Source organism: Macrobrachium nipponense, chromosome 1 (genome assembly GCF_015104395.2).
Source record: "Macrobrachium nipponense isolate FS-2020 chromosome 1, ASM1510439v2, whole genome shotgun sequence".
NCBI lineage: Eukaryota > Metazoa > Arthropoda > Malacostraca > Decapoda > Palaemonidae > Macrobrachium > Macrobrachium nipponense.
The window spans coordinates 185146260-185213759 of record NC_087200.1 but is presented as its reverse complement, the minus strand read 5'-3'; the positions used below and the strand labels follow the sequence as shown (position 1 = coordinate 185213759).

Sequence of the window (67500 nt, the reverse complement as noted above, 5' to 3'; positions counted from 1 at the left end):
ATATATATATATATATGTGTGTGGTGTGTGTGTGTGTGTGTGTGTGTATGTGTGTGTGTGTTTTCATGCTTTTATTTATCAATAGTATAAAATTTCCATGTCTATGTTTTTCCTTCCTGCAGACATACTAGTATTTTTACTTGTTTCTTTTTTTTATTTCACACAAATATATCATCGTATTCTCTTTACTATTTAGAATACCTGTCTGCATTTCTAAGAGTCTTGTTTACCCTGAACTAAAACGAAAAGGCTAAAGCGATATCTACTCTATTATTGTTAAAAGCTTGTTCGTACCTATAATTACTATATACAACTTCATGCGTAAGCACTTACTGTTATCGGATATTCATGTACGTTCGTATCTTAACTATATAAATGCTAGTATCACATATGTGTTTGTATGTATGTCAATATATATATATATATATATATATATATATATATATATATTATATATATATATATATATATATGTATGTATGTATAGTAGGGGTGGCCCATGGAGGTGTTAGCCTTGACTTGTTCTCAGCAAGAATTCTGAGATGAAGTTACCATAGTAGATTCACATCAACCGTGCATCTGATGTCTAGGCCCGTCCCTTACGACGCTCCTGATTGGTTGTTAATAAGCCAATCACAGGGCTGGAAACTCTCAGTCTCTCGAGAGAGTTCACACAAGCAGGATGTAAGCTCCACCTCCCCTGAGAGATATGTCTTTCAAAAGTATCCTTCAGGGGAGGTGGAGCATACATCCTGCCTATGTGAACTCTCGAGAGAGACTGAGAGTTTCCAGCCTTTTGATTGGCTTATCAACAGCCAATCAGAAGCTTCGTAAGGGACTTGCCTAGACATCAGATGCACGGTTGATGTGAATCTAATATAGGTTCATGTCCTGTCTTTCACTTCAAGCTGACGTAGATACCCACTCCAATCACAGCTGGGTTGACTGGTGGGGGCAGGCCTAGTCAAATGCAATCCTCTCTCTCTCTCTCTCTCTCTCTCTCTCAAGCTACTAGTTACATGTGATTCTTTTAGAAAAGGCAGAGAGAGCAGATCTGCTAAAAACTTTATAATTTAGTCTTTCTCCAAGATTGGCAATATTTCCTCCTATTCTAAGCTGTCTGACATCACTCGATAAGTCCTCTGACTCTTTTAGCATCTGCTGACATCCTGAGCATGTTCTTTTATTATTCAGGTTACGTCCAGATACATCAAGATAGTAAGACATAGTATTATTTCATTATATCCCTTTAGAAGTGCAAAGAAAAGTTCGATTAGGTCATGCCCAGTCAGATATTTCGACCGGTTGTAAGTCTTCATGTTAGAAATATCTGAGTTTTGTCAGCAAATAACATTAAGGATAACGTTTAGATTTCGTGAATCGAAGGATATCATTAACGAGTTTAGCAGTGAGGTACATTTTGAATACCATAGTGATACATATACCTGGTAGCCACGACACACAACAAACGTGAGTAAACTTTGCTCCAGCAAATTACTGAACTGATTACCTTCCCAAGACAATGTCTCATTAAAATGACATTGCTTCCAAAGGAAAGAGAACTTGTTCCATAGGAAAATATATCAACTGGATGCATAACATTTGAACGTACCTAAAAAGTGTCCAGAAAATGTTGCTCCGTTGCACTAGAGATTTGTCCTTTTCTATCTCATACCAGTGAACTCCTCTGCCAGACAGATGTTCTTGTAGCATTTTCTAGATGCTACATATGAGTCATTTATGCCAAAAAATTGATGATATATTCATCTACATGGAGGATAATTAGCATTTATTTCTGTTATAGGCTCTGTTCTTGTTTTCATGACTTAAGCAAGGACGGAAATTGGCTTCTTTTTGTTTTATAAACTGATACAATAAGTTGTTAGTTTTTATATTCATGTGATCATCAATGACAGAACGTTTAGACGACCATAGCTGCTCTCTAGTCTGTAGAGTAAAAGTAGAGAGAGAGAGAGAGAGAGAGAGAGTTTCACCATCATCAAGCTTTACATAATGGGAAATGAGACCTCACTGGTGAAAGATTTATGAACCAGAATTCCATTTCAAATTCCAAGGTCTCCTTCCTCATCAACAAAACTGAAATTGGTAACTACACATGCCTCTTTAACAGACCAATTCCTCTGGATTTCAGTTGCCTTAATGCTGGAATTTACTGACCAAAACTGGTATGTATGTATTATTATTATTATTAATTATTATTATTATTTTTTTTTTTTTTTTTTTTTTTTTTTTTTTTTTACTCTATCACAGTCCTCTAATTCGACTGGGTGGTATTTATAGTGTGGGGTTCCGGGTTGCATCCTGCCTCCTTAGGAGTCCATCACTCTTCTTACTATGTGTGCCGTTTCTAGGATCACACTCTTCTGCATGAGCCCTGGAGCTACTTCAGCCTCTAGTTTTTCTAGATTCCTTTTCAGGGATCTTGGGATCGTGCCTAGTGCTCCTATGATTATGGGTACGATTTCCACTGGCATATCCCATATCCTTCTTATTTCTATTTTCAGATCTTGATACTTATCCAATTTTTCCCTCTCTTTCTCTTCAACTCTGGTGTCCCATGGTATTGCGACATCAATGAGTGATACTTTCTTCTTGACTTTGTCAATCAACGTCACACTGGTCTGTTTGCACGTATCACCCTATCCGTTCTGATACCATAGTCCCAGAGGATCTTCGCCTGATCGTTTTCTATCACTCCTTCAGGTTGGTGCTCGTACCACTTATTACTGCAAGGTAGCTGATGTTTCTTGCACAGGCTCCAGTGGAGGGCTTTTGCTACTGAATCATGCCTCTTTTTGTACTGGTTCTGTGCAAGTGCCGGGCAAATCAACGTTGCTATGTGGTTTATGGTTTCACTTTTATTCGTATTGCACTTCCTACATATGGGAGAGATGTTATTTCCGTCTATCGTACTTTGAACATATCTGGTTCTTAGGGCCTGATCTTGTGCCGCTGTTATCATTCCTTCAGTTCCTTCTTTAGCTCTCCCCTCTGTAGCCATTGCCAATTGTCATCGCTGGCTAGTTCTTTAGTCTGTCTCATGTATTGTCCATGCATTGGTTTGTTGTGCCAGTCCTCTGTTCTTTCTTTTGTCTTTCTCCTGTCTCTGTATATTTCTGGGTCTTCGTCTGCTTTTATTAGTCCTTCTTCCCATGCACTCTTTAGCCACTCGTCTTCACTGGTTTTCAGATATTGCCCCAGTGCTCTGTTTTCGATGTTGACGCAGTCCTCTATACTTAGTAGTCCTCTCCTCCTTCCTTTCGTGTTATGTATAGTCTGTCCGTATTTGCTCTTGGGTGTAGTGCTTTGTGTATTGTCATATGTTTCCTGGTTTTCTGATCTATGCTGCGGAGTTCTGCCTTCGTCCATTCCACTATTCCTGCGCTGTATCTGATTATTATTATTATTATTATTATTATTATTATTATTATTATTATTATTATTATTATAGATGAAACTATTCCCATGGAACAAGCACACCAAAAGGGCCATTGACTTAAAATTCAAACTTCCAAAGAACGTTGGTTTCAACCTCCCACCACAGACCCCACAATGCAGCAGCAACTGATCATGATATAGAGCCAGTGATTTTTCATCGCCTTGCGGGAGACGAGAACCCGCGACATCTGAGTGGTATACCACGACACTAACCACTATACCAGCAGACCAATATAATTTATAATTTTTTTCTATACACATTTTTATTCAAGTTGAAGGGATTTTTTATTAGTTTAATTCTTTGCCTCGAAAGACACCAGAAATGGAGTCAGGAAAGTTTAGACAAACAGAAAGACAGAGTCAGGGAAGTTTAGACAGACAGAAAGACAGAGGCAGGGAAGTTTAGACAAACAGAAAGACAGAGGCAGGGAAGTTTAGACTGGCAGAAAGACAGAGGCAGAGAAGTTTAGACAAACAGAAAGACAGAGGCAGGGAAGTTTAGACTGGCAGAAAGACAGAGGCAGAGAAGTTTAGACAAACAGAAAGACAGAGGCAGGGAAGTTTAGACTGGCAGAAAGACAGAGGCAGAGAAGTTTAGACAAACAGAAAGACAGAGGCAGAGAAGTTTAGACAAACAGAAAGACAGAGGCAGAGAAGTTTAGACAAACAGAAAGACAGAGGCAGGGAAGTTTAGACAGGCAGAAAGACCGAATCAGGGAAGTTTAGACAAAATGGCAGAGGGCCGGGGGAGTTTAGATAGAGAGGAAGAGAGTCAGGGAACTTTAGACAGGCAGACAAATAGTCAGGGAAGTTTAGACAGACAGCCAGACGGGAATCAGGGAAGTTAGATAGACAAAGTTTGGGGAGTTTAAACAAAAAACTAGACAGAATATCAGGGAACTTTAGACAGACAGAGATTGAAGGAACTTCAGACAAAAAGGCAAACAGACAGGAACTTTAGACAGACAGGCAGAGATTCAGGGAACTTTAGACAGACAGAAAGTCAGAGAACTTTACCTTAGACAAAAAGAAAGACGTACAGACAGACATTAGGGGAAGTTTAGACAGACAGAGAGATTCGGGGAACTTTACTTTAGACAAAAAGAAAGACATACAGACAGAGATTCAGGGAACTTTAGACAGACAGAAAGTCAGGGAACTTTACTTTAGACAAAAAGAAAGACACACAGACAGATATTCGGGGAAGTTTAAACGGACAGACAAAGAGTCAGGGAAGTTTAGACATACGTAGACTGAGGAGGAAACCATTCAGCAAAAAAGGTCGATTTTATATATGTGACGTCAGAGCTAACAACTCACAATTTATCATAACTACTACTAAGGAACACCAAATCATTTCGTTAATATCCTCCTATGCTTTGTTATGTTTCTAGTTTCTTAGAATATATGACCTTTTTGTGGGAAATCCTCTTATCAAAATGTCTAAATCGTGAGATTCTGAATTATTCTATAATCTTTCCTCTGTCAAGGAGCGGGAATATGATTTCCTCAAGATCCTGTTATCTTTCAGCTTTTCACTCTTTTGAGCACCGGAGTCGAAAGGGAATTTACAAAGTTAAGCTGGTTTCCACTTTGATACATACGAATGTTTACCTGAGGGTTTATTTAAGCATGTGTGTATATATATATGTATGTATGTATGTATGTATATATATATATATATAATATATATATATATATATATATATTGTATATATATATATATATATATGTGTGTGTGTGTGTACCTATATAGTACTATGATTGTACGCGCATACTGGCGAGAGACTGAATACGTCGATCATGGATAAAAATAAACGAAAATCATCGTCTCTTCCAGAACATCTGATTCGCCTAACGACCAGAAACCAGCGCAAGCAATTTCCCTAACGATGGTTAAGACGTGATACCCATTTGACACGAAACGCTTAACTGAATTGGAAAGAGCAGCCCCATTTGTCACTGGGCTCGTTCCGCGACAGAAATCCATGAAGATGATAATCAGCATCAAGTGGTCCTCTGGTTTTTTCCCATTACTGGTGACGATAGATAGATTACGAAGCTGAGAAATGAGACTACGGCAACGAGGGTGATTTTTATTTTTCTCTTTTATATACATATATATATATATATATATATATATATATATATATATATATATTATATATATATATATATATATTAGAGAGAGAGAGAGAGAGAACATACATGTATATAATAGTATACACACATATACTAATATGACACTGGGAACATAAAAAATAGGTAAATATGCATATGCATACACATTTATATAAATATATGTATATATATATATATATATATATATATATATATATGCATATTAATTCAATTATTTAGTATGTATATATATATGTATATATTATATATATTTTTTTGTTCTCATTGTCGTTTTAGTATGTGTGAAAACTTATATACATAACGTCTCTCCTCTCTCTCTCTCTCTTTCTCTCTCTCTCTCTCTCTCTCTCTCTCTCTATATATATATATATATATATATATATATATATATATATATATATATATGTATATATATATATATATATATATATATATATATAATATACCATCCTGTATGCTGCATGCAATAATTTTTTTCCTCTGCTGTACTGAAGGTTCCTTTCTCCTAAAAATGTTTAGCCTTGAAGGTAAACAACCTGGATACCTGGTATCTAGTTGAAACATGACTCGTTTTATTAACATACTTTATCTGGTCATTCTTATGTGATAATGAGCCTTCCTTTAAAAGAACGACATTCTAAAAGACTCGAGATCTGAAGTTACTATTCTTCAGTGGTTGAATCATAGTGCTTAGACTAAACATCCTTAATTTTAAGCATAATTACATCATACAATTAAGTTCTTAAATCATCGATTTACAATATTTCTGGTCACGTTTTCTCTATGAAAACTGAATGATGTAAAGAGATTATGCGCCATGACGCGAGAAATACTTGTCCATTACTTAAACTACCCACGCTCAGATGATTAATAATGAAGGGGTAATTTGTATATGAATCGGAAAATATCTACACTCGTCCTTTCCGCCATGTTCTGGGTGATGAGAGCAATAAGGAAATGATCTGGTATAGATGTTTTGAATGTTTTGACACACTTTGAAACCCTAGGGATAGTGGTGCCCCAAAATATGTTCTCTTTCTTTCTTTTTTTCTCTAAATCTTCAGCTGAAAAACTTAAGTATATCTTAGTTTTACCAGACCACTGAACAAATTAACAGCTCTCCCAGGGCTGGCCCGAAGGATTAGATATTTTTACGTGGCTAAGAACCAACTGGTCACCTAGAGACGGGACCTACAACTTATTGTGGGATCCGAACCGCATTATATCGAGAAATGAATTTCTATCAGCAGAAATAAATTCCTGATTCCGCGTTGGCCGAGCAGAGAATCGAAATTTGGACCACCGGATTGGTAGTCGAGCGCGAAAACCACACGTCCAACGAGGAAATAATCTTCTGCTGAAAACCCTTATGGAAAGAGTCAACAGACTACACCCAACAAGGCTCAAAAAGGAAATCACCCTGCAGAGATAGACATGTTATGGATGATAAATAGATGAATATGAGAGAATAGAAAATAAAACAGCCTGCATAGTGGTGCAAGAACAGACAGCTACAGTAGAGGCCTGCCTAGTGTTCCGAGCAAAGAGGTCTACAGGAGCAGTTGGCCTACTGTTGCGAGCAAAGACAGTTACAGCACCAGCCTGCCTAGTGTTGCGAGCAAAGACAGCTGTCAGGTAGAGTGCATAATACGTTGGCCATCGTAGTACATTTCTACTTACTAAGCTCTTCCCTTACGTAACAGCTGACCGAACCAAAATCTCTTCTATCTCATTCCACCATGCCTTCTTTTGATACACATGACCTTACCTAACTCTCTTTTGGTAATGTGTTTAAGTTATTCTCAAAGCTAAAAAAGAAGGTATTAACATCATTACCATTACAATGACCATTCAAATGTAGGAAATCTTCATGGTTGGTTGAATTTCATAATTTAAGGACTCTAGCCGAAAGTCTATCGCTAACGTTATCCCATTTTAGCATCTAAAATTACTTTGGTTGAAAGCTTTGGGCTTACTATTTAGGTTTCTAGTAATGGTACCTCTTTATATGGTCTTCCAATTACCTGTTTAATGACTCCTTTACAGAGTTATTATCGACTTCAATAGAGCCATTTATTCCATATGAATATTTCTGTAACGACTGCATCACACTCTAGATACTTTTCAAAATACTTACAAATTTTCCATTTTGTTATTCTTGTAACCACTTATGACTATGTAATATGTCGTCACACTTGCGTACTGTGATAGTTTTTGATTCGCTGAGTTGTTACTATTAATGTTAGTGAGCACAGACTCACCTTGTATGGTGTTCCAAAGGGTTATGTTTTGGGTTTTTATTGTTTTGGTCTCTTGTAAGCAATATGATTATTTCCTCTGAATATACACGAGCACATTCTGCCAAAAATGAAATTCTCGTTACAATTTCTTGCTCCCTATTAGTGCAAAGTGAAGTAGTAGTTCAAGGTTTCAAAAGAGATTTGGAGAGGCTCTATCAATAGTGTAATGATGAAGGTACGAAGCTGGGGAACTTACTCCAAGATTTCACTCTGCATCAGCAATATTGCACCGGTTAATTCTTGAAATCACAAATATTAGATACACTCAATTTTTTTCTACAATTCTTAAAAAAACCATGTTACCTATTTTTTTTTTTTTTTTTTTTTTTTTTTTTTTTTTTTTTTTTTTTTTAGAAAGTTGGGGTCATTTATTATAGGTAATGTTTCATTTATATAGAAGTATGATGGAATGAATACAACATGCTGAAGGTATTGAATGTCCGTCTCATCTCCGAATGTCATCATCGCTTGATGAAAAATCATCTAGTTCAAGGGTTTCCAACAGGGGGTATCCATACCCCTTGGGGGTATGAGAACCACAAATAAGACTTAAGTGGACTTAAGTAGAGGGGGTATAGAAATATATTGGGAAATTCATTGGAACCCAAGCGTCATCAAAAGGTTAAGAACCCCAGATCTAGATCTCGGTGATTTCAGGACCACCTGCTGTCCACGACGTTATTTTGTCATTTAACATGACGTTCATCATACTAAGTGATAAAAGTACGAAACATGTCGTGTAAATGAACGAATATTCATTCAGTTTCCTGTATTATTCCTGTGCCCTTTGCCCCTTTTATCGTTACTCAGAAGGTTCAAAGATGTCTGAGGCTTCGAGAGCCACGATTCTTGATGGAAGTGCGGCGGCCCATACGAATTACTCCTTCGTCGAAAGCTTTCATATTTGCCATTTTAGTGGAATATAAATTTAAGCCAGAGACCAATCGCTTGGACCTATTAGGTCATTCAGCGTTGAAATGGAAATTAAGATTAAAAATGTCTTAAAGGTGTTGCAGGAGGAAAACCTCGCACTTGCATTACGAAGTATTTGTTAAGAGAGGGTAGAAAGTAAGAGATGAAAGAAAAATAGAAAGAGGATATGAGCGGAGGTACAGCAAAAGAAATGAAATGAGTTGCAGCTATGGGTCGAGGGGACGCTGCAAGGAACCTAAAGTAATGCCTGCAGTGCACCGCATGTACTTGCAGCGGTAATCCTTAGAACCCCCTCAACCACTTCTGGAAAGGGCAATCAACCAAAGAGGGCTCAAAGGCTATTTAATGCAGCATTGATCTAAAGGCTCCCATACACTGAACGATTGTATGAACGATTGTCTGAACGATTGTCGTTATCGACAAACACACACACTATGCAGACAGTACGAACGATCTCCGCACCGATTTCAGTCTGAACAAAGATTTTGTCTCGAGAAGACATGGCATCATCTCTAGAAGAGACGCGCGCGATAGCGTTCTATCGGCAGACAAACCCATACATTGAACGACCTGTGTATGACAGACTTAAATCGCAAGCCAGCACTTGGTCGTGGCAGATTCCCGCTGAGATCATTCAGACCACGAAACTCCGCCCGGTTTTGCATTTAGACAAGCCCATGCACAATGTTTTTGCGGACGATGCAGACAATCGCTCAGACAATCGTTCAGTGTATGGGGTCCTTAATGTCTGCTGGACCACTGGATCTTTCTCGGCCCTCAGCCCATACCAGTCCACTCCGCTTGTTAAGACCCAGGAAGGCTATAACTTCTTGGTGCCATTCATACTGTAGAGGAAAAGGCGTGTGGTAATAATAACAATAATAATAATACTCAAAAAAAGTTTAGAATGAAGTATATGCTGTGAGCATTTCGATCTTGAATTTCTAGAAAGTGCCATCAATTCCATCACTGATGATATATTCTTGGGATAAACAGTTTCCGTTATTTTTTCCTGGCAATCCACAGACACCTACTATTTAGTTAGATCTACCTATGGATGAAATCGACTCCAATGAATTTGTAGAGAACTCAACAAATGAGCTCTCTCTCTCTCTCTCTCTCTCTCTCTCTCTCTCTCTCTCTCTCTCTCTCTCTCTCTCTCTCTCCTTACCTTTTCAGACCCAAACATCTGTCAAAGCTCATGGCATAAGCAGACCTTTGAAGAGAAATCTTATCAGAGCCTGACGGCGAAGAGGAATAAATCATTTTCATTGACATCTGATCCGCCCATCCAGGGACTCTCCGCCAGTCACTGATTTTCTGCTTAACGATTTTCGAGGTATCATTAATTGAATCGTCGGTATATACGTAATGTGTTTACCTGTAATCGACAGTATTCTTAATCTGTTTACCGTCACTTGCAGCTCCAATGCGTGTCGTCATTTCGTTTGGGAACGCGCAGTCTTCAGATGTCCGAAATTATTAAAGAGTCTGGTGTCGCTTTTATTCCGCAAACATTTGCGCATTCATTCGTCGTGGGGTCTTTAGGCAGAGCGAAAATACCTTCTATTTATTTTTCAGCAAACTTCAAAAAGCACATACGTTCAGGAAATGTAAATATATAAAGTCAATGAAATTATAGCAGCATTTATATAATCCAAAACAGAATTTCATTTGTGATAAATTTTTTGAAATTCGAGAGTAACTCCGAGATCTCGTAGAGAAGTATTTGGTTCGACAAATCCGCGTGTTCATTGTATAAATACATTAAAAGTGAAGATTATTTAGTCATATGACTTATGAACTTTTGAGGTGACCTACATTAAAGGTGGTATGATACCACGACAAATAAATTCGACTCATGAGAAAGTTATGACAATAATGATAACTGCGATAATAAATTGCATATTAGACATTTCTGTTAACTTGAACTTTTTTTTATTTATCATTCAGTATTAGATAGTATTTAACTCACTTGTACATAATATTCGGTATTTGTTGAAATTTAAGACACTTTTTATTTATTATCAGGTGAGCTTTCTTCTGCTTTTAAAACATATTGAGTGAAACTACCCAACCAAATGTTTGAGGGGTTTTGTACAGATCTTCCTAACCTATATTTTTGGATTATTGTTTAGAGACTTTCTTTGATTTCTTTATCAAATCCCCTCCCAATTTCTAAAGGGAGGAAATCCAGACTTTATGAACTTAGTATCCCGTCCGTCTGTCATTCAATCACGGCCAAACGGTTGGTCCGATGGGCATGAAACGGGGCAGGGTTATAGTGGGGACCCCTAAGATGGTTCATAATGATGTTTCATCCTACCCTCCCAGTCCCCTCCGAAGAGGGTGGGGGTGAGAAAGGATTCCCTGAAACGGGGCTGGTCATGCCCGTAGACTTAGTTACTTTACGAATTTATCGTACATAATTTCTGTATACATATGTTTGCTAGTATATACAGTGCTATCAACGCCAAAAGATGAGATAAACATATGCCCACATGATGCTGAAAGGTGGGAAGCTCTTTCGGGTAAAGAGACGTCTTACAGATCACCTCGCGTGGCTCACTGTAGGCATTATTAGAGGGTGTTTGCAACGAGCGTCCTTTTGTCCCCCTGGCTGCACCCATCTTACCTCCATTCCCGATTTCTTTCTTCCGTCTTGCTGTCCAACCTTTCTCACTGACGTTGCTTCCAATGTTAGATTCGTTTACTTCCTCTTCTTTATTTCCTGGAGCCCTGCCTCGCTGTCCAACCACTCCAACTCCTTATATTCACTGTCTGAATGAACGAAAAGTGCCCCAGTTCTTGGCAAAGGATTCAGCCTCATAAAACTGACCAATCTGTCTTTTTATCGTAAGTTTCTAGGAATACTGAGTGATAAAACATTTGTCCCTCGCCAACGTATTATTTTCTTTGCGTTTAGAAAGGCTGTGTCTCACGGACACGTTTCCTGACAGCCAGACTTCCTAACTTACCCCAGACTTAATCCATTTTGTTTCTGCATTTTTCAACATTTGGGAATCACTGAGATTCATTGATTTAAGTTAACGCCAAGAGACCAGCAGAACTTGAATGTCAGTACCAGTACAAAAGTTAGGTATATCTTAGTTTTACCAGACCACTGAGCTGACTAACAGCTATCCTGGGGCTGGCCCGAAGGATTAGATATTTTTACGTGGCTAGGAACCAATTGGTCACCTAGCAACGGGACCTACAGCTTATTGTGGGATCCGAACCACACTATGTCGAGAAATGAACTTCTATCACCAAAAATAAATTTCTCTGATTCCGCGTTGGCCGAGCCGGGAAACGAACCTCAGACCACCGGATTGGCAGCCCAGCTCGTAAACCACTCGGCCAGCGAGGAAATGTTCGTAAAGGAAACACGCGTTACAAAGTTCATTATCCACTCAAGATCTAACCTTTTCCTGCAACAAATATTAAATATATCTCTAATTCATTTAACTGGAGACTTGGCTTCTTCTGGTGACAGTACAAAATTCTCTTTGTATTCATTACGGGTGTGACCATATGTTGCTAATAAGAAGCAACAAAAAATTTTACTATATCTGCTCAAAATTTAGAATTAACTGATGACCTAAATCGAATTATTTACTCTCTAGTTTTGATAAGACTTAATTTTAACTTTTATGGTTACGTCTGGTATAACGTTCTTATCTCTTGCTCTTATTAATCTAAAGTTTCCTGGTCACCTGCAGCACTGGGTTCTCATCTCATTAATTATCAACAATTTTATATTTTCAGGTGACATCTGAAATTTACTTCTCTGGTAACATGTGGCACGAAGTTCTGATTCCGTTGCCTTATAATGCTACTTCTTCTACTGACTTAAATACATATATTCATTCTCTACCAACTGATTTTTTTTACGGTGAATCTGTGATAAAATCCTTAGGTTTTTATAATGTGACATTTTCAAGTGACAGCCTAAAATTATCATTTTACCCAAGTAAAAGTTCACTCTTACTGGTGATACTCTGGAAAAAAAATTGTATTAACTTCAAATTGGCCTTTTGCATACAATTGTCCCTTTATTGTGAAATGCAGTAAAAACAAGTCTGACCTCCAACTTACTCGGGACACATGCAGGATTTTCCCTCACGCATAAGTTGTAAACATTATATTCGTAACTTACGTTAATTAAAAAGTGCTAAAATCTATGGTCATATAGAGCATTGTTTCACCAATGAAAATTAAAATACATACACTATATTTCATTAGAAATAATTTCTCTGTACTGTTTAGCAGGCACATTATTTATTTTTTACATCTTAATTCTAATAAATAAATCATAAATATCCTATCCTAAAATTCTTGTATCATTAACTCATCGCTAAATACCTTTTCAGACCTCTTTAGGCCCTTCCATAGACCTTTCCTTTCCCCCCCAACAACAATAACAACAACAAAGTAGAGTAAGCAGAGTTTGCTTAATTTATCCTCTTGAAATCTGGACTTTTTAAGTGACATACAGTATAAAAGTTTTTTTCCATCCACTTAGAACTTGCATATTTAAGTGACGTGTAGTATAACTCGCTCGTTTTAGCTCTTGAGATTTGCTTAATCAAGTTACGTTGTTTGATAAAATACTTATTGCATCAGCTTGTTATTGGAGATCTTCCTGTGACATCTGAGATAGAATTTATTTTTTATTTATTTTTTACTTGAGACTGACCTTTTATCTTAGCCACTGAAATCCAAAGACCTTTTTCAATAACTTTTAGGACATACTTTCTACTCATTCTCTTGAATTAGGGTATTTTTCATTCTTTCTTTTTAGGCGATATCAACGATAGCAAAACGTTTTTCCTTATCCAATTAAAATGCAAACTTTCGTAATGACCTATAGGATGAAATTCTTTCTTTTTTTAACCTAGAATCTACACCTGTTTGACGCCCTTTTATGCAAAGTTCTTTAGACTTTTAGTCTTCTTCTTCTTTCGACCTTATTAGTCCCACTGTATAGCAGGGTCGGCCGCTCGAGTCAACTCTCTCCTTCTATTTCTATCCCTCGCCTCTTTTTTTCCCCCAGCCCCGCCTCACCCATATCCTCCCTCACTACATCCATCCATCTGATCCGCTGGCGGTCACCCCCTTTACATGAAATATACTTCAAATTCTTCTTATATTACCTCTCCCTCCTTTCCTGTAGTGATATTCCAGCGGTCCATCTCACCATCCTCATCTCGGTTCTTTCCAACAGTCCCTCCTCTGTGAATAAACAGTAAAAACGGCTCCTAGAAATAAGTGAGCGCGCGATGTCTCCTTGGATGGACTAGTCTTTGAGAAATCCTAATCCTTGTAACTCCTTGTAACTCTTTCTACTCAAGTGCCCCAGTTTCTTCTCCATATAACAGTGCAGGCATGATAACTGTCTTGAAAATCTTCATTTTGAGCTTTAATGGCATTTTCTTGTCTAAAACAACTCCATTTACTTCTTTCCATTTCCGCCACGTTTCTTTCACTCTGTCTCGCTGCTTTCTCAGTACCTCCCTCTTCTGTTAAGTACCTCTCTCCTTTGTTAAGTAACCTTCCCTTCTCCTCTGTTAGACTTCTTTAGACTTTTACTGTTGTAAGCTAAAAGAATTTACTACGTACATCCTTTGATACTTGGCCCACTCTATGAACTTCTGCATTATCCTTGTTCCAAATTCCATTATATTCTAGGCAAAATCACGAAAATTCATGTCACTCTCGCTTTTCGCGCATGCGCGTACTCTCATAACCTTGGCCTCATAACGCCGCCGCACGAACATCTTTGCGAGAACAAAAATCAAAGCAATTATGTTAATAAATCATTAAGATGTATCTAGGAAAAGGTCAGATGACACAACGTAATATTTGCACGTCGCGTGCCTCTATGTACTTGAACTACCTCCGGTACTTTGCTCAGAACTTCCTTCCACTGTAGCCGATCATATACGCTGCTGAACTTCGTCTTCATTGTGTGTCTTAATTATCAAGTAAATCTATAAATCTCATGGCGCAGTGAACGTAGATCCAACCAAACACATTAGAGATGTAAGATGGAAACGATAACAAAAGAGAGAAAACGAAGTGTCAATGGTAAAACAGAGTTTCTTACTAGAAGACTTTAAATTTTTCGGACAGACAGACAAAACCAATTGGACAACCGTGCCTAAGACACCACTGGTCAACGCTAGGGTTTTCCAATCTAGTCTTTTCAAGTACACAAACCAAACACATTGCAGCAGCACTTATATTAATTTTTTTATTAATTCTTTAAAAAAAAAAAGTCAGTAATGTATGCTTATATTGTTTTCATTTTGATTTTCTATAATATTGTTCAGAATTCTTTAAAAGAAATCAGTAGTACATGCTTAAATTGCTTACATTTTGACATTTTTGCTGTGGTGCAAACTTGATTTAAATATTGTATTTGATAATTCCAGAGCTGCGTAAACATCTATTACTCTGAAAAAGGCTCAGAGGACATTAGATATACTTGTAAAGACTTTCAGTAACCATAAAATTGTACAATTTTAATCTAGGAAGAAGCAAGGCTGCTGAGTGATTTGCAGTAATTCCCTGCTGACATCAGTCATCAGGAGCAAATGTCAGTGCTAATTAGATGTGCAGCTGAACCTGAAACGTTTGAGATTGATATCATGGGTGAAACTCTTCAGACCATTCAAGAGCTTAGTACTTCGCACCAAGCATCAGTTACAACGAAAACCTATTTTCGAGAGACATGGCCAAAACATAACCTGATGCAATTACTTGGTTTGGATTTCTACAGGATATTTATACCAATTTTCCATCATTTACCTGATGGGTCAAGTTTGCCTGAAAAGCCTCTCTCTGAAATTCTGTAGCTTGTGATGTACTGGAACAGTCAGCAGACAACAGTACTGATGATGCTCAAGCAAAAAGGCACTCTGAATCATTAGTCAGTCAAATGACCAATTTCAAGTTGCTAATCGCACCAGTTTTGTGTCATTTCTTACTCTTTCTTGAGTTTTGTGAGTAAGGCCCTTCAGAATGATAGTAGGTACCACGGGTGGTGTTTCAGTGCTTTTTTAATTCTCCATTCTGAAATCTTTGTAGTTGGTTAATGACGCACTACATCGAAAAATTTTTTTATGAATTCTTCGTCAATGCCAAAGACCTAGAAACCGGGCCTGCGTTAAAGGCTTCTTAGCCTTTAGCAAGCGCTTACGGTAAAAGAAGAAATTATTCGGCTGCCATGCAGTCTCCACAAGAAACTTTGTCAGATACAAATCCAGACCTCAAAGTGCGCTATTTTAATCATGTGGTACTGTACTAAAATTCCATATGGAATTTGTATTTTTTTTTTATTTGTTTAATTAGCATGGTCACTGGAAGAGTGTTAACGTAGTTTTCAAATATTCAACTACCCCCTTGGTTGTTAACAGCTCACTGCCTTCCAGCGGCCGTTCTGGTTCTGTCCTAACCAACCACTAATGATTTTGCTTTCTTCCTGAGGTTGACGGAAACTTAAGTCAGTTACGAAGGAGATTTCAATCACGAAGGGTCTCGTAACTCAGATACTCTGATCTCTATTGACTATATAAGGATATACAGCTATATCTTTGAAGTGACGACGACTATTCCTTTCGACATGTAATCTCCGTTTAACCCCAGCCAGGAAGAAGCATTCCTTCATCGCAGTCTCTCACTCTACACGTACTTCGCCTTCGTCCCAGGATGATATCGGGATATCATGAGTTATGTACTACGTGGACGTCAGTTTGAACTGTTGGTATATATATATAATATATATATATATATATATATATATATATATTTAGATCCAGGTTATTTTGGATTTTAAGTGGCTGAATTACTGCGGCTCCCCCAAAGCTTCACGATGATCAACTTTGTGTATTAGCTGCCGCATCAGCACCTGGATGATAGGACAGTTCGCAATTACAATAAATTACTTAATTTTTCTTAATTTCAATTAACCTTATCAATTTCCCGGTGTATGAAAAAAATTCAGCGCAGGTACATAGAGCACTGCCAGCCACGATTTGAACAACTGAAAAAAAGCACAGAAATTTATTCTGATTCGTGTTCATCTATCGGGATCTATATATCTACGAACACCAGAAAAAAAAATGTGCAGCAGATCTGAAATCGGTATTAACAGGTCTCATGACATGAAAAAACTAGCTAAATCAAAAAAATGGCTGAGGTAGATTATTACATGCCTCGGGAGACAATGGAGGCGCCATAACCCATTCCGCCCTAAGGGATTGAATTCTCCATGAAAACGTTTGGACTCGGGGGCGTCATTTTGGGGGTTGGGGTTGGGGCAACAGCCGCCCCAAGACTCTAGTCCCCCCACCCCCTAAAGCCCCCAGCATAAATATATGAAATTTCTCGGAAATATTACGTTTCTTGATCCTTGTCTGTCTACTAGCTACCAGTGATGATGAGATAAACTGGGAGTATATAATTTTTACTGAAATACCTTGCTCATGGGGCTTCAAAAAACACATAAAAGGCCTCAAAAGAAAAAACAAACAAGCTGATTAGGCTCGCTTCGCTCACCAAACTGTCTTTGCCTCCCAACCCCCCAACAAAAGTCTGAAATGACGCCCTTGTTTAGATTCCTTAATTGTAACCACTTCGGATCCTTATGACAATCTCAGTGAATGTCGTATAATAAGAAAGGGGGTTTTGTCAAAGCAAAACCGATTAAATCTTACTTAAGAATAATAATATCCCAAGAACGTTTGGACAGTCCAACCATTAATGTCACTTGCATCTGAAACGAACAGTTTAAACTTGGACAAAACTTAATTCATTAGACTTTAAGAGAGAAAATCAAGAAACATAACTTCTTCATTATAAAGGCAAGAATAATATTATTATTCGCTGTGTTGACCCTAAGCGATTTTTAGATATCCATAAAATACTGTACTATTTTTGCCGGTAATGCAGTTCACTACGATTTATTGCTAACAAAATAATAAATTACTATTTTTAGTGATTAATTTCAGTCCCCGAAACAGATTATGTAATTCTGTACTGTTCAAATAAAATCAACACATTAATTGTTTACATGTAGGCTAATATGTTATTATTATTGATAAAAATCTAGCCTACATCTAGTTAGTCTATAACTCATGAGCATTTCCTAAGCATGCTTTCTTACTCCTTTCAATTTTGCCTTAAAATACAGGCAAAGCCATTAAAATAAAACCAATTTACACCTCTGTAATCCCACTGACCTTGTCCATGAACTCTGTGCTCATGCCAAAAACTGACCTAATCGTGGGCGCCATGGATCCATCCAGAGACCAGCCATGTGAGGGTCTTCTCAAGAATTTGTCTTTTACTCATAAAATCATAGTGAGGAAGTTTTGTGAAGATTGTTTTATTTTTTTAATTATTGTAAATATACGACATGCAAATTTCAGTGAACTTCAGTCAGTTTAATATTAGTACAATCCGAACCTGTTTCCTAAAGCAGAATGGTACGTCTCGTTTAATATTTGGACATTTATTTTGGTTATAGGCACTAAAAACATTTTCCGTATGTCTTTCTTTCGCCGTTAAATTTCCAGCCATTTTATAATGGTTTTCGTTTTGATAATCTTTTTCATCTTCATGGTATTCTTTATCGCATTTATTTTACCCCGAATGAAAGTTGGCTAGAACCAAAAAAAGGCCTATGTCGTTGTTTTGTAAATGTTATCTTCATTGAAACTGTGGTTCTCTCTAAGCCAAGAATATACAGAGATGACAAATCTGGAGTTGTTGTTGCTTTAGATAAAACCACCTAATTTTTCAACTGCCTCTTGCTTCTAGAGCAGCGCAGCCCGTATAGAAAAATTTGCTATTATTTCACGTTCGTTCTGTCACTTTTTAATCACCAGTAAATCCTTAGGCAAATAAATATATCAATCAACTTAAATCTCGTTAAAATCCAATAACATTTCTTTCATATTCGTCCTTACAAATAAGAAACCAAGTCCAAAATATTTCTTAATGACAGTAAGTGAGGACAAATTCTAAAACAGCAAGTCTATTTCCTGGGAATATCGGCGTCCTCGTATCGTGGAAACAATTATAGATTCTTACTTACATTTCCCCATATGACACTCGAACTGGTTTACTCTTGATCCTTCCTTCTATCTTTCCAACATCGCTTATAACATTATATTCTTATAGGGCCATTCCATACTCGGGTGGAGCTTAGATTCATTATCATCTGAACTTTTCAGTTTGAATGTGACCGTTTCCTCTCTCTAACAAAATGTTTCTTGAAACACCTTCATGTGTGCTGATAATTTCATTGTCCCTGGTGATCAAATGCGAAGACAAGCTACTTATTTCTGTATCTTCTCGATTCATTTCTCAGGTTCATTAAGTTTTATAGGCAGGATATGTATATGAGATAGAAGTAGGCAGTACGTTGCACATTGTATATACGTCGGTAAAATGACTCCAATACTCTAAAGATTTGTTTTGTTTACATGTTGCTTGACTAAATTATATAATTTTCCTTAGGCAGTGCCAGTATAGAGTTGCAAACAATCTGTAAAACAATTAAACACCGGGGTACAATAACTCAGAATGTCATTTTGGGTATTATATACGCATGTCAGTACAATTTATTCAAACTAAGAATTCTCCAAAATATTAAGCTTTTTTCACTTAAATACTATTAATATAAATTTATATACAATTTTTATCATTCAAATGTTGCTTAAAATTCAATATTTGTCAAAATAAAGGCAAAATGGTTTATATGTGTCTTTTATGTGACCTGTATTTAATAGCTGTCAATGTAAACAAAGATGGGGACTGACACGGTGGCAGGGAGCGAGACCGCTACCGGGGAAAAACCTTCCAATAATCCCCTATCTCGGAAGATTAACAAGATCTTAGAAACTAGGCTAGAAAATGACAAGGTAAAAATAAAATGCAATTTTATTTACTAAGTTTTCTTGGTGAAATAAGTCTGAAATTAACGTTTTAAGAATCCCTTCCTTCCATGGAAAGTGATCTAACCTGTAGGATCTTATCCTATTTTAGAGGCCATTCGGCCAGAGTTTAGGTTTATTTTCACATTACAATATTCAAATTTACTAAAATTAACAGTTTATATTTAAATGAGGAGAGTAAAGGGTTACCTATTCCTCTGAAATCGGCTAATCCTAGTCTGCCTACCTACCTACCTACTAGGGTAAAATATCACAGCAGGCCACCTACAATCAACGCTAGCCACCCTCCGAAAAAGTACATTATAACGCGTCCTGACACCCGAGATGGGCATCAGTCGCGACTTCTTGTTGGTGAGAAACGGAGCTAAAGACCTCTACTCTCCTTTCGAAGTAAGTATTTTCTCCAAAGTTAGAAATTAAGGCCAAATTTTAAGATTTAAACAGAGGGTACTGAAAATGGCGCCCACGGCAGTGGAAATCTCACCAAAACGCTTTAGAAATTTTTACTTACAACTAAAAATGTTTCGAAGATTGACGCCATCTCGATGTTTACGGAGTCGCTTGTGTCAACAAACTTTCCATTCCTGTGATAAATCCGCACACCACTTGTACCCACAGACGCTGGAGCACTTTTATCACAACATCGAAACACGATTTCTCACAACAAACAAGCCAGGAGTAAACAGCTGTTTTGGTAGAAGATGACGAGAGCGTGCTCTTAGCTAATTTTAAATAAGTAGTAAAACATCAATATTTTACATATTTATGATGATTACTAATTTGAAAATATTCGTTATTCTTGAAAAAGTAACTCGACTCTGACTCAAATTTAAGTAATTATTTTTTCTGAATTAGAACGTTCTTTTAAGTTCTGTATTATGACGTCACGACATCTTGACTTTCGTACCTATTGTAAATAATTGCTATACTCAACTGTCATTGCAGAACAGTTTACCAGTTATTCATGCAGATTGTTATCAGCTATACATGTAATTGTTATAATCGTAATGCGCATATATATCTTTATTATTTACTTTTTGGATATATGAAGATGTTTTACTGCTGGATTATCGCCGTAGTGTGACGCAATCGTTTCGGTACATGGGCCTCTGTCTGTTTTCGCACCATAAGAAATTATGGGGCCGAATTTGCAATGACCAGAAAGTCGTTTTTTAAAAGAGGAAAGTTAGCATTGAGGGGCATATGTTTTGACTGAGAAAAATACAAATTTATTCAATAGCTAGCTTGTAAAAAATACTTGGTTATAAAAAACTTCGTTTTATTGTAGTGTCTTACCGAACAATTATAGAGCCGTGATTTCCACGAAGGGGCGGCAGGATACTAAATTCAAATTTAGCGCGTCGGCTCGCCAACACTGGTGGTGATGACGTCATCTCCCTCCACTCGCGGGAGAACCAGGTACAACTGCCCAGGTGAATCCAATTCTTTTCCTGCCGGCGTCCGGTGAAACATCGGTGGTCGGTGCGGTTTGGATGACTTTGCTTCGCTTTTTTTCTTGTGAAATTGATCTTCGGAATTGGTGAAGTACTCTTTTTTGGCGTTGTTGTTATTTTGCTTTTATTTAGGCGTTGCCATGTCGGATTCTAGTCCGTCGGGAGTTAGGTTTGCATCTCAGGATGTAAAACTAGATTATCCAAGTTAGAATATGATTCTCACACTAAATGTGTTAAGTGTAGGGGACAGGTTTGTTCAGCAGATCGAACATGTAACGAGTGTAGTGATTGGACTGATTCTCAATGGAAGTTTTTTAGTTCATACTCGGAGAAATTAGCTAAAGACAGAATTAGAAAAGCAGCGCTGGGAGGGAAAGTAGACTTAGCTCCGCTTCGTCTGCGATGCTTCTGTTCCTTCTGTTTTCTCCTCAAATTGTTATGTCTCCTTTAACTACACCACCTCCTATTCCTCCTACTAATCCGCTTCTCCGGCTTCCCGTGTAGTTTCTTCCGACACCTCCATTGCCAGTCTGGAATCGAGGCTATGATCGAAATTTTTCGGTACTAGCGAATACGGTTTTTGCAACTTGGTAATTCAGTTAAGACGTTTTGGAGAAAGGCGGCTTCAGGTAAGAGTGTAGTTGAGGGTGCGTCTGTCTGTCCTGACACGTCTCCTAGACAAAGGTCACTGTCCAGCTCCCCCGCACCGGGGAGAAGACATACCGGAAGTCCAAGGGAGTCGATCGGGATTTGCCCACAGACAGGCGCCTCTCTTGTTGAGCCTGTTGCGCCTCAACAGGGCTCGGTTAAGCGTTGGAAAGGTGTTGCGTTCAGACGCCTTTCGAATGATTCAAGCGATTAGTCTCCGGTCGCGCGGCGCTCTTGGCGAGATTCGCCCGTTTCGCGTCCCTTAAAGAGGCGTTCAGGCGCCGATTCTTCGCCTCCTCCAGTCAAGCGGTATAAGGAGACTGAGAGTAGGGTTGCGCGCGACCATTAGCGGCCTCGTTCGTCGCCTCAATCTGTGCCTTTTCGGCTCCATCTACTAGTAGAGATTGTGGTTTTAGCGCTGTAAGCTAGCAGTTCTAAGGGTGTTTCTTTAGGCGCTTTTTCGTCTGTTACGCCTGATGCGCCTGTTTCGCCTCGAATTTCGGCGGCTCCGAGCGAGGCGCAAGTAGTTTTTCCGCCTCCTGCTGAACATTTAGGCTCTTCCAAGCCTACGTTAACTGTTTTTGATTCGTCTCTGGCGCCTTTGCGCAAGCAGTTAGAGATGTTAACCAACTGGATGAATGAGTCCAAGGGTGGTTCGAAACCTTCAGATCCGGTTGTAGTTCCGTCTACTTCTTCGGCGGTATCGGAGAATGAAGAAGAAGTAGAGGAGGAGGATTCACATCACCTCTCGTGTTATTCACGTCTCCTTAGATTTCTTCTGGTATCTATCCAGATTATTTTGAGAAAGCGGCCCCGCGCTCCCCAACTTCGACTTTTTTGATGAGGAGGAAAACTTCAGACCCTCTCCTCCCAAAACTTGTTCTATCTAAAGCGGTTAGACATTCGTTGAAAGAGACGGAGAAATGGATGTCTATGAAAAGAGACTTAGGGAAGGCTCTTTTGCTTACCCTCCCTCTAAGTTGCTTCGTAAGAGGTATAGGTTTTATGTAACTGGGGGGGAAGCTCCTTCTCTGGAGTTTCTGCCTCCTCCCAGGAGACGTTCTCCAGTTTGTTTAATCGACTCCTCTAGAAGATCTTGCTTTCGCCGCAGCGAAAGTTTTCTTTACAGCGCCTGAGTTGGACCACGTTGTAAAGAATCAATTTAAACTTTTGGAAGTCTTTAGCTTCCTTGATTGGACTATTGGCGCTTTAGCGGCCAAGATCGAAGACGGTCCTTCTCTTTCTCAGGAGTTAGCGGAGGATTGGATTGGTGTTCTGTCCTGTTCCTGTGCGACACAATCCATTAGGGATGTTATGTGATGAGTTTAGCTTCACTCACTCTCCGCCTTTGGCACTAAGGAAATTACGCAACGGCAACTTGGTTTGCTCCTTTTGTGAAAGATAACCTCTTCCAGACGATGTAGTGTTGTCAATTTCGTCTGCGCTAGATAAGAAATCTACTTCGGATTTACTGGCACAGTCTACTAAGAGACCTAAAGCTCCTGTGGAGACTGTTCCTTCGGTTTCTCCTCTGACCCAAGCGCCTTTTCGAGGGAGAAAACCCAAGCGCTTCTTTCGGCCGAAGTCGAATTTGCGACCTCAGTTCTAAGGCCGGCGGCCAAGGTAACAACCTTCAAATGAAAGCTCGGTTCTTCATGCACCAGTGGGAGCCAGGCTGGCGCTGTTTGGGAGGAATGGGAAAACAGAGGGGCAGAAGCCTGGGTAGTGCAAGTACTCAAGTTCGGCTATCGTATTCCTCTCGTTTCACCTCCCTCGCTCTCACCTGTGCCAATTCCATTCCAGGCATACTCTCCGGGCTCAGACAAATTTCTGGCGCTAGCCGCAGAAGTGGAAGCGCTTGTCTCAAGAAGCGATAGAACAGATAGAAGGGGATTTTCCTCCAGGCTTTTTACAATCGCCTTTTTGTAGTTCCCAAGTCATCAGGGGGCTGGAGGCCGGTTTTGGATGTGAGCGCCCTGAACTTGCATGTCCAGAAAACAAAATTTCATATGGAGACCACTCGGTCGGTTTTCTGGAGTCCATCAGACAGGGGGATTGGATGGTCTCTCTCTGGACATGCAAGACGCTTATTTTCACATTCCGATACATCGCGAATCTCGGAAGTACCTGAGGTTCATGTTCGAAGGCAAGGTGTTTCAGTTTCGGGCGCTTTGCTTCGGACTAGCAACCGCTCCTCAAGTTTTCACCAGGGTTCTATCCCCGATAGGAAGCTGGCTGCACATATTAGGAGTAAGAATCTCCTCTATCTGGACGATTGGCTTCTCCGTCGGAATCAGAGAGTCGGTGCATGAAGGACCTTGGAACAACTCTGGATCTTGCCAGAAAGTTAGGAATTCTGGTCAACAAACAGAAGTCCCAGTTGGTTCCATCTCAGAGCATCCTTTATTTGGGGATGATTCTGAATGCTCAAGTTTTTCGGGCTTTTCTGTCCCCGAAGAGGGTTCAAGGCTGTCTGGAGACAGTTCAGGAGTTCTTGGACAAAAAGGTAAGTTCTGCCAATCAGTGATGAGGCTCCTGGGCAAATTGACGTCAGTGGAGAAATTTGTGACGTTGGGAAGACTGCACATGAGACCTCTGCAGTTTTTCCTGAGAGCCTCTTGGTGCAGGAAGACACAACCAGACTCGATTACCTTTCCTGTCACAGATCAAATAAAAGAGGACCTAAGGTGGTGGCTCTCTCGAGCAAGGTTGGAAGAAGGGTTAGATTTACGACCCATCCTCCCGAACCTACAGTTCTTTCCGACGCATCGAACACAGGTTGGGGAGCCCTACTGGAATCAACGGACTTCAGGAGCTTGGTCGGAGAAGGAGAAGAAGTTTCCACAATAAATGTAAAGGAACTGTTAGCAATTTTCTTGGGGCTCAGACAGTTTTCGGAGCTTAGTAGAAGGTCGAGTAGTGGCAGTGCATTCCGACAACTCCACGGCTCTCTCGTACGTGCGGAAACAGGGGGGGGACTCAGTCATTTCTCTCTGTACGAAGTACGCCAAGGATCTCCTCCTGTGGTCAAACGAAGCGAAGGTTCAGCTAGTCCCGAGATTTGTTCCGGGAAAGATGAACGTCCTGGCGGACGAGTTAAGTCGTCAACAGCAAGTGTTACCTCTGGAGTGGACTTTATTGGACAACAAGATTTGTCAGAAACTTTGGCGCCTTGGGACGACCCGTCAATAGACCTGTTCGCGACATCAAGGAACAACCGTCTTCCTCTCTTTTGTTCGCCAGTCCCAGATCCTCTAGCTTGGTCGTGGACGCAATGCTGTTGGATTGGTCGGGTCTGGAAGCTTATGCATTCCCTCCGTTCGGTCTAATAAGAGAGGTGCTGAACAAGTTCATGTCGCACAGCAATGTAACGCTAACGTTATCGCTCCCTTTTGGCCCAGGAAAGAGTGGTTCCGGACCTTCTCCAGTTGTTAGTAGACTTCCCCAGACTTCTTCTCCAGAGAAGTGGCTTCTCAAACAACCTCACTTCAAGAGGTTCCACCAAAACTTGTCCGCTCTAGCTCTGACAGGGTTCAGACTGTCCGGAATCTTGTCAGAGCGAAAGGATTTTCAAGAAGAGCTGCAGAAGCTATCGCTCGTTGTAGGAGAGAGTCTTCTAACAAACTCTATCAAGGGAAGTGGAGAATCTTCAGAGAGTGGTGTAGAAGTGCTAAAGTCTCTACTTCTGCGACCTCTTTAACAAGAAATAGCAGATTTTCCTCTTCTATTTCTTAGGAACTCTAAGAAACTGGCTCCTTCGACGATCAGAGGATATAGAGCCATGCTCTCTTCGGTTTTTCGACATCGAGGTTTGGATATTTCCTCCAATTCAGATCTGTCGGACCTCATTAGGTCTTTCGAAACCACTAAGCTCCCGCAGCAAGATACAGTGGCTTGGAACTTAGATGTGGTGCTTAAGTTCCTCATGGGGCCACCGTTTGAGCCTTTGAAGTCGCTTCACTCAGGAACTTGACTAAGAAGGCACTCTTTCTTATTGCACTAGCTTCTGCTAAGCGTGTCAGCGATTGCACGCTATAGACAAAAGAGTCGGTTTCTCTCAAGGCAATGCTGTATTTTGGCAGGGCTATTAAGCAGTACTGTTTGCCACTAAGGGTATTAGAGGACAATCTTCTAAGCTCTGAACCTCGGTTCAAAATCCCTCTCGTCCTCTTTCTAAGAATGCTATATCGTTCTTTATTAGAGAGCTTATCAGGGAAGCTCACTCGCAGTCCGAGAACGACAATCTTTCCGTTCTGAGAGTTAAAGCTCACGAGGTTAGAGCAGTGGCAACTTCTTTAGCATCAGAAAGAATTTTATCTTTAGCTTCGATTCTTCAGAGCACGTTCTGGAGATCGAATTCGGTTTTTGCGAGTCATTATCTCAAAGAGATAGAAACGGTTTTCGAGAATTGTAAAACGTTAGGTCCGGTGGCGGTTTCTGGCATGGTGTTGGGAGAAACGGCACAGGGGTCGTCACCTCTATGCTAACTTTTCACCTTGAATAGGTTGTCGAGTTCAAGGGAAGCTGGGGGTACTGAGTACCTGGGATACTCACCAGTCTGTTAGGTCAGATTTTACAATGGTTGGGTATATGTGTTTTTAAATCTGGTGTTGGTGACAAATGTTTTGTATGATTGAATTTCTGGTCTTAGCCCAGGGCAAGGGCAATCTTTGTTGTTACTATCCTCCGTCAGTCAGCCTTGACTCGCTTGAACTACGGAAGGATTTTCCCACTCCTGTAGAGGCTAACTTTGGTCAAATTCCAATTCCTCTACATTAGTAAGAAGAGCACCGACCAGAGGCAGTAACAGTCTGCTGTAGCTCTCTTACAACGGTAAGGTACAACAGACACCTTGAGTGTTTACTGGTATTGCAATAAATGTAACCATTTAAAAATACTAGTGGTCCACTGAATCCCACCTTCCCATAAATGTGTAATCAGCTCTATAATTGTTCGGTAAGACACTACAATAAAAATGAAATTTTCATTATTAAAATGAAGTTTTATTGTATACTTACCGAACAATTATGATTATACCCACCCTCCTCCCCTTAGGTGGACGGACGGGCAGAAAGAATTGGATTCACCTGGGCAGTTGTACCTGGTTCTCCCGCGAGTGGAGGGAGATGACGTCATCACCACCAGTGTTGGCGACGCCGACGCGCTAAATTGAATTTAGTATCCTGCCGCTCGTGGAAATCACGGCTCTATAATTGTTCGGTAAGTATACAATAAAACTTCATTTTAATAATGAAAATTTCATATTGACAACTAAGCAGCATGTCTACTATGGGTTTCAGAGACAGTGCAAGCACGTTTTTGGGCAATATCTATTTCTGTAACGAACACTCGTAACAGAACGAGATTTTGCTATAGTGCATTACACCCAGTGCCGTAATTTATAAGGGTATCGTGAATCACTAATCGTAAAGAATAACGACACTTGTCCTTGTACCAAGAGACAAAAACTCCATTATGCAGAAAAATGGGATACGAACAGCGTATAAAGCTCCACCTACCCTCTCCCCAACCCCCCCCCCCCCCCCCTCCACCGCCATCCCTTTTCTTCTCGTTCCTCCGCCTTCCTTCTCTCTCTCTCTCTCTCTCTCTCTCTCTGTTGCCATTCGGGTATGTGTTGACCCTCCAAACTGGGTATAAGACTACACACAAAACGTTGAAAGGTTGGTGAAATTAGGCTATGTATTGGAAGTATATATACATAAATATTAAAGCAATTTTATCATTATTGCATTACTATGACAACTATAATTCATGGAAACAGTTTATAATAATGGAACGGCGTATGTGTGAAGCCTCCACTAATGTGGCAACGATGATTTTGCCATTCTTAGCATGCAAACATTAAAGCATGCAAACATTAAAGGTTACATTTATTTCTGGCATACGATTATTAAAGAAATTCAAAATACTAATAAAGACTGAAATCAATGAAAAGTGCTAGCAAAAACAAAAAAAGCAAAAAAAAAAAAAAAAACGTAGTCGTTCCTCTAGCACTTTCCGTATTCGTTCCTCTATGGTTTTGTCGGCAGCCAGATGTACGAAAACGTTAGAAACATTTGATTTTATCTACTTTAGAAATATTTGTAATTTTTCGGGGTAATTTGGTTGCAAAAAAGGGATAATATACATGAATTAAATCAAAATTTTTAAATAACAAAGTAAATTTAAACTAAATAACGAGTAAAGTAAACAGTTTAGGGAATCAAACTTTGCAGTTTCGTCGTCTGTCGTCGTCTGCTGTTCGTAATTGTGTTTATGGCGCGCTGCGCTTAGAAACCAGGAACAGCAACGGGTTTAAAGTGCAATGTGGAGTGAACTGAGACCAAAATGTGTATAATAACAATCAAATAAGCACTGTGGAGTTTCAGTTGTGATGGCAGTAAGGATAAAAACCGCCGATTACAAGGTAAGAATGAATTCAGTTCAAACCATAACCCCGGGAATAACAAGTTTCATACTTTCACTAATATAGGCAACAAAATGTTGTTTTATTGTGCTGATTACAACTGCAATCTTGAGTAAGATCAATAAACGTTACATACATACGCTAACATTGTTCAAATGAGTGCTGGGAAGGCTGGGGAAAGATGGTGGCCGTCACTGATGAGAACCGTCCATGCAAAACGTAGCCGCCATATTGGATTTCAAAACTGCCTTGAAAACATATTTTACGAAGAGCTCACATGCTTATTTTAGTTCGTATGGGGCTTTCACATATCACAATATGTTGACGAAACTTCAGTCTTTTAAATGGTATGCTTAGAGTTGCAATTGTATTCATGTTTCACCAATTAAATATCGAGTGAATAAGACCCGTCCACCGTGATGAGGGTTGGCCTGTCGTGATATTCTACCCTAGTAGGTAGTAGCTACAGTAGCTCCGACTCCTCACTCTGCATTTGCTCCGGAGATTACCCAAATTTGATGTTTTATTCTGTCATATGCCAGCTGCCCATAGCACCAGCAGTTTACCTGCCAAGGGTAGCCTAATTGTCTTATTCTAGTTGGGTAAAGTACTGAATGGCCACTTGGCGACCACGTCTACCGTAGTGCGACCACCTTCCCCGGTAACCTAAGATAGACATCAGTCACGAGCCAGCGTCCGTGGAAACAACACCGCGAGACTTCCACTTTACTCTCAAACTAGGGTAAAACACCGCTGTGCGAACAGGTGGACACTGTACCATTGCGCGGTCACTTTCCCAAAAATTACGGTCACTTTCCCAAAAAATAAGTTTAGCACTTCCAGTAATCAGAATTAGATGCCTGTCATAACCCAACCAGCATGGAAACAACAGCTCAAGACCTCTGCTTTCCTCTCCCAAGTGTTTTCTCTCAAGTCACAAAATAATGCCATAATTTCTTGTTAAACAAGTTCATGAAAGTCTAGCCATGCACAGTGCAAACTTATCCCCATGACGCTTTCTGTTTAGAAGATTGGTGCCATCTCGATGTTTGCAGAGTCACTTGTGTCAACAAACTTCCCATTTCCAGTGCTAAATCCACATACCACTTGTACCCATAAATGCTGGGACACTTTCTTGATAACAGTTAAACGACAAGGGTGTTTCAGCCTCCAGACTGCTAAACGTAGCTATTGTTTAGGAAGAAGAAGAAGACTCTGCTAGATAACATTTAAATAATTAGTTAAAGACCAGAATATTGTTGTGAATTGCATATATTTATTATGTATTCATGATAATTCATTTGAAAATACTCATTGATGTAAAAGTAACCAGATTCCTGACACAAATTTCATCAGTTTTGCTGTGAACATTAGCTACAATTATTTTTTGTGTTTTTCTATTCTTTTCTTTTTAATATAGGTATATTACATACAGTATAATGTATATTACATACATAATGTAAGTTTTGGGTAATATAATGGTGTTTTAAGAAAGTATTTTGAAATTAGGACCTTTATTTCAGTCCTGTATTATGACGTCCAGTTATTCATGCAAATTGTTATCAGCTCTTCATGTAATTGTTATCATCGTAATGGTCACATAACTTTATTATTTACATTTTGGATATGTGAAGACATTTGACTGCTGGATTATCGCCGTAGTGCGACACATTCACCTTCACTCCCTGAGCCACTTGTCTGTTTTCACACTGTAAGAAATTAATGTAGGATTAAATGAAGAATTTGAATACGTACTTAAAATGAGAACTCAAAAATTTTCAATACTAATGATATCTTGTTCCAATTATAATTTAAACTTTCATAATGCATTTTATTTCACATTTATCACTGTTGCCAATTGATATGTGAAATTAGCACATCTATTTGTAGTATATACACAAATATTAACTCAATTTTATCATTAATTGCATTACTATGCCAACTAGAATTCATGGAAACTGTTTGTAAAGGCATCGTCGTATGTGTCAAGTTCCACTAAATTGGCAACGATGGTTTGTCATTCGTAGCACGCAATCATTAAAGGTTGCATTTATTTCAGCCATACAATTATTAGAAATTAAAAAAAGAAATTAAAAAAAGTCCAAATATTAATATAGACTTAAATCAATGAAAAGTACTAGCAGAAAAGTACAAATTTTTTGTCATAAATGATTCACTCGCTGATGTTTTTGGCAGCCAGATGTATAATAAGGCTGAAAATTTGTTCCCACCACAGCTTTGCTGTAAACAAACTCTCACATATTTAAAGGGGAATTTGGAGCGAATTAAGAACGAAATATGTATAATTACAATCAAATAAGCACACTGGAGTTTTATTTGTGGTAGCAGTTAGGATAAAACCACCGATTACAAAGTAAAAATGCATTTCAGTTCAAAACATGACCCTGGGAATAAGACGTCTCATACTTTCACTGGTATAGGCAACAAAATGCCGTTTTATTGTGCTGATTACAACTACAAGCATGAGTAATATCAATAAACATTACATATATGCGCAAATATTGTGCAAATGAGCGCTGGGAAGGATGTGATGGCCAATCTGGAGACGAATGGGGCAATCTCAAAGGAGATGCCATATTGGATTTAAAAACTGCCTTGAACACATGTTACAAAGACTTCACATGCTTATTTTAGTTTGTATGGCGGTTTCATATATCTCATTTTGTTGACAAAACTTTAATCTTTTGAGTGGTATGCTTAAAGATTTAATTGTATTGTTGCTTCACCAATTAAATATCAAATGAAAAAAGTGATCTTTCTTCGAATGAATGGTTACACTTTGGTCATTTACCCTATTAACTATGAAATAGACTTTAGTTTCCCCTAACATACAAAGCTGGGTAAAACTTGAGACAACAGCCACGCCCCTATGGTTCGGTAACTACTAGTTTATGTGCCAAATGGACGTTATATTTAGTACCAGCCCCGTGCAGATGAATGTAAAAGATGAAAATTGTTAATAGGCTACTAGGTATACAGATGAAAAAGTAACGAATGGTAGTATATATTCTGATTGGCGACTAGACTGGAGTAAGGCTGTGGTAGTAGACTTCAGTTTTACTGACTTTAGTACCAAAAAGTGCCAAAGAATTAGGTGTGTATGGTATTTCCATGGGTTGCTGCAGCTTAAATGCAGATTAAAGACATGGGCTAATTCACCAGGGATGGTTACACTCTAACTTAACCTAACCTAAGATCCTTGCTTTGCTCTGCCTTGTCCAGAGAGTTGGGGGGGACGGCATTTTAACATCCTCTGAACCCTCCTAGCATGACATCGTGCATAGCAGAATAACATTTGCACGACTGTTTTGCCATATTATCTCAGTATTTACAAACATGGTGGATGTGCCTGAGTAGCCTTAGGTTAGAGTTGTAGACTACTTTCATTTTATTTTCCTGTTAAAGCTTATCAGCTGAGAGGATGAATTGTAACTAACACTCTTGAAATAAGATGTTAGAGACAACAAGCATTTCAGAAGGGAGGTTCTGCAGAGTAGAGATGAAAAGCCAGAAATGGTTTCTCTCGGATGTAAGGTTTACCTAGGCCTAGCTAGCTTCCAGAATTGGATCTTGATCTTGCTAGGCTAGTATGTTGTAATTATTCAATTGCTGCCCTGCCCCAGGCTACTTGCTTTGGTAGGTCAGGGGTCACCTATATTTTGATTGTTGCCAATTTACTGGGCTAGGTTTTCTCTAGTACTTCCCCTCACTAACATTCTATACTCTCTATGATTCATTATTAAAGACTGGTAGTAGCTGCCTTTTAAAGCATTTTGAAATTGGCTGTCAGCAGTCTGACAGTGATGGGTACACTTTAAATGGGTGTCATGATGAAAACCTACAGCAAGTTATCCCAATCTGACAGTAGCCCCTAACAAGGGCTATTACATAGAATAATACTACTATTTAATGTTAGCTTCATCACAGAATTTATTTTTCAGGATACTCTTGATGCTCTCAAAGAGCTATCCACCTTCTTCACAGAAAATACCCTGAGAAGTCGACGGAATTTAAGAGGAGAGATTGAGAAGCGAAGTGTGGGCATCAGTGAAGTAAGTAATGGAGATATTAACTCAAAACAATAAACTGTCTTACAATTTTGTCTATTGTTTTGGCAGTTCTTGATTTTTTTTTCTAAGTTCTATGTTGACAAGTCTGTTTTGAACTCTCTTAAGTTAGGTACAGTAAAGCCTCTTGTTTGGAATTAACATTTCTGACAGCTATATCTACACAAATCATACAAAATTTGGGTCAGTTAGCATGCTATTGACATGTGGCCTTAATAATTTTATAATAAATGTTTTTGATGTTTATTTTCATTTGATTTTTATAGATATATTAATTTTTTATGCTCTGTGTAGATAGCACAGTGCAAGACTAATTTTTTGAAACTCAGAAAACTAGTTAAAATGCTTTAATAAAAAAAATGATAGAATATTTTATTTCAGGGATATCGTTTAAATTCTTGCATTATTTCTTTCCTTTGCAATACTGAGTACGAGGTCAATAAGCCCAACATTCATAAATCATATCGTCAGATCTATTGCTCTATACCTCTTAAGTAATGGTTCTTAAACCTTAACCCCCTTTCCCTTCCTCAGGCATTACTATATGTATATAGATCCTATGCCTCTTAGTTTGGCAAATGTTAACTAAATATAAACCGGGCTTTGTATTTGTATAGTATGTATGTTAATTTAGGCATGAAATACGTATAGTTTTTTTCTTTGCAGTAAAGTAATTTTGCAAAGCTATGTTTCAGCTGTAACAGAGATATGCAGGAAACATCTAGTCAAAAATCTTATACTGAAACCAAATATCTTACTTTGTGGTGAACACGTGACTTTTTCACAACTTTGTATAAATCATGTATTGACTTATGTTATCTGAATATAGCTAGTATTATAGTTCCATTTCCCTATTCCTATTCATTCATTTTCATGATCATACTGATAATTTTGATAGACAGTAAAATTACAAAACTAATTAAGTTTTTAATCTTAGTATTGTGCATACTGCATCAAAAATTAACAGCATCCTCCTTAATCACTTGTTTATCCATCGTTATACAGCATTGGGAAACAGAGGACTCTTAATACATCATAATGTAACATTTTTGTAATTCTTTTCATCTCACAATATTTACTTCTATTCTTTTTTTTGTCTGCTTTGTGGCTAGTTCCACACTTTTATTTTATAGTTTGTGAGACATTTTGAAACATTTGAAAAGTTCCTGTGGAAATCGGTACAAAATCAAAATTGTTATAATTCTTTGGTTGACAAACACTGCTAGTCGTCATTTATGTCTAATTTTTATCTACATATAGAAACAGCTTGGATGAGTATTGTAGTACAAGATAGTACTTGGAATTCCCGAGCAAAAGTTTCTTGAACAACTCACAGCCTCCTGTTCCCCCAACCTCATTTCTTTTCTCAGTATCCTTTTGATTGTTGTTACCTTCTCTTTAAAATAGGATTGAACCATGTAAATCACCACTACATTTATCTGTGCCACATTAACTCCTCTGTTTATTCAGACTACAGATTTATTTTAAGAGTTTACAGGCAGCAGAGTCATGCATGTCACTGGTGTTAGTGCCAATCATCATCACTTGAGCAGTTGTCAGTAACATCATCAAAATTTTGACGTAAATTGGACCCAAATGATACTTAAGCAATTGAATGTAGTTCACATCATAGCTGATGTCATAACACTCATAACACACCATGTTCCATGTGCAATTGTCCAAGCAGTCCATAAACCCCCTTGAATATTAATGGATTCATTTGCTAACTGTGATGCCCTCATTTTGGAAAATTTGTTCTTCAATTGAGACAGATTAATCAACAATACTTCAACTGATTTAATTGAACTGAATTATTTGTACTGTATTTTTAGTTGTTTTACTGTTATTAATTCACTTTTGCAGCTTCCAATAAAGATTGTATTTTATTTTTATACCATAAATAAATCAGTTAAGTTTATTAAACATTGCTGTAGTATATCTACAGAGTTGCATTTGAATGACTGGCCATCATTACAGGAGTTTGTGTCAGCTCTTCGAGAAGTTAAAGAATCAGTAGATGCAATGTATAAGGAGGTGAGCTCAATGAACGAAGTATGTGTCGACATGAAGCGAAGATTACAGGCAACAAAGAGTGAGACTAGGCATCTTATTCATCAGACTAACTCCCTTCAAAATCAGAGGTATTACAGGCATAAATGCCTTTTACTGTGATCTAATAGTTTTCTATGAAATTAAAAGGCTCATAAAAAACTGACAGTACCTAAGGACCAATTACTGGTGAATGATATGAAACTTTGAAAGCCCAGTAAATTTGTAATGGTCACAGAAGATTGCAATTTGGTGATATACATTTTTCCAAAGCAATGAAAGCTCATTTTTCTTGTGAGCTTCGGTAACTTCACTACTGTCATACATACTTTAAATTATCTATGATTGAAATGCCTTTTCATATGGACACAGTACTTCATTTTTTTACTTGAAAATTTTTAATATTTATGTAATTTTTTCTTCATTATATTTATGCATTGTTGAAAGTCCCTGTTTTTGTTTATGTAACTTACCCAGTACTAGTTAAATATCTACAGTTTTTAACTAACGGCAGCTAAAATTTGAAATCTGCGGTAGCGATTCTTTTTTGTTTTGGTATGGTAATAGCCCCGCCCACTATCAGGGGAGAAAGGAACAACTTGGCAAAGAACTGACAATTTGTTTCTGCCAGTTGACAATGGTTTGGTATTAGAGTCGGTTCCCTGTTGATCGCTAACTGGTGAAGTAGAGTTTCCTGTTGGTGGCTTTTTGCTTAGAATTTTTTTGACATTGACGATGTCTGACGCTAGTTCGTCGTCAACTTGTTATTGCAGCAAAGGCTGTACATAATACAAGAGAGATGTCCTTAAGATATAACATACACACAATTTGCACTTCATGCAGGGGTCAAATTTCTTCACCATCGTTATCGTGTGAGGAATGTATAGATTGAGACATTAAACAATGGAAAGTTCTGTCTTCTTATTTAAATAAACTAGAAAGGGATAAGAAAAGAAAGGCTAATCTTAAACATGACAAGGTCAGGATAGTAGTTTTGACCTACTTGTTTCCATACCTGTCATGTCTCCTATACCTAACTCCTCAGTTGACGACCCCCAATGCTATTGCCAAATTAGAGTTGAAGTTGGAGTCGAAATTCAACCATAAATTTAATATTATTTTGGAGTGTATGGCTCAATTAAATTAATTTAAAACCATAATGGAGAAAGTGAATAAACAAAGTGTTGACAGTGCAAGTGAAGTGTTAGTAGAGGAGCTGGCTATCTGTCCTGCTGATTCTCCTAGGCAAAGGGCCCCTGGCACACTCCCCTGAACCTGGGAGAAGCCATACTGGAAGCACAAGGGAGGTCAGCAGGGTCTGCCCTTCGGCTAGACCTGATGCGACTTCCCAGGCGTCTCATACAGCCATTGGAAAGGTGTCTTTAAGGAAGTGTAGAAGCTTTCATCGAGCTCTGAAGCTTCCAGCCTGGAGATTAGACACCAGTGGCACTTTAAGGAGAAGTCTAGGGCACTGACGAGGCCATTGTCAGGAGCGTCCACTTCCACTCAGGTGCCTTCCAAGAAGTCTTAAAGGATTCCTGTGGCACAGGATCAACCTCTTGTGGTTTCTGGGATTCTCCAGAATGTTTTTCATTGTTTTGCGAGGAGGACAGTAGATCTTTCAAAGAGCTTCTTCTGATAGACGTAAGGATGCTAGTACTTCTGGCGCAGTGACTACTGAATGCCTATCGGCGCCCGTGTTTGTTGAACCTTGTGAACCACCAGTTACTCCTGGTCATTTTGTCTGTGTTGAGCACCCATTAGCATTCTGGCTCAGGAGCAGCCTGTAGTGTCCGAGAACCCATCGGCACCTGCTCTGTTAGATCTTTCCCTGGATCCAATTAAGAAGAAGTTGGACGTCATTTTCGACTTTTTGAAGAAACCTACAGCTATTCCTCACCTGACTTCGGATGGCAGAGAAAGAAGCTCCTAAGGAAGCAGAAGAGGACTCTTCTTCCACAGTATACGGGTCACTTCTCCATTACCTCCTTCGAACATATCCTACCCTTTTTACTCCAGCAGCTCCTGCTTTGCCACAGTCTACTTTTATGGTGCACAGTCAAACTGCATCAGAGTAAACTCATTCCTAGGATGGTGCTTTTGATGTCTGCTAAGAAGGCTATAAGAAAAGCAAACGATTGGCTTTCATTAAAGAGAAAGCAAGGAAATGCCTGCTTCACCTTTCCTCCAGCAAAAAGCTCTCAAATGAGATATTTTTGTTATGCCACAGGAGAAGCTCCCTCTTTGGTGTGGCTGCCTCTGCCCAAGGGGACTTCTCAGCACTTGATTGATCTTGCTAGGAGAGCAGCTTTTTCCGCAGCTAAAGTGATGTTTTCATCAGCAGAAATAGACCACTTATTACGTAACCTGTTTAAGCTGTTTGAAGTGGGCAGTTTTATGGATTGGGCAGTAGATGCTCTTGCTGAAAAGACTAAAGAATGCCCTTATCTTCCTCTAGAATTCGTGGCTGATGTGCTTAGCAATCTTTCTTGCTTAGATGAAGGAGTCAGAGACAGTGCACATGAATTAACCTTCCTTTTTACTTTGGGAGTCCTGAAGAAGAGAGAACTATGGGTCTCTTTTACTGCAAAGGGAGTCACTTTCTACCCAAAAGTCTGTTCTTTTGTTCTCTCCCTTAGTCAAGGATTTCCTTTCCCACAGGACGCTGTGAACGACATTGCCTTGTCCCTGCACAAAAGACCACACGGGATCTTTTAACACAGGCTTCCAAGCGGCCTAAAGAACCTCCTTTCTTATCCTCTAGATTAGAAACAGTACAAAGACAGCCCTTTCGGGGAGGAAGAGCAAGCCTCTCTTCCAGGACTAGACCTTGAGTGCGTTTCTCCAGTAAGTCAATTAAGAAATTGACCTCGAAACCTGCAACCAAAAATTGATTTACAAGTCCTCCTTGCTCCAGTGCCCCGTACGGGGTAATGCCCTCACTGCACCTCATTCGGTGCAATGTAGGCATTACTTAAGGTTCTTTGCAGCATCCCTTCGGCCCCTAGTTGAAACTACTTTATTCCTTTGACTATAGCTCCTTTCATAATCTCCTTCTTTCCTACTGTCCACCCTCTCCTAACAGTTGTTTCATAGCGCAACTGCGAGTTTTTCCTCCTGTAACCCTTTTCAAACCTTTCACTGTCAATTTCTGTTTCAGCACTGAATGGCCTTAGTTGCCCCAGTGATTGGCATAATGCCAAAAATCTATATAAATCAAATCAAATCCTTGTTCCAGTGGAAGCGATACTCCACCTGTTCTGGGAAAGGTGGAAGGAAAGAGGTGCAGAACAGTGGATTGTTCAAGTCCTAAAAGAGAGCTACTACAATTTTATTCCCTTCAGGGAAAAACCTCCTTCAGTCAAGAGTCTCATTGGCTTGATTGCACATTCCAAAAACTCAGAAAAGTTTTTGGCCCTCTTGTAGGAAGTTTCTGCACTTTTTTCCAAATATGAAGCTTGTAGAAGACGAGCCATCTCTCTAGTGAGGTTCTACCATTGCTTGTTTGTAGTACCAAAGACATCTGGAGGATGAAGACTGGGCCTGAACATGAGTGCTCTGAATTTCTTTATTCAGAGAATGTAATTCAGAATGTAAACCAACCATTCCAATGTAGCATCCATTTATCAGGGCAACTGGATGGTGTTAGTAGATATGCAGGATGCAGATTTCCACATCCCCATTCATCCTTCATCAAGGAAATATCTAAGGTTTGTGTTCCAGGACCGAGTCTTCCAGCTCCAAGCTCTGTGCTTCGAACTGTCGATTGCCCCCCACCCCACCAAGTCTTCACACGCATTCTAGCTCCCCTAGCAGGTTGGCTTCGTCTGATGGGGATCAACTTCGCCCTGTATTTGGACGATTTGGACCAATGCATGGAGAACCTTCACAAGACTCTTCATGTAGCCCAACAATTGGGTCTCTTAATAAACTTACAGAAGTCCCAGCTGGTCTTGTCTCAAACAATAGTATATTTGGGGATGACACTGAACTTTCGAGTTTTATGGGCTTTTCCATCCCCCAAGAGTGGAATCTTGCCTTGAGACAATAGACAAATTCTTGTCTCTTTGCTCATGCACAGCAAACAAATGGATGAGTCTGCTTGGAACATTAGCTTCCATAGAGTAGTTTGTTTCACTTGGAAGACTTGACATGAGAGTTCTGCAATTCTACCTCAAGGCCAGCTGGGACATGAAGAAATATCCAGACTCGTTCAGCATTCCTGTTTCCCCAAAGGTCAAACAACACCTGCTTTGGTGGAAGTCAGAAGACAGGTTGTTGGAAGGAAAACTGCTGTTAGTTCAGAACCCAGACCTCAGCTTCTACTCTGATGCGTTGGACATAGGTTGGGGGGCTCTTTTGGAAAACAAGTTGAGAACAGTTGAGAGACCACATCAATGTAATAGAGTTGAAAGCAATTCATTTAGGGCTTCAGGCTTTTGCCCCAGAAGTAGCGGGGAGAACTGTTGTAGTGTACTCCAAAACACAACAGCTCTTGTACATCGCCAAACAAGGGGAGACTTTTTTCTTCTCTTTATGCACGACAGTGAGAGACCTTCTGGTTTGGGTGAAGCAGAATCAAATGTCCATTGTAACAAGGTTTGTTCAGGGATGAATAAACTTATTAGCAGACCAATTGAGCAGAGGAGACCAAGTGATTCTGACAGAGTGGATGCTGAATCAGTCGGTCTGTCAAGAACCTTGGAAATTATGGGGGAACTCCCATAATAGATCGCTTCACAACTTCCAAGAATCATTGCCTTCCACTGTTCTGCTCTGCAGTAATGGATCCCCTAGCATGGACAACAAATGTCATGCTACAGGACTGGTCCAACAAATATCTGTACACCTTCCCTCCATTCAGGATGTTGAGAGAGATCCTGAACAAATTCAAATCATACAAAAATACATCAGTGATACTGATAGCTCCCTTCTGGCCCTTAAGAGAGTGGTTCCCAGAACTTCTAGAACTCCTCAGACATTTTCTGAGACTGTTCCCTCAAAGAACCAGTGTTCTCAGACAGCCGCACCTCGGACTGTATCATCACGGACTGTCAATTCTAGTTTTGACCACCTTCAAACTGTCAAGAAGTTGCTCAGAGCTAAAGGTTTTTTGAAGGCAGTTGCACTCTATGGCAAGACGCTGACATCAGTCCTCTGCAGACGTCTACCAGCACAAGTCGATTTTCTGCACTAGGTGCAGAGGCAATAAAGTCTCAACTTCAGAAACATCTTTGACAGAAATAACAGATTTTTTGCTATTTCTGAGAACTTTTAAAGGATTGTCTACGTTTACGATTAAGGGCTACGGGTCAATGCTCAGCTCAGTGTTCTGAGATTAGTCGTGGATCTCTCAAATAAGACACTTCTGATCTCATGAAGTTCATTCACACTTGCAAATCTAAGAGATCTGCTTTAGTGTCTTAGAACCTCAACGTGGTTCTCAAATGGCTTTCGGAACCCACTTTTGAACCACTTAGTTCTACATCTTTCAAAAATTTGACTAGGAAGACATTATTCTTGATTACTTTAGCAACCACCAAGAGAATCAGTGAGATTCAAGCGATTGACAGAAGGGTATGCTTCTTGCAAGGTGACGCGATATGCTACTACACTTTGGGATTCATTGGCAAGAACAAATAACTGACAAAACTCTGGCCTCATTCTTTCAATACTTAAAATCTGAGATACCTTAAGGTCGGACAACAAGGAAGGAGTACACTGTCCAGTAAGAGCTCTTAAGTTCTATCTACACAGAACTGAGATCCAAGGAACCTCCAGTAATCTGTGGTGTTCTGTGAAAGACCCATCTCGACCTTTGACTAAGAATGCTCTTTCTTTTTTCTTAAGAGATGTGATAAGAGAGGCACACTCTCAAATTGGAGAAGAACTTCTTCCAGTTTTTAAAGTCAGACTACATGATATTAGAGCTGTAGCTACATCCTTAGCTGTCAAGCCCAATATCTCATTATCTTCAGTTGTTCAAGCTACCTATTGGAGCTTCAAGTCAGTGTTTGCTTCATTCTACTTCAGTGACTGCAGTACCTTAGGCCCTTTGGCAGTGGCAGGCATGATACAGGGGGCTGATGCGTAGGAAGTGTACCTTCCTTCTTTTCTCGTCACCTTAATAGAGGTTGTCGAGTTAATGGGGAGTCTGGGGGTACTGTGTCCGGGGTACCCTCCAGTCATAGCATTGGATTACTCCTTCATTTAAATCTCCCACTCTTGTAGTAGGCGACCCTTGGCTATACTGCCATGCCTCTACAAAGTTAGATGAGTGCCAACCAGAGGCTATAACTTGCTTCAGCAGCTCTCTTACAGGTAAGGAACAACAAGCATTTTTACCAATGCTGGCAAATTTTTCTGTACTCAAAGTTATTACATTGCCTAATATTTTGGGAAATAGAATATGCCCTTGTATCCCACCTCCTGTCATTGTGGGATCAGCTATGTAATTACTTGATAAGTTACATGTATTACAAAAATGGCATTTTTATAATGAAATAATTTTTTGTATGTACACACTTACCAAGTAATTACAGATTTGAGGTTCACCCACCTCCTCTTCCAAGAATATAGGGCACAAACAAATTGACAGGCCTTTGCCTAGTTGTTCCTCTCTGCCCCGATAGTGGGCAGGGCTGTTCTTGCACCAAAACAAAAGAATCGCTAACACGGCTTTCAAATTCTAGCTGCCATTAGTTAGAAACTATAGCCATGTAATTACTTGGCAAGTATTATACAAAAAGTTATTTTTTTTTTTTTTATAAAAAAATTGTCATTTTTAGTTTTTTATTTACTGTACCTCATATATTTCTACAGCCATAAATTGCATATGCAAGAAAAGGTTGCAGAAGCATTTGTGAAAACTTTCCAATTAGCACCCGATGAAGTGTCAGTCATCAAAGGTTCTACCAGAGAATCTCCAATCACTCAAGAATTTTTCACTGTGCTGGAAAAAACACAGAAAATAAGGAACAGTACAAAATATTTACTTCAGGTGAGTATATCTCGTATAGTTTTCATTGACATAAATATAGATATTGTTCAGAATCATGTTATAAGAAGCAAAATGAATTTCTTTTCATGCATATTGTACTTACTATTAAATAATCCTCAGACTGGTCATCAGAAGACAGCATTGGATGTTATGGAGCAGATGAATGTGTGTCGCGAAGCAGGTCTAGAACGTCTTTATCGGTGGTGCCAGAGTCAGTGTCGTTCGCCAGATCCATCTCCTCTCCTTCCTCAGGCACTTGTTGCCCTTCAGGAAAGACCAGTTTTGTTCAAGTAAGTGCAGGTCACTGAGATAAGTTCGTTCGTTTGTAAAAGTGTTGAAGATAATTTTATATATAGTATGTTGATGATGGTGAATTTTATATATAGTATGTTGATGATGGTGGGAATTTCTTTTATTGTAATCTGGTTGTGTTTACTAAAGCACCAAGTTAAAGATTTCTCCCTAATTGCTATTTCTCCTTTCATATTGTCTTTCTTCTAACTTACTTTACACCCTCTCCTAACAGTTGGTTCATCATTATTTTCAGCATTGAATGACCTGACAGGTCCCAGTGCTTGGCCTTTGGCCTAAATTCTATATTCCAGTTCCAATTCTCCCTCAGAGAGATAGATTTCAAAATTAATGTTTCTTTTACAGTTTGGTAGTTGAAGAATGGGTTGTGGTAAGAAGAGGCTGGCTTGTTCGAGGGTTCTTAGATGCCCTCACAATTGGAGGACCAGGAGGAGCTCCCAGACCAATCGAACTGCAAGCACATGATCCATTACGCTATGTGGGTGATATGTTGGCTTGGGTACATCAAGCCCTGCCCTCAGAAAGAGAAGCAGCTCAGACTCTTTTTGCCAAGTGCACAAATATTGGTAGGTGACCAGTTTAGTTTATATTCATGGATGAAATTTCATGTAAATAACATTGAAGCATTTGCAGTTTATAGATAAATCATAGGATTGGACAATTATTGACTGAAAATTAACCTATTAAGGGATGTAATAGCAAAAGGAGAAAGGACTTACATATATGAATTTTTTGGATCACAGAGCAGTAATTATGAACTTTATTTTGGAAACCTGCAGCTCTTAGTAATTTCTTTTAAATGTAAGTGGGCATACAAGCATTATACCCTTTATGAAATTAATAAGGGACTTTTTTTATTTTCCTTTAAATGAAGGCCCAAGATGGAACATCTCAGATGATGATAATGTATTTTTTATTAACAAAAATTATTTACTGAAATGCTGTATTTTATGAAATAGTATTTTAAGCAGTATATATATTGCAGGTATGTAGTATATAGTTTATGAGATGTATATTGCTTTACTGTGTCTTATTTTAACCAGAGTGGTACTTTATTACAGATCCAGCAGAGCAGACTCGTTCAACAGTTGCCAGTATCTCAGAAAGTGTTTGCCGTCCCTTAAAAACAAGGATAGAGCAAATGATAGTCATAGACCAAGGCCGGGAGGGTAGTAAAAAGCCTGTGCAACTGTATAGAATCAGTAACCTACTTCGCTTCTATCACAATACAATTTTGCAGGTTAGATTGTTTTAATGTTATTTGTTTGCCTTAGGGTATATGGTAGCTCATTTTACAGTTCTGTTCCATATTTTTAAACCTTCATTGCGATCTTACTTCTACTTCGTGTTTAGCTCATCTCTAAATTTATATTTGTAAGAATTTGTTGTTTGAGGATTTTTATTTAATGTGTAAGTTGTACTTAATATTTCATGAAATTGTGAATTTAAGTAATAACAATGCATTGTTTTTTTTTTACTTTAGTTAGTTATCAGAATAAATCCTTTTGTGAGTATAAGATTACATATTAGTATTATGTATACTGTGTACAGTACATAATAATTTAACAAGACCTGGAGTGACATTTGTAGTCCCTTGCAGGGCTTATCTTTCATTCAAGAATTATGGCTTTTGTTCATGAAACTTACCTGTCAGATATATATATAGCTGTATTTTCTGAAGTCCGACAGAACTTAAAAAACTTCCGACACACGCAGTGGTCGGCCAGGTGGTTAGTACCCATTCCCGCCGCTGGGAGCTGGGAGGCGGGTTATCAGGAACCATTCCCATTTTCTATTCATAATTTTTCTGTCGCCAGTGCTGGAAACACCTGTTTCCAGTACCTCCGTCTTAGATTTTGGAAACTTCATTGCCGCTAAGTATCCTAATTGTCTTTTAATTTATTTACTGGGATTTGTGGCTAGGCATACGCTATCTTAAATTGATTTGAATTTGATTCATTTTTGCATAAGATATCTGAATCTAGTTAGGCTAGTTTCAGAGGGTGTTGTCTGCAAAGATAGGGTGTGGCTACCGAAAGCTTCGGTAGATCCGCACTTGGTATGCCCGAGGGGTATGAGTCTTGCTTCTTTGTTGAGATTTGTCATGTAAGGAGTGTGAGACTTTGTCTAATTCCGTAAGGAAGACGTATGATTCGTATGTACGCAATTAATCAGTAAACAAAAGTCAGGGTAGTGAACCTGCTAACCTTCCTGTAGACTTTTTTTTTTGCCTAACCCTGTAGTATGCCCTACGGGTTATGAATATGTCTGCGAGAGGTGATCGCTCTCCTTCATTGTTATGAAGAGTGCTACTTCTGTTATTGTTTCTCATAACTCTGTAATGTTGCCTTCGGGCCCTAAACAGTGTCTGTAGAGGTTATTGCCCTTTCTCTAATACTCTTTCGATTCGTATCTTAGAATCGAAAGTGCTTGCTTTAGAAAGCAATAGTGAAGTGGCTAAGTGCAGTGACAGTGCCCCTTGTGTAGTGGAGGGTGCGTCAGATCGGCCTTTTGTTCCGATACGTAATACAAACCATCGGTCCTTTAACAATGAGGAAGTAGCTAGCGGCAGCTGGAACGGTCGTAAGCTTCGAACAAGGGTGGGGGAGAAACGGTAGTTAACTGCTTGTCCGACGCGCGACTGGAAGTTAAACAAATCACTTTTGCTTTCGGCCGCGGGTGTGAAGGACGTGTTCGTCATCACTCTCTGCCCCGCTTCATCGTCGTATGCCCGCTTCATCGTCGTATGCTTTGTTTATATTGTGTTTTCTACTAATGGTTTGTTTAAACTTGAAAATGAAACTGTAAGTACACTGTTTTCATTTTCATTATTTAATTATGGACCAACATGGAGCTATCGCCGTAGATGCGGCGATTTCCTCTCTTTTCATGAATTGAACCCTTGAATTATGTCTCGGTGCCGAGGGCGGGCGCGCTCGCGCCGAGTCATGTATTTTGGGCGAAGTGTGTAATTGAAAAATGTAAGTACTCTTTTCATTATATTTTTGCCCTGTGCGTTCGTTACCGAGAGTGTGATTGCGCTCGGCACGAGCCTTTTATTTTGTATAATAGAATGGAATGAAAGTGGATTCGCAATTGCAATATTCTTTCATTTTCATTTATTTATTTGCATGAATTTAATTTGGATCAATTTTCGTTCTTACCCGGGAATTGATCCTTACGTTTTTATGTGAAAGTGAAATCGTGCAGTATTCTGTTTCATTTTCATATATATTTTATGATAGCATCTATTATTTTGGATCAAGTTTCCGTTCTTACCCGAAGTTGATCTTTTCCCTTTAAGTTCTATGAAGTGAATCGCAAGGGCAGTATTCTGTTTCATTTTCATATTACTTTTCACTGCTGTGCGGGGGTAGGGGAGCGAAGGTCTGCCAGGGAGTCGTCGGAAAGCTCTCCCGAGACTCCCTTGGTATCCGATTCTTCGTCTTCCTTCCTGGCCCCCCGCTCAGCTTCTTCGTGTATTTTATATTTGGGGTCTTCCTTGCGTTCGGGGTGGGGCATGTCTTCCCCCCGTGCGTGAGGGAACCCCTCTTACTAATCTATCTATGTTACCGCAGGTGCTACATCCGTGGGAGACGACCTTGGACAGGTATGGACCACCGCGGCGGCAGGGCGTGCCTAGCATCCACGGGCTGCTGCAGCGTCTAGCGAGGTCTGGGGCGGTCTCCACTACTACCACGGCCGCTTATGCTGCTCCCCCCCTCCTGGTCTACACTCCCCATGCTGTGTCGGTTTGGGACGCCGTCTGCCCGCTACTAGGGCGCCGCCGTACCGAGGGGGGTGTTGCCGCCGCCGCCTGTTTTCTTCGTGTTGCCTGCCCCAGGACTTCCGCTGTTCCAGCAGCTCGCCCCTGGACCGGCCGCCAGTACCCAGGTTCCGCTGGCTGCCGATGATTCTACGAGGCGATCGCTGGGCCTGCTGTACCTGCCGCTGATGTGATTCCCGCCTGTTTGGCTTGGCTGGTCCCTGTTCTGGGGTCTACCGCTGCCGCTGTTCCTGCCGCTCCTGAGCTGGTTGCTGTTCCTGTCGCTCCTGGTTTCTGAGCCTGTCCATGCTGGTCATGCCCATGGTGTGTCTTCCCAGTCCCAGGTCCTTCCGGACAGGTGCAGTCGGGCCGTGTTGCTTCGGCAATAGCCCCGGCTCCGGCCTGGATGGAGGACTGACGACTGTCCTGCGTGAGCTGACGAGGAAGAGTAGAAGAGGAAGCTGTCATCTTCGTCTTCATCGTCTGCTGCTGCCTCTTCCCCTTCGACTTCTAAGGCCCATAAGCTGAAGAAGAAGAAGGCTGCTTCCCCCCTAAGAAGACTCCTTCGGGAACTTCTGAGGGCCCGTCACCCAACCCCGGTGGGACGGGGGGTCCTTCTGCTGGTCCTCCTGCTCCTTCCTTCGGGAGCGGGGCCCGTCTCCCCTTCCGTAAGGAAGAGATAGACGGGGACCAGAGGAGTATCGGTTAGCTCTGGTACTTCCTCGCCTGGTGCTAGCGGCGATGCCGCTACGCCCAGGTTCCGGCTCGGTCTCTCGTTCGCGAGAGATCCCGAGTGTACGTTCTCCCTCGGGAGACCGTGCAGCCAAGTTTCGGCGCCAGAGTTCGCTCGGCGCCAAGACGCGGCACGGAGCAGAAGGCTGGTGAGAGACGCTCGGGTGACTTTTGCCAGGCCAGCGGCCGCTCTTGCAGCGACCAGCTGGTAACCCTTTTTCCCGGTTTCCCCCCTAAGAAGACTCCTTCGGGATCCTCTAGGGCCCGTCTCGCTCAGGCGAGTCTGGGGAGCTCTTCTGCTGGTCCTCCTGTTCCTTCGGGAAGCGCGGCCCGTCTCGCCTCTGCAAAGAAGAAGACGACGGGGACCAGAGGTGTACCAGCCTCGGGCTGGTACTCACCTGGTGTTGTTAGCGGTCCTGCCGCTAAATCAGGTTCCGTCTCGGCCGCTTCTCGTTCGCGAGAAGTACCGAGTGGACGCTCTTCCACGGGAGACCGTCCAGCCAAAGTTTGACGCCCGAGCTCGCTCGCCGTCAAGACCGCGGCGCGGAGCAGAAGACTGGCGAGAGTCATGCACACGACTCTCGCCAGGCCAGTGGGACGCTCTCGCAGCGACCAACTGGCTGCTGGGTTGACGTGACGGTTTGCTGACCAGCCACGGGTTGAGGCGAGGAAGGGGTCCCCGCGGCCGTCGGTACCAGCCACGGCTGGTACCAGCGGCTCGACGCGCGAGAGGACGCTGGCCGGTCTCGCCGCGACAGAGAGCCTAGCAGTCACCTGACCGCCGCTCCCATAGGGACCGAGCGGAGACAGTAACCAGCAACAGCTCGCCTGACGCTGGAGATCAGCGTCAACGTTCTCAGCCGAGCCTCTCGCCCCAGGCGAGCGGCAAGGCTAGGCCTGCTGCTCGATCGCCACCGCGGGTTGACGATCAGCAGCAGCCCTCCAAGCACGCTGGTCCTGCCAGCGAGCTAGTGGGGGGGAGCGTCAGGTCTGCCTCTCCTGTACCTTCAACCTCCTCGGGCTACACCGGGAGGGAGCGAGGTACCTACGACTGATCGCGAGAGGTGCGCCGCTCGCGATCCCGCTATGACGCCGTATGGACCAGGCACGGGTCTAGGACCGACCAGGACATACGCGCAAGTAGCTGGAGGCGACCGTCAGGGGCCTGCCGCTGTTCCTCCTTCTAAAGGAGGAGTATCTCGGGATCTGTTCTTGTTGGAGGGACTGGACGGTCCTACTCCTCAAGACGCGGTTACTCCCGAGATACAGAGGAAGTTGCAGAAGTCATTAAGCTGATTCGTCAGCATAAAGACCTTGCGGAAGGATTGCCGCTCCCACCAGCAGAGCCCACGTCTCTGCTCGAGTCGTTTTGGGGCCCGAGAGGGAACCCAAACCGACGGTGGGTCTGCCGCGATCGGAGCTTGCCGATTCTGTCTCGAACCAGAGTCTCTCGTCTCCGGACAAGAAGGCTCTCTCAGTTCTGGCCGGTCGATCAAGCTACTTCCACCTCCTCTACTGCGACAGCGGCGTTTCTACGTGTCTTCGGACACCGTATTTAAATACTCCTTCGGTCCTCCTGAGAGGTTGCGACCTCGACGATGACTGGAATGGAGTCGGAGGACGGTATCGGCTCTCTCCTGTCAGGTGTCGATCAGCCCCACCCAGACGACGTTCACAGTGGCGGCAGACCCTTACCTACAGTGAGAGTTCTTAACCCTCCGCGGGAAAACGTTTTCTCCTGACGATTCGTTTTCCCAGACTCTGAGAGGCCATCGCCGCAAGGCGATGGCTGTTCCTACTCTTCTCCAACTGCTAGTTCCACTGGGAAGGCGAGCGAGTATCCAATTCCTCCCCCATTCCCTCTCTCCTTACGGCTACGAGGGAAAACAGGAGGGATCCTACAGAGATTTCTCTGTAGGATCCACGTTCGGGACTGCGCTACCGGGGGGACCTTCGGGTCCTACCTGACGTAAGCCCCGGTCCGGTCGTTGAGGAGGAATCCTGCCCCATTCTCGATTTCTACGGGAATCGAGAGGACCACCAGCCGATATCGTTTCACGAATTCGGTGGGGGTTTCGCAGACTGCTTTAGAATTCTACGGAATTTCTAGAGCATTCAGAGTGGTTCGAGTTTTTTACGATCACCAAACACTTACGCGAGACCACGTTCCAAAGTGAGCGAGACGAGAATCCCCGATATGTTACACGATAATCGGGAACCTCGCCTATGCTCGAATTCCTGGAATTTTTAGCATTGGAAGAACACTGCTGCTGAAAGAAACTATCTCACAGTAGGCGACCAACCTGGAATAGAGGAGATCGGACGGGAATATCCAGTTTGGCTTGAACTATCGTCTTAGTATTCTGTTCACCATTGAAGCTTTCCTTCGAGGAAGACTTCTCCTTCACTCTCTTTGATAGAGAACGAAGGTGGTCGATCTCCAATCCTTATTTTGTTTTCTTGAAGGAAAGAATTTAGGATGGAGATCGTTGTTCAGAATCCTACAAATATGCTACGTATTATAACCCGCGACATGATTCTACTAAGCAGTTGAATTGTCCGAGGGGTAGGCGCATATCCTAGTTAATCTACGGATTGCGACTTATAAGAGAAGTATTCTAATTGAACTGCAACTCGGGGTTGCCTGCAACCTCCCAGGAGTTTTCAGTTTCAATTTTATATACTTATGGTTTTGTCACGACAACACCATTTCAACTTTTATATTTACCGAAATTCGTTTCGCCTAAATATAATTGCTCGAGCATATCTTTTATGCTCGGTAGTTCTAGCCGAACGCATTCCTTCGTGGAATAATGGATTACCTGGCAACTCAGATGACGAGTCCAGCGAGAGCTCAGGCTCAACTACTGCGTATTGAAATGAAACGCCTGATAGCAGCTCAGTATCAGCTGGGCCTCCGAGATTCACGGTCATGTATGTCTCTCTCTCCCCTGCTTTGATTGACTACCGAACCGTATCTCTGCCCAACAATCATGGACTTAGGTCTCTGATTAACGGGGATTCTCGCAATAATGAAGGACCATCTACTGCTGTGACGCTAGATTCCATACGCCTTCGACATTGCGAGAATTTTCAACAGAGATATCTCTTGGACTTTTTCATCTTCTGTTTACCGCACGGTAACAGAAGTCTGTACAAGTCTCCCGCTGCATCGCACTGCGATAATGCGAATGATTTTGCAGACATCTGAGTTTGTCTTCAAAATATCTCGTAATTGTAGGTGTACAATTGTTCATTGTTCAACCCGAATTACGAGATGTGTCAGAAGACATCGCCTACTCTCCGACCTGACAGCTCTACTTCCAATGTTCAGCCCATGAGAAGCAGTTCTTCAGGCGGCTTTCCCCTGTGTTTTCATTACTGAAGAACGCCCCGCTTTCATTGCAACTACGACTTCTCACCGGACAGCAATGAAATAGCGGTTAGCGTTTTCAGTCATTTGTAAGCACAGGCTATGAATCTTGAGAATCCTTCTCTCGATTCATCTGTGAAGACGTAGGTTGCATTCAATATCTACCTTCGTCTTCAACTGTACATAGTGTTGTTTCTCCTTAGCTGAGATTCAACAACCATGAGATGTTTTACCTTCAGGGACCTCGGTCTCTAGAAGGCAATTGACTTTCGCCTGTTGGGCACATGCCTTAAGAGAATCATCACCTCGCTGTCCGGCATTGGTGACAAACAAATACATTATTTGTTTGGTCTCTCGGCATAACCCTTTAAAGGCGAAGGTCACGGGACTTACTCGGATGCTTTGACAACTTGCCTCCTACCGAACGCAGTCAGTCGGCAGCTGTCAGAGCGCCCGAGTCAGTTACGAACTACGCTGTTTACTTAGTTCGGTTGTTACAAAGCAACCATTACTTCGTTTTAATAGCTTGTCACAGTACCCATACCATTGACACCCACCATGGAGTGTCGGTGTCCTATCCACTACCGAGAACTTCGCTGCATGGGGATAGGAGGATGCGAGAGACTTCGCTGCAAACGGACAGACCAGTATGGGTACTGGACATCACCGAAGTAGAGAAGAGGGGATAGGTCATGCGACTATTTCCTTCTTTTCCTCTGAGGAACTGCATGATTCTCCTGCGAAGTCAAGCATCCAGGGGATGGGGATCCGTGACGCTCGATTTCGTACCGAACTTCGTAGCGAAGACTCAGAACCCTTCGGTCCCTGACGATTGGTTCGAGTCGTTCACAATCCCCTCCCTAATGGACTTCACCAGCCTTCGATGCGAAGGAGATGCTGCCTTGTCCGCAAGAACTTCTCCGTGGCGCAGGTACTGAAGGCAGGGGTCTGGTCCAACCAGACCACATTGCCCTTCCTTCTACCTTCGGGATATTGCCCACAGGTCTTGGATCTTTTTCCTTGGGACCCGTGGTGGCTGCTCAACACGTTGTGTAGCGAACCCAGACCCTCGCAGGCTGAACAGCATCGAGTCCTGGTGTGACCGTAAGAATGGATGAGTGAATGAGAGTGTGACTGGCTCCTCTTCCCATCTTTTTCTTCCCCTCTACCTGTGGTTAGAGGGACACGGTCGGCACCCTGCTGGATAAGGACAAGATGCAGGTGAGCTACTCACAGAGCCCCATCTATCCCTTTCACTAGGGATAGGAGCGTATATCCACCACTTCCTCAACAAGGGGGAGGAAGTGGATGCCAGCTTGAGACAACCCATACTTTATGTTGCCTCTTGCAAACAGGAACAAGTTCTGCTTGCTGGTACGAAGAGATACGCTTGCCTCTCTCTTAGTACTCGCCCAGAGGTCTGACCATTGATCCTGCGGTGCACACCCCGATCAATCGGACAGAGGCTTGGGATCCCTCCCTCGCTCTTATCGACCAGGGAGGCATTCCATGGATGGACGAACACCAGTCTGTTCATCAAAAGACTCAGATTCCTCCCACCAAGAAGTGAGTCTTCCTATTGTTAAAGGACCGATGGTTTGTATTACGTATCGGAACAAATGACAATTTGTCGAAAATTGCATTTTTCCTAACTATACAACCTGAGGTCCTTTACATATACCCTCCTCATGCCACCCCTCACTGCGTATTTTGCATGGGCCAAAATCGCCCCCCCAAAAGATGATTTGTTACCGCCGCGACTGTCGGACAAGCAGTTAACTACCGTTCTCCCCTTGTTCGAAGCTTACGACCGTTCCAGCTGCCGCTAGCTAACTTCCTATTGTTAAAGGACCTCAGGTTTGTATAGTTAGGAAAATGCAATTTTCGACAAATTGTCATATTTCGCCTCTAGGCCGGGACCTCTGCTTGACTCCCAGGACCCGGGGAGAGAGCATGTCGAAAGCCGAAGGAGGGTTACGAGGAATCCCCACCGATCTGGCGTGCCTTCGGCAGTTTCTGATGAAATCCCAGACTGCCTAAGTGCGTGCACGTGCACGAATCCTGAAGGATTGCTTCTCGTCCTCCGAAGCGTCCTCCCCGCGCGCAGGGGTTGGAGCTTTCGGAAGGACTCGCGCCCTCTAAATAGAAGCTTTATAGAAGAGGACGCTTCACGTCCTCTCTCTCTCGTTATGCGTTCCAGTGAGAAGTAAGAAGGCGAACGTCGCCTGATCACGTGTACGTCTTTCCACCGAGAAATATGAAAAAAGAAGTCCTTAGTAGCAGGACGCCTTTGAGAGCGGACGTCCGAGCTTTGTTTACTGTGAGAATAAGAAGGCGTTCCCTCGCCCCTCGTATTCTCACACGATCAACCCCTCTCCTGAGACTGTTTCGTGCAGTCGGATTTCTCTCCGAGATGTATCTCGCTTGTTTTGACGCCTGTCAGGAGCTGTGACGCTTTTCTGCACGCTTCTTTGACGCTCGGCTTGGACGGGACGTTCGGATGGACGCCAGGCGCGCGCGGGTGGGACGCGAGCGCACGCCAGTGGATACCGAGCGCTGCGCCGCGCGCGCCAGTGGACGCCGAGCGCGCGCGCCAGCGCACGCCAGGTGTGTCGCCTGGCTGAACGTTTCTGTTGAACTCTTCAAGCTCTTGTTTTTACGATTTGGGCCTCAAGAATTTTTACCTCTACCTCGGTGATACCTTATACCTCACATGCAAAGAATGTGAAGTAAGCAGTGCTTCGGAGGAAGCTTAAAGTGAACAGACAACTTCGTCTTCGAAACCCAGCAAGACCTCGGGTTTCGCGAATTCAAGAGGTCTCTGTCAATATTATATTGCTTTTCGCAAAGGTGGATGGAGTTAAGGAAAGCTCAGGGAAGATCTCGTTTTCTCTACCGCAGTCAAGACTTTGCGATAGGGCAGTTACGGGTTATGTAAAGGCTCGATGTCCTGCACGTCAGGACTCTCGGCAACGTTCAGTAGGATTCTTGCAAAGGCATCATCAAAAGGACGCTCTTCAGGAAAGCGCAAGACAGGACTTCCTTTGCCATACTGCCAATAAATTTTAAGCTTTAGCAGGCATTAGTTGTGATACGGGAGAGAAGCTGGTGGAGAGTTTCTTCCTCTTCCCAGGATAATTTTGCAAGCTTTTTAGCCCATCTGAAAGGGTTTTTTCAGATGATAGATTTGTTAGTTTCTAAATCGGGACTACGCTGCCGAATTGAACATCGTCGTTCTACTGCCGTAAGCCCAGTCTCTTAACAGGATTCTGCCCCTTCCTCGTTTGAGACGGGAATCGGAAAAATAAAATGCTCGACTTCCTGGATTATGTTTTGTCAATTCAGTGACTTTCCCCCATTGACAATATACTATCGTTTTGTCAAGTAAGTGGGTATCCCCTCATTGACAAAATATCTCTTTGTCCCGTAAATAGGTTACATCTCATTAACTTGATATTGCGTAAGCGAATAAGCTCTTATTGACAAGATTCGGAAGAGCTCTCATTCGTCATTCGCAGACTTGTACAAGAAATAGACTTGTAGACTACGTCAATGAACGCTTATGTCCAATAACATAAGAAGCTTGAGCTGACTGCTTCGATTCTCTTAAGTTTTGTTCATGAAACTTGCCTGTCAGATATGTAGTAGCGTATTTCCGAATTCAGCTATATATATGTCTACCAGGTGAGTATGAACAAACTTTATTGTGATATAATTTCATATTTTGCCTTGCGTTATTTTATTTCTGGTTGGTTCAAGTCAGATACGCTTGCTGTAGTTACCTCTTCGGATGGCAACCGAGAGTCTATTGTCATTTTAAGGACATTTAATCGTTACTCCCTGCAGCTTCCAGGAGTTTCCGATTTATCTTTTACCGTTGTATGGTAGTGTTCTGACGACACAAACGCATCTATATATTTAGCGTTTTCTGTTCCGCTTAAATATACCAGCTTGAGAGTCTTTCGGCTCAAAAAATAAACGGACCTATTTCTTCGTAGAATAGGGTAGCTGGCAACCCAGACAAAGTTAGGAGACGACGTTTCGTAGCTGCTGGCTGCTGCTGTCACGCTGTTCTGTCTGTCCTCCAGTCCAACCGAGCCAGTAACAGATCGTGCGCTGTCATGCACGGTAGGTTACGTCTCTCTCTCCTGCGGGATTGACTGACTGACCGTATCTCTGTGCTGGCGGTTACGTCTCTCCTGCGGGATTGACTGACTAACTGTATCTCTGTCCTACAATCACGGACTTTAGCCTAGATTGAGGGATTTCTTACGTGAATGAATAAACGTTGCATTCGTTTTGCCTTACTATGTTCAACAGAGTTATCTCTTAATCCTTTCGGTGCTCGTTACCGCACGGTATAGAACTACGAGTCTACCGCAACATTGCACTTTTATATGCTCTCCTGCTTAGGCAAAGCGCAGCCTTATTAGGGAAGTAAGCATACTCGGGGAGGGAATGGATGAGCTTGCTGGGGACCATTTCCTTCCTGAAGAAGTTTGTGTCCCCGAATAGACTGCAATTCAGACCTCAGTTTTTTTTCCTACCGGAGGGAAACTGAAATATTATTCAAGATCTAGGAATGATTCTGAACATCTCTCAGTGCGTCTTAACCTGAGGTGATAGAAAGAAGGTGCCGGACATCTGGATAGGGTTTCAGATGTCCTGGATCTTAATCTTAAAGAAGTAAAAGCGATTCGGTAGTCCCTCCAGTACTCGAAACGAGTTTTTGGGAACCAGTGGTCCAGATCAACTCTGATATTCCACAGCTCTCTCATATCTTAAGAAGTATCTTCTCTCGGTCCCTGTTCGAGTTTACGAGAAAAAGCCTATTATAACAACAGGCGTAGAATGTAACGATCCTCTAGAGGTTCGTTACAGGATTGCAAAAGTCCGTACGAATCGTCTCGATCGACGGCAGCAACTATTGACTTCCGAGTGGAATCTTTCTTTAGAAGTAAGTTGAGAGTTGTGGAGACTTTAGGGACGCCCTTTCATTCTTCTCTTCGATATGTTGAGGACGAAGAGGCTTCTTCTTCTCTGCTCCCTTATTCTCGATCCGGGATCGGTACCATTAAACGCCATCCTATGATATTGAACGGGGATGGATGTTTAGTCTCTTTTCCCCTTTTTCAATCGCTTAGGAATGTAATGAGGATTTATGACGTCACAGGGAGCGACAATGACGCTGATCGCCCCATGTTGGCCTTCAGGATCCTGGATTCACAGAGGTCACATACTTCCTAGTTCACTTTCCAAGGACCTTTTCCGAGAGAGTCGGTCTACTCTAACTCGAAAGGTATCTTTAACCTCTCCGCTCTGAGTCTGACTACGTTCAGACTATCGAGATGTGACAGGAATAAGATTTACCGTCTTCCATTTCCGTCTGAAGAATGGGAGAAGCTGGCAGTCACAACTATTAAAGAATACGCAAAATATGTTGTTGACGGCCTTTGGGATCAGAGATTTGCGTCTGTCAAACACACAAAGCCCTTCACGATCTTTGAGGTTCTGTGGAATCTCGAATCTCGCTCACCATCTACTTTTGTCTCACCTGTTTCTCGGAGTCAGACACTCGTGCGAGATCAGGCGACATATAGTAGCCCTGAGTTTCTTGTTGACGAAGTCGGTTGTGTTTATACACCCCCGATGATCGTGTAACATGAGACCAGGTTGGACTGTCAGGCATTCTTCCTTCAGGACTGAATCGCCTTTTTGCTCCTCGCTCCTTTCTCCTGGCACCAGAAGCTCGAGTCAGGAGTTGCTCAGGAGTTGATTCACTGACGACGTTGGGTTGCGTTGATACACCCCTCAAGGTTTGCTTAGATTGAATCGCCCAGGCCAGTCCAGACCACTCATCCTTCAACGAAGAATAGTGCCTTATGGTCTTCCTTCAGCGAAGAATAGTGCCTTATGGTCTTCAGGTTTACAGCCTTGCTGTCCTTGATTCGTCTGACTGGTCAACTGGTCGTCACTTGACTTTAGTTACAGACGACTGACTGGCATTGTCCAGATCGAAGCTTTCAATATGGAACTTAGACGTAGTCTGAAGTTCTTGATGTCAAAGCATTCGAACCTCTCCTACCCTGTTAACTTCTTGCATGTGATCAGGAAGGCCTTCTTGTAACCACCCTAGATATGACAAAGAGGGTTAGTGAGATTTTAAGCCATCGTCACAAGTTTTGGCTTTAGAGAACACAAGGCGGTGTGCTCTCTAAGCCTTCGTTGTGGCCTAAGAATGGAAACCCCGTTTTTTTCCTTGGCCAGGAGCTTGGAAGCAAGGATGGCACAAGTTAGTGGGCAGGAGCCAGAGAGAGTCCTGTGCCCTGTCGGGTCTCTCAGTTTTATCTACATAAAACTCAAGAAAGTCGAAGTCATTCGGGCAATCTGCAGTGTTTCCGAAAAAGACCAGACTTGCCCATATCGAAGAACATCCTGGCTTTAGTGTTAAGGAAGTTCTCTCAATGCTCCTTCATTGTGTTTGCACAAAGACTTTCAAATCTTTTTGATCTGAATGCTCACGAGGTGAGGGCGCGGCCTCGGAAGCATTTCAACCAGAGCATCCGGCACTCAGCAACATCCTGAGTACCATGTTTTAGCGAAGCAAACTCTGTGTTCACTTCACACTCCCTGCGTAGATGTGAAGATGGCATATGAGATCTGCTGCTCGCTAGGGCCATACGTGTCTGCAGAACATAATCTTGGGGGCAAGAAGTACCACTCATCCTATCCTGTAGAAATGGTTAGGAAGAGCTCTTAATTTAGTTGTTGAGTCGCTGACAAACGGCGACTTCTTAACTCTTAAGCCTTAGTTAAAGCACCTTAACTTTGGCTAGGTTGGTCAGGTGGTGATATATATATATATATATATTTGTTCATGAAACTTACCTGTCAGATATATATATAAGCTGTATTTTCTGAAGTCCGACAGAATTTTAAAAACTTCCGACACACGCAGTGGTCGGCCAGGTGGTTAGTACCCATTCCGCCGCTGGGAGGCGGGTATCAGGAACCATTCCCATTTTCTATTCATAATTTTTTCTGTCGCTGGTGCTGAAAACACCTGTTTTCAGTACCTCCGTCTTAGGATTTTGAAACTTCATTGCTGCTAAGTATCCTAATTGTCTTTTGATTTATTTACTTGGATTTGTGGGATTTGTGGCTAGGCATACGCTATCTAAATTGATTTGAATTTGATCATTTTTGCATAAAATATCTGAATCTAGTTAGGCTAGTTTCAGACGGGGTTGTCTGCAAAGATAGGGTGTGGCTACCGAAAGCTTCGTAGATCCGCACTTGGTATGTACGAGGGGTATGGGTCTTGCTCTTTGTTGAGATTTTGTCATGTAAGGAGTGAGAGCTTTGTCTATTCCGTAAGGAAGACGTATGATTCGTATGTACGCAATTAATCAGTAAACATGTCTAATTCCGTAAGGAAGACGTATGATTCGTTATGTACGCAATTAATCAGTAACAAAAGTCAGGGTGTGAACCTCTAACCTTCCTGAACTTTATTTTGCCTAACCTGTAGTATGGCCTACGTCTATAGTCTACGAGAGCTCGCTCTCCTTCATTGCCTGTGAATGCTAACCTTCCTGTAGACTTATTTTGCCTAAACCCTGTAGTTATGGCCTACGGGCTATGAATATGTCTACGAGAGGTGCTCGCTCTCCTTCATTGCCTGTGAAGTGCTACCTTCTGTAATTGTTACCATAAACCCTGCAGTTGTTTGCCTTCGGGCCCTAAGCAGTGTCTGTAGAGGAATTGCCCTTTCTCTGATACTCTTTCTATTCGTATCTTAGAATCGAAAGTGCTTGCTTTAGAGAGTAAAAGTGAAGTGCAGAAGTGCAGTGATACCCCTTGTGTAGTGGAGGGTGCGTCAGATCGGCCTCGTTTCGCCTCTAGGCCGGGACCTCTGCTTGACTCCCAGGACCCGGGGAGGGAGCATGTCGAAAGCCTAAGGAGGGTTTACAAGGAACCCCCACCGATCTGGCGTGCCTTCGGCAGTTTCTGATGAAAATCCCCAGACTGCCAAAGTGCGTGCGCGTGCACGAATCCTGAAAGATTGCTTCTCGTCCTCCGAAGCGCCTCCTCCATGCAGGGGTTGGAGCTTTCGGAAGGACTCGCGCCCTCTAAAATAGAAGCTTTATAGAAGAGGACGCTTCACGTCCTCTCTCTCTCTCTCGTTATGCGTTTCAGTGAGAAGTAAGAAGGCGAACGTCGCCTGAACTCGTGTCCGTCTTTCCACCGAGAAATACGTAAGAGAAGTCATAGTAGCAGGAAGCTTTTTGAGAGCGGACGCCCGGGACGCTCGGATGGACTCCAGGCGCGCGCGGGTGCGCGCCAGTGGACGCCAAGTGCGCGCCAGTGGACGCCGAGCGCGCTCCAGTGGACGCCGAGCGCGCTCCAGTGGACGCCGAGCGCGCGCCAGTGGACGCCGAGCGTGCACCAGCGCACTCCAGGTGTGTCGCCTGGCTGAACGTTTCTGTTGAACTCTTCAAGCTCTTGTTTCAGATATGGGCCTAAAGAATGTTTACCTCTACCTCCGGTGATACCTTCTACCTCACCTGCAATGAATGTGAAGTAGGCAGTGCTTCGGAGGAAGTTTAAAGTGAACAGACTTCTTCTTCGAAACCCAGCAAGACATCGGGTTTCGTGAATTCAAGAGGTCTCTGTCAATTAATATTGCTTTTCGCATAGGTGGATGGAGTTAAGGAAAGCTCAAGGGAAGATTCTCGTTTGCTCTACGCAACCTTTGCCATTCTGCCAATAAATTTAAGTTGCCACTACCGCAGTCAAGACTTTGCGATAAGGCAGTTACGGGTTATGTAAGGCTCGATGTCCTGCACGTCAGGACTCTCGGCAACGTTCAGTGGGATTCTTGCAAAGGCACTCATCAAAAGGACGCTCTTCAGGAAAGCGCAAGACAGGACTTCCTTTGCCATACTGCCAATAAATTTTAAGCTTTAGCAGGCATTAGTTGTGATACGGGAGAGGAAGCTGGTTGGAGAGTTTCTTCCTCTTCCAGGATAATTTTGCAAGCTTTTTAGCCCATCTGAAAGGGTTTTTCAGATGATAGATTTTGTTAGTTTCTAGTCGGGACTACGCTGCCGAATTGAACATCGTCGTTCTACCTGCCGTAAGCCCAGTCTCTTAACAGGATTCTTGCCCCTTCCTCGTTTGAGACGGGAATCGGAAAAATTAAATGCTTGACTCCCTGGATTACGTTTTGTCAATTCAGTGACTTTCCCCCATTGACAATATACTTTTGTTTTGTCAAGTAAGTGGGTATCCCCTCATTGACAAAATATCTCTTTGTCCCGTAAATGGGTTAGTTCTCATTGACAAACATCTCATTAACTTGATATTGCGTAAGCGAATAAGCTCTTATTGACAAGATTCGGAAGAGCTCTCATTCGTCATTCGCAGACTCGTACAAGAAATAGACTTGAGATACGTCAATGAACGCTTATGTCCAGTAACATAAGAAGCTTGAGCTGACTGCTTCGATTCTCTTAAGTTTGTTCATGAAACTTGCTGTCAGATATGTATGTAGCTGTATTTCCAAATTCAGCTATATATATGTCTGCCAGGTAAGTATGAACAAACTTTATTGTGATATAATTTCATATTTTGCCTTGCGTTATTTTACTTCTGGTTGGTTAAAGTCATATACGCTTGCGGTAGTTACCTCTTCGGATGGCAACCGAGAGGTCTATTGTCTATTTTAAGGACTTTTATTCGTTACTCCCTGCAGCCTTCCAGGAGTTTCCGATTTATCGTTTACCGTTGTATGGTAGTGTTCTGACGACACAAACGCATCTATATATTTAGCGTTTTCTGTTTCGCTTAAATATACCAGCTTGAGAGTCTTTCGGCTCAAAAAATAACGACCTATTTCTTCGTAGAATAGGTAGCTGGCAACCCAGACATAAAGTTAAGAGACGACGTTCGTAAGCTGCTGGCTGCTGCTGTCACGCTGTGTCTGTCCTCCAGTCCAACCGAGCCAGTAAGCAGTAACAGATCGGGCGCTGTCATGCGCGGTAGGTTACGTCTCTCTCTCCTGCGGGATTGACTGACTAACCGTATCTCTGGGCTGGCGGTTACGTCTCTCCTGCGGGATTGACTGACTAACTGTATCTCTGCCCTACAATCACGGACTTTAGCCTAAGATTGAGGGGATTTCTTACGTGAATGAATAAACGTTGCATTCGTTTTGCCTTACTATGTTCAACAGAGTTATCTCTTAATCCTTTCGGTGCTCGTTACCGCACGGTATAGAACTACGAGTCTACCGCAACATTGCACTTTTATATGCTCTCCTGCTTAGGCAAAGCGCAGCCTTATTAGGGAAGTAAGCATACATCGGGGAGGGAATGGATTTAGCTTGCTGGGGACCATTTCCTTCCTGAAGATTTGTTTCCCCGAATAGACTGCAATTCAGACCACAGTTTTTTCCTACCGGGAAACTGAAATATTATTCAAGATCTAGGAATGGATTCTGAACATCTCTCAGTGCGTTTATCACCTGATGTGATAGAAAGAATGGTGCCGGACATCTGATAGGGTTTCAGATGTCCTGGATCTTATCTGAAAGAAGTAAAAGCGATTCGGTAGTCCCTCCAGTCCTCGTAACGAGTTTTGGGAAAAAAAAGGGCAGTGGTCCAGATCAACTCTGATATTCCACAGCTTCTCTCATATCTTAAGAAGTATCTTCTCTCGGTCCCCTGTTCAAGTTTACGAGAAAGCCTATTATAACAACAGGCGTAGAATGTAACGATCCTCTAGAGGTTCGTTACAGGATTGCAAAGTCCGTACGAATCGTCTCGATCGACGGCAGCAACTATTGACTTCCGAGTGGAATCTTTCTTTAGAAGTAAGTTGAGAGTTGTGGAGACTTTAGGGACGCCCTTTCATTCTTCTTTTCTGCTCCCTTATTCTCGATCCGGGATCGGTACCATTAAACGCCATCCTATGATATTGAACGGGGATGGATATTTAGTCTCTTTTCCCCTTTTTTTCAATCGCTTAGGAAATGTAATAAGAGGATTTATGACGTCACAGGGAGCGACAATGACGCTGATCGCCCCATGTTGGCCTTCAGGATCCTGGATTCACAGAGGTCACATACTTCCTAGTTTCACTTTCCAAGGACCTTTTCAGAGAGAGTCGGTCTACTCTAACTCGAAGGTACCTATAACCTCTCCGCTCTGAGTCTGACTACGTTCAGGCTATCGAGATGTTGACAGGAATAAGATTACCGTCTTCCATTTCCGTCTGAAGAATGGATAAGCTGGCAGTCACAACTATTAAAGAATACGCAAATATGTTGTTGACGGCTTTGGGCTCAGAGATTTGCGTCTGTCAAACAACAAAGCCTTCACGATCTTTGAGTTCTGTGGAATCTCGACCTCGCTCATCATCTACTTTTTGTCTCACCTGTTTCTCGGAGTCAGACACTCCGTGCGAGATCAGGCGACATATAGTAGCCCTGAGTTTTCTTGTTGACGAAGTCGGTTTTGTGTTTTATACACCCCGATGATCGTGTAACATGAGAACCAGGTTGGACTGTCAGGCATTCTTCCTTCGGGACTGAATCGCCTTTTTGCTCCTCGCTCCTTTCTCCTGGCACAGAAGCTCGAGTCAGGAGTTGATTCGCTGACGACGTTGGGTTGCGTTGATACAACCCCAAGGTTTGTCTTAGATTGAATCGCCCAGGCAGTCCAGACACTCATCCTTCAGCGAAGAATAGTGCCTTATGGTCTTCAGGGTACAGCCTTGCTGTCCTTGATTCGTCTGACTGGTCAACTGGTCGGTCACCTGACTTTAGTACAGACGGACTGACTGTGCATGTCCAGATCGAAGCTTTCAATATGGAACTTAGACGTAGTCTGAAGTTCTTGATGTCAAAGCATTCGAACTTCTCCTACCTGTTAACTTCTTGCAGTGATCAGGAAAAGCCATTCTAACACCCTAGATACGACAAAGAGGGTTAGTGAGATTTAAGCCATCGTCACAAGTTTTGGCTTTAGAGAACACAAGGCGGTGTGCTCTCTAACCCTTCCGTTGTGGCCTAAGAATGGTAACCGTTTTGTCCTTGTGCCAGGAGCTTGGAAGCAAGGATGGCACAAGTTAGTGGGCAGGAGCCAGAGAGAGTCCTGTGCCCTGTCGGGTCTCTCAAGTTTTATCTACATAAAACTCAAGAAAGTCGAAGTCATTCGGGCAATCGCATTGTTTCCAAAGAAAAAGACCAGACTTGCCCATATCGAGAACAGCCTGGCTTTAGTGTAAGGAGTTCTTTCAAAAATGCTCCTTCATTGTGTTTGCACAAAGATTTGAAATCTTTTTATCTGAATGCTCACGAGGTGAGGGCGCGGCCTCGGAAGCATTTCAACAGAGCATGGCACTCAGCAACATCCTGAGTACCATGTTTTAGCGAAGCAACTCTGTGTTCACTTCACACTCCCTGCGAGATGTGAAGATGGCCATATGAGATCTGCTGCTCGCTAGGGCCATACGTGTCTGCAGACACAATCTTGGGGGCAAGAAGTACCACTCATCCTATCCTGTAGAAAATGGTTAGGAGAGCTCTTAATTTAGTTGTTGAGTCGCCGACAACGGCGACTTCTTAACTCTTAAGCCTTAGTTAACACACATTAACTTTGGCTAGGTGGTCAGGTGTGATATATATATATAATATATATTTGTTCCGACACGGCATACAAACCTTCGGTCCTTTTACAATAGGAAGGTACTAGCGGCAGCTGGATAGGTCGTAAGCTTTCGAACAAGGGGTTCGGTAGTTAACTGCTTGTCCGACAGGCGCGCGCTGCGCACTGGTAGGTAAACAAACCACTTTTGCTTCGGCCTGCTGGCGTGTGGACGTGTATCATCGCTCTCTGCCCGCTTCATCGTCGTTTGCTTTCGCATGATTGTGTTTTTCTTTTTCTATGTATCTAGTGAAACTGAATTGTAAGTACAATCATTTCATTGAATTCAATTGTGAATTAAAGGATCTTTGTTTCACAACGCCCTCCGATTACCCGAGAGCCGGGACTGAAGGGCGTAATTGCGGGAATTCATTTTCCCAGAATGATCCTCGTATTATGTATGCTCGGTGCCGAGGGCGGGAGCGCTCGCTCCGAGCGTATATTGGGTTGGAAATGTGTAGATGAAAATCGTAAGTAAGTGCTCTTTTCATTATATTTTTTTTGACCGTATGCCCGTTGCCGAACGAATGCGCTCGGCACGGAAACTCATTCAGTATGAAAGTGGAATCGCAAGTACAGTATTCTTTTCATTTTCATATATTATATTTTATTGTAGCAATACTCATTTTGGATCAGTTTCCGAGCTTACCCGGAGATTGATCCTTCCCCCTTTTTATTTTGAATGAAGTGAAATCGCAAGTGCAGTTCTTTTTCATTTTCATTTTTTTATTGAGATTGCATTGTTGACTGGGATCAATGTTCCGCTATTCACGGGAATTGATCCTTCCCTTTTTTTTTATTTGTATGAAGTGGAATCGCAAGCGCAGTAGTCTTTTCATTTTATATATTTGTTGATTGCATCAATTCATTATGGATCAAGGTTTCCAGAAACCTTGATCCATAAAGGTAAGGAATAAAAACCTTTCACCCTTGCGCGGTACCGAGGGCGCAAATGCGCTCGGTCCGAGTTCTATTCATTGTGAAGTGGAATCGTTTTGCAAGATGCATTTTCATTTTTTTGTTCCTATTATTGATTGCATCAATATTATTTGGTTCAAGTTCCGCTCAGTCAGGGAATTGATCCTTATGCCTTGTATGCGTGCCGATGGCACGATTGCTCTAGGGCTCTTATATGTTGTTGGGTATGGGTACTGTGCGGGGGTGGGAACGAGACCCCCCCCCGCTCAGTTTTTAAAAAACCCACAGATGGCTCTTCCCCTTGGGGGGGGGGGGGGTTATCGGCGTTCTTCTCCTCGCCGAGCCGCGAGCCGTCGCGCGGGGGAGGGCGCTCGGTGCCCGATGTACAATTGTATTAGGGGTCTTCCACTCGTTCGGGAGGGATCAAACCCCCGCACGAGGGGATTTCCCCCCCATTAATCGATACTACTATTATTTCCGCAGGTGCTACTGCCACGAGCGTGGACCTTGGTGAGGTGTGGGCGTCCTTCCAATTGCAGGGCGTGCTGGTGTCCAGGGGCTGCGGTTCTATGTCTGGGCCTACTGCGGTCACCCATGCAGTGGTGACCACGCAACCAGGTGACGACGTCCCTCCTCACCTGGTATACTCGCCTCACGTGGTAACAGTCTTGCCTACAGCCGCTGTGAAATGCCGTTCGCCGTACCGAGAGGGGGGCGTGCCGCCGCCGCTCGTGGTTGCCGCGCTGCAGCGACCACACTTCCGCTGCCCTAGAACTCGCCCCTGGACCTGCCGCTGGTACCAGGATGTTGCTGGCTGCTGCTCCACTTCCTGTGTTTCCGGTGCTGCCTGCCGTACCTGCCGATTCTGGGCTGACTGTCCATGCAGTTGCTGCGCTGGCTGTCCCTGCCGTTGCTGCGCTGGCTGTTCCTGCCGTTGCTGCGCTGGCTGTCCCTACCGATGCTGTGCTGGCCGTGCCTGCTGTTCCTGGGATGCCCATACCTGCTGATGTCGTCCCTGTTCGTGGTGGTACTACCCCAGACTTTGGTCTGTCTGTACAGGTGCGTCCGGGCCCTGTGGCTTCGGCTACAGCAGCCCCGGCTCCGCCCTGGATAGCAGATCTTACGTCTGTCCTGAGCTGACGAAGAAGAGGAGGAATGGTTGTCGTGGTCGTCCGTCTTCATCTCTTCTTCATCGTCGTCGGCCGCCGCCTCTTCCCCTTCGACTTCTAAGGCTTTACAGCCGAGGAAGAAGAAGGTCCGCCTCCTCCCTCCTAAGAAGCTTCCTAGGGAGCTTCTCGGGACCCGTCTCACCTCGGTGGGACGGGAGGGGGGTTCCTTCCGCTGGTCCTGCTCCTTCGGGGAGCGGGGCCCGTCTCTTCTTCCGCAAGGAAGAAGACTACGGGGACCAGAGGGGTACCGGCTAAAACCACCGGTACTTCCTCGCCTGGTGTCAGTGGTTCTGCCACTGCATCAGGGTCCGTCTCGGCCTCTCGTTCGCGGGAAGTACCGAGTGTACGTCCGCCTACCAGCGACCGTGCAGCCAGAACCAGACCTCTGAGTCCGCTCAGCGTCAGGTTCACGGCACGGGGCGGAAGACTGGTGACAGCCGCTCATACGACTCTCACCAGACCAGCTCTCACTCTCGCGGTGAACAGCTGGCTACCCGGGGACGTGACGGTCCACGACCGACCACGGGCTGAGGCTGGGAAGAGGTCCTCCCGTTCGCCGGCACCAGCCACGGCTGGTACCAGCGAACTGAGCACCGTGAGGATACGCACCGATCTCACCGTGACAGTGGAGCTCGCCCGGGTCGCCTGACCGCGCTCTCACAGAGAGCGATCGGGTGGACGGCGACCAGCACCAGCTCCTCTGACACACGAGACGGGGCGCTGTTTTCTCGGTCCAGCCGTTCTCCACAGCGAGACGGCTCGACTAGGTCTGCAGCTCGATCGCCACCGCGGGTTGACGATCGCCTGCAGCCCTCCAAGCCTGCTGGTTCTGCCAGCGAGCAACGAGGGAGCGTCAGGTCTGCCTCTCCCGTACCTTCAACCTCCTCGGGTTACACCGGGAGGAGCGAGGTATTGGGGAGTGATCGTGAGGGGTTTTGCGAATCATGATCCCACCCACAACGCCCTACGTGCCAGCACGGTTCTTGGACCGGCCAGGACGTATGAGCAAGTGGATGGGGAAGACCGAGAGGGCTGTCGCTGTTCCCCCTTCTTGGGAGGAAGGTTCTCGGAATATGCTCTTGTTCGAAGGGCTTAACGGTCCCACTCTGCAAGATGCTGTGACTTCCGAGATCCAGAGGAACTTTGCCGAGGTTACGGCGCTGATTCGTCAGCACAATGACCTCGGGGAAGGATCGCCGCTCCCACCAGCAGAGCCACGTCTCGGCTCGAGTCGTTTTGGGGCCCGAGAGGGAACCCAAATCGACGGTGGTCTGCCGCGATCGGAGCTTGCCGACTGTGTTGAACCAGGTAGTCTCTCGTCTCCGGACAAGAAGGCTCTCTCAGTTCTGGACGGTCGAACAAGCCACTTCACCTCCTCTACTGCGACAGAGGCGTTTTATACGTGTCTTCGGACACCGTATTTAAATACCCCTTCGGTCCTCCTGAGGTTTCGACCTCGACGAGGACTGGAATGAGTCGGAGCGGTATCGGCTCTCTCCTGTCAGGTGTCGATCAGCTCCACCCAGACGACGTTCACAGTGGCGGCAGACACGTACCTACAGTATGAGTTCGTAACCCTCCTCCGGGAAAAACGTTTTCTCCTGACGATACGTTTTTCCCAGGCTTGAGAGGCCATCGCCGTAAGGCGATGGCTGCTCCTTTTCTTCTCCAACTGCTAGATCCGCTGGGAAGGCGAGGCCAGTATCCAATTCCTCCCCCATTCCCTCTCTCCTTACGGCTACGAGGGAAAGGGGAGGGATCCTACAGAGATTTCTCTGTAAGTAAGATCCCACGTTAGGGGCTGCGCTACCGGGGGGACCTTCGGGTCCTACCTGACGTAAGCCCCGGTCATTGAGGAGGGATCCTGCCCCTTTCTCGATTTCTACGGGAATCGAGAGGACCACCAGCCGATATCGTCTGACGAATTCTTCGGGGGGGGTTTCGCAGAGTGCTTAGAATTCTACGGAATTTCTAGCGCACTCAGAGTGTTCGAGTTTTTTATGATCTCCAAACACTTAGGCGAGACCACGGTCCAAAGTGAGCGAGAATCCCCCGATAATTGTTACACGATAATCGGGAACCTCGCTTATGCTCGAATTCCTGTAATTTCTAGCATTTGGAAGAAGACCGCTGCTGAAAGAAGAGTATCTCACAGTAAGGCGCTTAACCTGGAATAGAGAAGAAAAGGACGGGAACTTCCAGTTTGGCTTGAAACTATCGTCTTCGGTATTCTGTTCACCATTGAAGCTTTCCTTTGGGAAAGACTTCTCCTTCACTCCCTTGACTAGAGAACGAAGGCGGTCGATCTCCAATCCTTATTCTCTTTCCTCGAGGGAAAGAATTTAGGATGGAGGTCGTGGTACAGAACCTACAAATATACTACGTATATTACCCTCGCGACATGATTCTTTAACAGTTGAATTGTCCGTGGGGTAGGCGCATACCGTAGTTAACTCTACGGTTTGTGACCGAGACGAATTGTATCTTAATTGAACTGCAACTCGGGGTTGCCTGCAACCTCCCAGCAGTTATCAGTTTCGATTTAGATACTTGGTATTGTCATGACAACACCAAATCAGCTTTGTATTTACCGAAATTCGTTTCGGTTAAATATAATTGCTCGAGCGTATTCTTTATGCTCGATGGTTCTAGCCGAACGCATTCCTTCGTGGAATAATGGATTACCTGGCAACTCAGGATGACGAGTCACCGAGAGCTACTGCGTATTGAACTGCCTGATAGCGGCTCAGTATCAGCTAGGTCTCGGAGATGCATTGTCGGATACGTCTCTCTCTCCCCTGGTTGGATTGACTACCGAACCGTATCTCTGCCCAACAATCATGGACTTAGGTCTCTGATTAACGGGGATTCTCGCAATAATGAAGGACCATCTACTGCTGTGACGCTCGATTTCATCGCCTTCGACATTGCGAGAATTTTCTACAGAGATATCTCTTGGACTCTTTCATCTTTCTGTTTACCGCACGGTAACAGAAGTCTGTACTAGTCAACCGCTGCATCGCACTGCGATAATGCAAATGATTTTTTGCAGACAT

General features: G+C 42.7%; 1 protein-coding gene across 1 annotated transcript; it reads left to right on the top strand.

Annotated features, from left to right (window-relative positions):
* Positions 1 to 19637: 19637 nt before the first annotated feature.
* LOC135219918 (conserved oligomeric Golgi complex subunit 6-like) lies at positions 19638 to 43046 on the top strand. The gene is made up of 7 exons (XM_064257132.1): positions 19638 to 19765; positions 32290 to 32400; positions 34393 to 34556; positions 41287 to 41464; positions 41585 to 41754; positions 42122 to 42342; positions 42838 to 43046. The coding sequence occupies exons 1-7, from the start codon at positions 19652 to 19654 to the stop codon at positions 43029 to 43031; spliced, it is 1152 nt and encodes a 383-aa protein (XP_064113202.1). The 5' UTR covers positions 19638 to 19651; the 3' UTR covers positions 43032 to 43046.
* The last annotated feature ends 24454 nt before the right edge of the window (positions 43047 to 67500 follow it).

Excerpts from the sequence above, each read along its gene's own strand:
- LOC135219918 (XM_064257132.1), top strand. The coding sequence starts at position 19,652 with ATGGGGACTGACACGGTGGCAGGGAGCGAGACCGCTACCGGGGAAAAA. Across the intron at positions 32,401-34,392 it reads GAAGTGTGGGCATCAGTGAA|GAGTTTGTGTCAGCTCTTCG; the intron begins GTAAGTAATGGA and ends CCATCATTACAG. Across the intron at positions 41,465-41,584 it reads GTACAAAATATTTACTTCAG|ACTGGTCATCAGAAGACAGC; the intron begins GTGAGTATATCT and ends AATAATCCTCAG.